The 72,089-nt window shown below is 35.2% G+C and overlaps 3 protein-coding genes across 3 annotated transcripts; 2 read left to right on the top strand and 1 right to left on the bottom strand.

Moving 5' to 3' along the window:
* Window positions 1-35,311: 35,311 nt before the first annotated feature.
* Window positions 35,312-39,189, bottom strand: LOC121236360 (uncharacterized protein At5g41620-like). The gene is made up of 3 exons (XM_041132783.1): window positions 38,471-39,189; window positions 37,857-37,982; window positions 35,312-36,902 (listed from the first exon to the last, which is right to left on the bottom strand). Exons 1-3 carry the CDS (start codon window positions 38,909-38,911, stop codon window positions 35,478-35,480), a joined length of 1,992 nt encoding a protein of 663 aa, XP_040988717.1. The 5' UTR covers window positions 38,912-39,189; the 3' UTR covers window positions 35,312-35,477.
* Window positions 39,190-39,914: 725 nt separating this feature from the next.
* Window positions 39,915-50,841, top strand: LOC121251494 (26S proteasome non-ATPase regulatory subunit 14 homolog). Its single transcript, XM_041150757.1, has 6 exons — window positions 39,915-40,166; window positions 40,462-40,639; window positions 41,449-41,530; window positions 48,564-48,740; window positions 48,818-48,985; window positions 50,400-50,841. Exons 1-6 carry the CDS (start codon window positions 40,025-40,027, stop codon window positions 50,589-50,591), a joined length of 939 nt encoding a protein of 312 aa, XP_041006691.1. The 5' UTR covers window positions 39,915-40,024; the 3' UTR covers window positions 50,592-50,841.
* Window positions 50,842-58,172: 7,331 nt separating this feature from the next.
* LOC121234811 (major allergen Pru ar 1-like) lies at window positions 58,173-59,241 on the top strand. The gene is made up of 2 exons (XM_041130924.1): window positions 58,173-58,527; window positions 58,668-59,241. The coding sequence occupies exons 1-2, from the start codon at window positions 58,344-58,346 to the stop codon at window positions 58,964-58,966; spliced, it is 483 nt and encodes a 160-aa protein (XP_040986858.1). The 5' UTR covers window positions 58,173-58,343; the 3' UTR covers window positions 58,967-59,241.
* Window positions 59,242-72,089: the final 12,848 nt, after the last annotated feature.

Raw genomic sequence — 72,089 nt, 5'->3', positions numbered from 1 at the left:
AAATCATCATGGTAACAATATTAAATAATCACATTCTGATCTGATTCGACAAAGAATGGTAATTAGATCTTAGAGATACCATGCGGAGCTCCCTTCACTCCAAGTCCAAAAAGATCAAGGTAACCTCGTCTCCCATCTCATGCAAACCCCTAGACTGCGCGCGCCATTATCAGTAGTAACTACTCATCGATGACCGCCCTGCACGCACGCGCGCGCACCGAGGGGTATTCATGAACATGGCAGCCGCAGCATACCCATCACTCCTTTCAGTGATGGAGTAAAGAGAGTCCCATTTAGCCACACCCAATACCCTAAAAGTACTTGTGCCTATAAATTAAACGACCACAAAGTATGCATATATATATATATGGGCTAAATGTCTCCATGACAAGTTATAGTACTAAGTGCTATGTGTATAACATATGGAAAGAAGAGGTTGTGAGAGTAGGCAAGCAAGGGGTTCCCTTATATAGGCTCAGAGAATGGGACTAGATGTAATCTAGACCGTTGAATTTGGAAACGGCAATACATGGACAAAATCTGATGAGGATTTTCTTGTCCAAAATCTTAAGTGTCATCAGCGAAATTGGTGCTGAATGAGCATCTTTTAACACTGACGTGGCTTTTTCCATATCTCCATATATGGGTTCATGTCATTGGCTGGTGTAGTACTATACATAGTTAAAATATCACCTTTACGAATTTCTGATCTCATTTAATTAAGGAGATCACTATTAGCTTATTACGTAGTTTCGGAATGGGAATGGGATCGATGGTATAATTCCTAACTTATTGCACACAGTCAGTATCGTTAAAATTGATTACACAATCACTTTTTTTTTTACTTTTTTTTTTTAGGTGTGTTAATGCTACTCCGTCCCCTCATTTTGCCACCTCAAAGTTACCACTAATTCACTTTTTTTTTTTTAATTTCTAAATATTAAAAAAATACACAAATGCACTAATATAAGCTACTAGCTATTAACATTTTTAACCATTTTAAAAAAAAAGTTCAAATGCATTAGTGCATGGTAACTTTGAGGAGGCAAAATGAGAGGGCTAACTAACATTAATTTTTTTATTATTTATATAATCACTAATTTTTAATGATATATCATTTCATGATTGGATGCAAGTTCTTTGGATTGCTTCGGGTTTTTACGAGAAAGAGATGAATATATAAAATGGATCCAACAACATTTATTGAGCATCTAATAGAGAAATGCTTTAATTATAAACAGATTTTATAAAAGCAAACTTATAAAATGAAGTGGTTTGATGTGGTATGTTAGATTAATTTCACCATAAATATAATTTTATGATATTTTTATAATCTAACGTATCATATCAAGCCATGTCAGTTTGTGAGTTTATGTTTGTGAGATATCTTTATGGTTGTAGTACTTCTCCATTTAATATTAATGTCCAAAAATATTCTTTAAATGATAATAAATATTGTGGAAACTAATTTATGTGTCCATCTTTCTTTTAGTTTAAACATTAGAGTATAAATAGTAACCCTGGGAGATCATCTAAATCCGGATGAAAAAAGTATATATGGCATCGGCCATTTTATTGATCGATGTATTCTTTGGTCAAAAATTCAGTTTAATATATATAAGTGGAGTACTTGATCATGACGCATTATTTTTATTCTATTGTAATCAACCTTTAAAGAGAATTAAAGTTACTTTCCAATAATTAATTGGTTGCCTAAGATTTTAGATTCCCATTGTATTTCATGTTCTGTTATGTCCTTTTTTAAAACGAGCCAAACTAAGATTAATCAATCTCTGAAAATGGCTTGATTAATTAGGGGTATTTAAGGAGCTGATTTAAGCATGTTCATTTTTTCTCTTTTTTTTTTTGCAAATTTGTTTGCATTTTTTTTTTCTAAAAAAATAACCCATTCCAAAAGCTATATGTAGAACTTAATTCAAAAGTTTGAGAGTGGAAATTAAGGGAAAAACACGAGAAGATCAAGTGTCATTATTGTTTATTTATTTATTTCTTTTTTTTAATATATATATATATATATATATATATATATATATATATATATATATATATATAGCACCTTTATGCAAACGGCATGGCTGACACAAATAACCTCTTGAATTGTCAATTTTTAATTAAGAAACTACGTGATGTCCATTAAGGGAGAAAGAAATAAGTTATATATATATATATATATATATATTAATCATATATAATTCATATATGTCTGTATGAAGTAGATTCTTACGCTAGCTAGCAGCTTCTCTTTGCATGCATGCTTTTCCATAGTGGTCCACTACATCCATATATAATATTATATATATGTTCTACTCCTCGAATTGATTGAACTTTTGTAAGTGATAGAGCTTGTTTATAATAATAATAGTAATAATAATAATGAAAAAAGGAATAATTAATTTTGGAAAGCACATATCTCAAGTAAAACGTTGCCCAAACCAATGAACAACGCTCAATAAGCTGGCCATTACATGAAGTTTATATAGTTTTTTTACATGTTTGGAGGAAAAAAAATGGATCAAACTGGCAAATTAAAGATATATATGTGAGAGTCAAATTAATTCAAAAATCCCCATTCATTAAACACTTATTTCCAACCTTATTAGCTGATCATGATGATGATCAGGGTGGGTGGTGGGACAGTTCTCTTCATGATCTCCGTCTGTATTGCTTTGACGCGATTCTCCTTATATAATATATGATGAAAAAAATAATGTTTTCAGTATCTAAAGAAGCAAAAAAGTTTAAATTCTTGTCTGCTTTTTGGGATTTTCTATTACCACAAGTACAATTTGAAATATTAAATTTCATTTCTTCATATGGTCAAAAGCTTTATACCATATTGAGTATCAATGGAAGTGAATCATCTTTTTCGTCTAATGCTGAGATTGGAATCAGAACATGTTTTCAAATCTTGTCGTGGTTTTGTCGTATCCATCCTCTCCGAATTCCGTTGGTGGGGGTCCAAATTAATATATATGAGTCCAATAATTAATCCGGATATTGACCAGCTAGCTAGCTAGAAACTGGGCAATATCCTCCATAAAGTCCTCGTTGGAGTTCTATGTACCCTGTGCATGGTAAAAGATTGTTTTTCTATATAAAAAAAAAAAAGTTCAGGAAAATATTGTTCTTATCTTAAATTGTAATTTTCAGTAACATATATATGTTAATATGGTGCATTTTAAGTGATTGTTGATATAATTAGTTGATATATAAAATCATTTAAAATATGTCATATTAGCAAGTATGACTGATGATAATAAGATATAGAAAGAAATATAGCATTACTTGAGTATTAATAATTACGAGGTTGAACAAATTATGTCGAACAATAACAAGCATCTGAAGTGGGTGGTGCTAGGGGTTTTCTGTGATGAGTTGTCTTATAACATGGACGATGTTTGCTCTGCATACAAGTCTATAAACATTGCTAGGTTTTCTTTGGCCGCTTCTTTCTATCCCATCGACAGATAATATGCAGCAATTATTCAGATCATATTATAAAATATTATTTTTGTTATTGTCAAGTTTCCGAAGCGTTTGATTATTGGAAAAGTTACGAAATCTTCTCTTAAAAGTTTGCAAGGTGCACCCAGAGCTATTTCTAATAAAAATACTGATTTATACAGTTTTAAAGTGTGCAAGTCTCGCACATTTTTTCAAAAAACATTAAGAGAAATTCGGGATTCACATTAAAAAACAAAACAAAAAAAAAAAACCCAACTTTTACATGGTAAAACTCACTTTTTTCCAAGACCCGCATGCACCGTAAGATTGTACTTAACTTTATTTTTTAAAAATATTAAACTGAGTTCTTTTGGTTCGAAAAGATACATATAATATTAAATTAAACTGATGTAAGATGGCTGCTGATGTAGAGGTAAGTCGACGTCTTTACGTCGATCTGGTCCTTGCAGTACCTCAACCAATTCCAGAGATTTCGGTGGCTTACAAGGGGCCAAAATATGTAGATGGAGAAGTCTGTTTTCAATTTTCTAAAGAGGAGATTTCCGATCCTCCGAACCTTTCCGTTTCTCCATCGTCTTAAAACTTTTACGACAGAAGCCGTCTTTGGATGCCATAAGGCTTTACATTCACAACCGTTGGGGATTATCTTGTTTACCAGTGGTTTCAACAATGAGGCGTCCAAGAAATGTGTTTGTATGCATGTCAACGGAAGCAGATTTTCAGAAAGCTCTCTCACGTGAAGTTTGTGAGGTGAATGGAGTACATTATAAAGTGTTTCATTGGAAGCCTGACTTTAATGAAGATGAAGAACCATCTTTGGTTCCGGTGTGGATAGCTTTGCCTGGGCTACCGCCCAATTTCTACCAAGAATCATTCTTGAAAATTTTCATGGCACCGATAGGTATATATATTCATCGAGACAACCCAACGGTCTGTGCAACTCGTACAGATGGGGCTCGGTTATGTCTGGAGATGGATGTGTCGAAAGAACCAATACTGTATTTTTGGATAGGGTTGCCGGTGAGTGGTCGAAAACAACAGGTAATATATGAGACATTACCAGCTTTCTGTTCTCAGTGTAAGATTCAAGGCCATAATGCGAGCACATGTAAAATGAAAAAGATACAGAAGGGAGAAATAGTCTATGAAAGGAAAAAGATTGTAGAGAATGAAGTGGAAAAAGAAGCCCAAGAGGAAAAGGTGGAGAATGATAGTGATAAAGGTAAAGGGGTGATGGATAATTTGGAACTCGATAAAAGGAGTAACTCATCGCAACTCCAAGTAGGGAACATGGGTATGATTCAGTATGAGAATGAGTCTAAAGGGGTGGAGGATAATAATAAGAATCAGAAATTGAAGGGCAAAGGTGTATCAAAAGAGGGGGAAAGTTCTGTGGAAAGGATTGTAAATACGCAGGAGGACATGGAACAGGCCAGTTTGCCACCTGAAGATGATGATGCTCTACGAGTGCCTGAAGGGGATTTATTCACATTGGAGGATTCGGTTTCTGAACCTGATCCAGAGCGAGAGGTCGAAATTTTTGATGCTCGGAAAGACTATGCCTCTAAGAATGATGAGGAGGAAACAAAACGAAAAAAAGGTACCCAGAAAATATTTGATAAAGTAAGGCGATCGTCTCGGGTGTTAGCTAGGCCCAATAAACTTTCTTTATGATCAGGCCAATATTGATATGGAATATTCGAGGTCTACGTACTTCGAAAGGGAGGTTAAAAAAGTTGGTTGGCAAGATGAAACCTCAAATTATTGCATTGATGGAGCCTTTTGCATCGTCGGATACAGCTCAGGTTTGGATGAATATTTTACATATGGATCAGTGTATGTCAAATGAAGATGAGGGTGGAAAAGTTTGGATATTGTGGCAGGATAATATTTGTGTGGATGTGATTTTACGATGTGAACAATTTTTGTTAATACGGGTGGATGATGGGTGCAGTATAATATTCTGCGGTTTTGTATATGCCAAGTGCAATATGCTTGATAGAAGAGAGTTATGGGCCCAATTAATTAGTAATGTATTAGGTAATGAGCCATGTATTATTGCAGGGGATTTTAATATTATCAGGGAGGATGCGGAGAGGAGGGGTGGGAGGCCTCGCCCAAGAGCAGCAATGGATGAATTTAATTCTTGGATTCATGAATGTGGGCTTATTGAAATGAAGGCTGTGGGAAGAAGGTTTTCTTGGTGTAATGGACAGAGCGGTTTATCAAGGAGTTGGGCAAAATTAGATAGAGTTTTCTTGAATGCGAGTTTACTTATTAAAGTGCCTAATGCTACTAATAATTATTTAACAAGATCAACATCAGACCATTCTCCGATGTTTGTGGAATTTCACAAGGATCCTTTTTCTTATGGCCATGCTCCTTTCCGATTCTTGGAGATGTGGACGGAGCATACTGATTTCCATTCTTTTGTGGCTTCGACTTGGCAAGAGGAAATAGGGGGTACAGGGTTGTTGAAGCTGGCATTAAAACTTAAAAAGCTGAGAGGGGTAATGCGAAATTGGAATAAGCAAGTTTATGGTAGAACGGAAGTTCATATAGGGAATCTGGAAAAACAAGTTGAGGAGTTAGATGCAGTTTTGATAAATAACTGGGATCCCGGAGTTGAATATGAAAGACTACAGAAACAATTTGAGTTGGAGGATTGGAGGCATAGGGAAGAGATTCGATTAGCTCAAATGTCAAAAATTAAATGGCGTCTAGAAGGGGATAAAAATTCTAAATTTTTCCATGCGTATTTATCTTATAAACGAAAGAAACGAGTGATGAATATGTCTCTTCAAGATGGTACGAAGTTAAATTCTCCGGAGTAGATACACATAGCTGATGTTCGGTATTTTACAGAATTTATGCAAGAAGAGGATTATAGGGGATTGCTGAATCTTTCGAATATAATCTCCCTAACGATATCAAGAGCTGATAGTGCTGCTATTTGTAGTATTCCGTCTGCTGAAGAAGTTCACCAAGATTGGTTGATATTCCCTCTAATAGTGCACCGGGGTCAGATGGTTTCGAATCAGGTTTCTATAAGAAATGTTGGGATATTATTAAAGCTGACGTGATGGATGCTATGTCAGAATTTTTTCAAGGAGGTAAGTTGTCCAGATTTTATTCATCTTCTTATTTGGTGTTAATTCCGAAAATTGATAATCCTACGGGGTTTGATAAATTTAGACCTATTAGTCTTTGTACGGTGTTTTACAAAATTTGTTCGAAGGTGATAGTGAATCGGTTAACTCCTTTACTTTCTAAAATGATATCTCCGGAACAAGGCGCATTTATCCCAGGTAGAAGTATTTTTGAGAACATAAGTCTTACTCAGGAAATGGTACAAGCGATTCATAGAAAGGTACATGGGGGGAATGTGATGTTTAAATTGGATATGGCGAAGGCATATGATCGGTTTAATTGGGCTTTCTTGTTGGAAGTTCTGTGATCATTTGGTTTTTCTCCGCAAGTTTGTGAGTTGTTCCGTGAATGTATTTCTACTCCCTGGTTTTCTATCATGATGAATGGCACTACTAAAAGTTTTTTTAAAAGTGAGAGTGGCTTGAGACAAGGAGACCCTTTGTCTCCTTATTTGTTTATTATTTTGCAGGAAGTATTATCAAGATGAATTAAGCAAAATGTGGTGGAGAAGAAATTGGGTCAATTTTCACAATCTTTGGGCACTTGTTTGTTATCTCATCTCATGTATGCGGATGATATAGTTATATCCACTAATGGTGGTCGAAACTCTATCCGATGTCTCTTGAAAATTTTGGCAACTTATGAGGAGTGGTCTGGTCAAGCAATTAGCAGAGAAAAGACGGCTATGTTTCTTTCAAATAAAATATCTATTGATCGAAAACGACATTTGAAGAGAATTACTGGTTTTTCTGAGGGGAGTTTTCCTTTCAAATATTTGGGTGTTCCCATTGTATCGGGAAGGCTTAAAATGGTGGATTTGGAAGAGCTTGTTAACAAAGTCAGTAAAAAAATAAGTGGTTGGAAAAGGAGGTTATTGTCTATGGGTGGGAGATTAATTTTACTACGACATGTGCTTGCTAGTATGGTATTGCATTCGCTTGCGGTATTACAAGTTCCAAAAGCTATAATTGATTCGTTAAATAGATTGATGAGTTCTTTTTTTTTGGGAGAAAACAGAGGAAGAGGTAAGCGGAAATGGGTTGCTTGGAATCAAATTTGTCGTCCTACTGCGGAGAGGGATTAGGAATTAGGAACTTGGAAGAAATGCATAAAGCATTACATTTAAAATTTGCATGAAAACTAATGTATGAAGATTCTCTCTGGGCAAATTTTTACCGATCTAAATATATTGGGAATAGGCCTTTGATATTGTCAATTCAGCAAAAAGGGTCTCGTTTCTGGCGAATGATAGTAAAAAGTTTTCCTCTAGTTTTGAATAATTCTAAATGGAAAATAAATGAGGGGCAGGTGTTTTTTTGGTATGACAAATGGCTGGATCAAGGAATACTAGCGGATAATCTTTTGGTGAATGAGCAATCGCTATTAAAAGTAAAGGATTGTCGTATCAATAATGGTTAGGATTCGAATTTGATAGAGAGAATGGTGGGAATAGAAGCTGCGGATAAGACCATAAAAGTGCTTAATAATAGTAAGGAAGGAAATGATGTGTTCATATGGACTAGTTCTGAGAGTGGAGAGTTTTCAACTAATTCAGCTTGGGAGTGTATTTGGTTTCGAGGTGAAATTTTGGAGGGACATAAATGGATTTGGAATAAATTATTGCTGAAAGAAGTTTCAGTTTTAATGTGGAAGGCTTTTCATGGAGCTTTGGCTGTGGATGACAGAGTTAGAAGGGTTGAGATTCCATTAACTTCAAAATGTGATTATTGCTGTCAAGGTCAGTATGAAAACCAAAATCATGTATTATTCACTGGGGAGATTGCTGCTGCAGTATGGGAAAAATTTGGTACATTATTGGGTTTGCCAATTGGAAGATCTTGGGGTGAAACGTCACTTAGTTGGTTTCGACGTGCGACAAATTCATCTCAGATAGGGATTATTTTAGGATTGCTGCCTTCTATAATTATTTGGAAACTATGGGAACGTAGGTGTCTAGCACGTATGGAAGGAAGAGTGGTCTCGGTTCAAGCTTTGTGGAATTCTATCATACACTGGATTGGCATAATTGTTCATGATGTTACTCGGGTACAGAGGTTGACTCAAACTGATAGATACATTTTACATAGTCTAATGATTCCTCCTATCCCAATCCAAACAAATCAAATTCAACTGGTTGCATGGAAGAAGCTTGATGGTGATTGAGTAAAATTAAATACCGATGGAAGTAGCCTAGGAAACCCAAGACCTTCGGGAACAGGAGGGGTGGTTCGTGATAGGCAAGGTACTCTACTTTTTGCATTTTCTATAAATATTGGGTATGGATCAAGTTCACGTGCTGAGTTGAGGGCTCTGTTGGAAGGTGTAAAACATTGTAAACAAAGAAATTTGGGGGCGGTAGATATAGAGATTGATTCAAAGGTAATCCTGTATTGGTTGCAACATAAAAGTTGTGGCATTTGGTATCTACAAGAATACTGGGATGAGCTACAAAATCTGCTTCCAGATATCGATTACACATTATCTCATATTTATAGGGAAGGGAATGGGCCTGCAGATTGATTAGCAAGAAGGGGTGCAAGGGGAGGTGATTTGGAATGGTCTCAGATGTCAGAAATTCCTTCTTATCTGTGGGGTTTATTGAGAATTGATAAATGGGGTCTTCCCATGTTTAGATGCAGAGGCTCGGGAAGATATGGCGGAGGATAACGTTGCTGGTGGTTTGGTTTGTTTAAAAGTTTATGTGTTATTATATATATGGGTATGAATTTTTTGTGCAGGTGCTGAGTTTTTTTGCTCTCGTCGTTGGGTATGGGCGCTGGGATTATTTGGCTTTTTAGGATGGTGCAGAAGTTTTCTTGAAGATATGGTGATTGAAAGTGTTATTGGTGGTCGGTTGTAAAGGATTAAAGTTAAGTTTTTATTTTTGTGTTTTAACAGTTTTTTATGCAGGGCTATTTTGTTGATTTTATTTGGGTATAGTCTTGGGGTTAGAATCTGATTGTTGTTTGGGATTTATTAGGATTCTGAGTTTTTATACTTGGAGTCATTGAATATAACCACGGTTTTCTTCCACCAGACATGAGGGCTATAAATAAAATTGGGGAGGGGTTCCTCGTGGATAGGGGGCTCTAACTCTTATAATAATAAAAAAAAATTTTGAGTTCTATGTTAGGCAATTAAACAAGTTAATCTGAATTTGATAAGGTTATTAATTAAACGAGTTAGTTATCATCATTCATTTACGACATGTTTATTACATGAATTTACCTAACATATGTGACCAGTTTGGACAAAACAATAAATACTAGAATATACATATTTATAAGGTGTGCAAATAAATACCAGAATATAGATGTGAACTTACAATTAAACTTTTACGGAAGGTAATATCATTTTTTAAATCATGGACGGGTGATTAGATAGCTAAACAGATCACATGGATCGTATTGAATCAACCCACCCTACCCGAATGTTATAAATATATATATATATATATCTACTTTATTATAATAAGTGTCTATCTAATTGTGAACAATGATTTTTTTTTTGTTTTACTGTTAGTTTCCTTGTTTCTCGTTAAGTCTCAGTTAAGTCTCCGTTTGTGTCCATTTGTATTCCATTATAATAACTTAATCTGTAAGGAAAACAGTGCCACATTATCACCGAAAGTAACCTTTTCTCTCTTCTTCTTCTTCTTCTTCTTCTCCTCTCTCTCTTCTTTGCATCTTCTTTTCGTCTTCATCTATGCGTCATCTCTCTGCAGGTTCATTTTCTGCATCATTGAGTTTGGGGTTCTTCCCTTTTCATTGAAGGAGCTGCATTTTGGCTCTTAGTGCAATGGTTGTTGGTGTGGGGTTGTTTTCCACCCTGTTTATGTTGTTTTATCTGATGCAATGTCTCTTTTTTTTTTTGTTTTTGTTAGTTTAAAGAATGGGATTGGGATTGCCTTTCCGTGTTGTTTTTTTTTTTCCTGGTAATGTGGTGGTGGTTGATGGAAGATTTAGTTTTTGGTGGTGCAGTTTTGATCTTGGTTTAAAGGTTGCATTTTTTGTTTTTTTTTTTGGTTCTGATCTCGTGGTCGATGATGCACTATGTTTTTGTGAAAAGAAGTATATGGATTTCTATTTCGTCTGTGTAATGTTTGTGGATTTTTTTTTTTTTTTTTGGGAAAGTTTTGATGAAAGATATGCGCTTTGTTTTTGTGAAGAGAAGTATATGGATTCCCGTTTCATTTGTGTCGTCTTTGTGGATTTGGTCCGATTGTTTTTTATGGGCGGTAGTTTTGATCTAGCTTTAAGGGTTGCATTTTTTTGTTTTTTGGTTCTCGTCTTGTAGTCGATGACGTGTTTTGCTTTTGTGAAGAGATTCCTGTTTCGTCTATGTCATGTTTGTGGATTTGATTTTTTGGTGGAAGTTTTGATCAAAGATGTGATTTTTTGTTTTTGCGTTTGAAGGTCCCAGTTTTTTGCTACTTAACGGATAACATTTCTTTCTTTGTGAAAGAAATATACGAGTTTTTTTTTCCTTTCCTATGCCACAAAGAATGATTTTATATGGTTTTGTTTCAGGTTTTGAAATTGAGTTTTATCTGCGGTGACGATGTAGTGATACATAATCAAAAATCTTTTTTTTTTTTTTTTGGGAGTTTAGGTGAGTGTTTTGATAGTAGAGATCTATTTTTTTTAAGGCAGCTTTAAGTAAGGCTGCGTTTGGATGTTGAGATGAGTTCTTTATGAATAGTAGTGAGTTGAGCAGTGTAGGAGTTATGTAGGGCACATCTAAACTGAGTTTAAAATGTGTTTGAATGCTAAGATGAGTTTAATACTTTTTATAGAAAATTGAAAAAGTTTGTAGATCTCACGTATAAAGATGTTTTAAGTTGAAATGAGTTGCACGTGTAAGAAGATTTTAAGTTGAGATAAGTTTAGTAATTTGAGAGTTAGGTGTTTGGATATTAGACTCACCTTAAAATTAGACTGAACTCAATTGAGTTCAGCTGAGTTTGGGAACTAAACGTAGCCTAAGTGTTTTGATACAGCTCGTTTGCTGCAGTCAGCTCCGATAAGGGTGTCATGTCTAAGACTACAGGGTCTTTTTTGCACCGTTGGCAGGTGGGGGAGGTTTAATGTCGTTGGAGCTGTTTATGGTGGTGGATTGTTTCGTTGTGAATTTTGATGTTGGTTTGGCCATTGTAGGGTATTTCTTGGTGTTCATTTTTCTCCCTGTGAAGATTTTTGTGTTTTTGTTTTTAATTTTTTTTACTCTTTCATTTCATTACGTGGAGGTTCTGCCCTTTGTTCTCAGTTTTTACGCTTTTGGGTGTTGATTGTTTGGGTTTATGTATTTAAGTCAGTTAGAGATTTTTTCCTTGAAGATCTATTTTTGTTTTTATTTTTTCAGTTTAATTTGAGAATTGAATTCCTTTCTTTTGAAAGAAAATATACATTTTTCTTTATTTTTTTGTTTTGTTGTGATATGTGAGTTTCTTTTATTTTAATTCAAGTTTTTTTAATTTTAATTCACTTTTTTTTTTTTATATCTATACCTTTTTTTATTATATACATCTTTATTAGTTTAATTGAGGTTGAGATTTGTTCAGCAAGCTTTGATTGAGAGATGTAGTTTTCTTTTTCGATGTTTGATATTTGGTTGAGAATTCCAATTTTATATTCAGGTTTTACCATCTTATATATGTATATATATATATATATATATCTATATATATTGTAATTAATTGGTTTGAGTATTTCAAATGGATGTGTCAGTCTGTTGGTGAGTGCATTAATGGTATTGTCACTCCATCGGTCAATGTATTAATGGTTTGCACAATTCATTTTTCAGGATTTTTTTTTTACATGTCTTTATATCTTTTTGGTACGGATAGTTCAGTTTTATAACTTGTTAGTTTCTTTTCATGGTTGTAGTGTTCATGTCTCCTTTGGTTGGTGTTTTTTCATCTATATATGTTCGAGACTTTCAGTTTCTGGGGGGTTTAATAGATAGTTTTTTGTGGATGAGGCTTAGTGTGTTAGTGTGTGAGGTTGAGAGGAGTTGTATATTTGCATCTCTCTATGTCAGTGGGTCAGAGATGTCTGTGTTTTTTTGGAGATTTGAATCGGCTGAAGGGTTTGTGTGACAGTTTTTTGACGGGATGCTTCGAGTATTTTGGTTTTTGTGTCTTCAGTGTAGTGGAATTGGGGAAATGTCGGTGAGTGACCCTGATTGATTTACATCTTCCTGTGGATAAGCCTTTTCTTCCTTTATTATTTCTCGTTTTTTACGTGCTTAGGCATTGAGCTTTGTTCCTACTTTATGCCCACGCTTACATAAACCGTGATGGATCCTTTGAAGTTCTATGCATAAAATCGCTCTTCTATTTTGTGTTATTGTTTTGTAACTTTCTTTCCTCAAATTGTTATGTTCTTAAAACTAGGTTTCGTCTTGAGTTCGGAGATTTTTTTTCTTTTCTCCTGGAACCTTATTTGTAAGTCTATTTGTGTTATTTCTTTTATCATTTTCATGTCTTCTATTTCTCTCTTTTTGTCCTTTCAGGCAAGCCTATTTTATTTATGCGATTATTCTTTTTGTGTGTTTGTATCTTCGGTTGGTGAGTTTTCCTAAATTTTTTTTCTCCTTCTTTTGTTTAGTGGGAAGGTCACTTGTGAGTCTTTTTGGGTCATTGTAACCACTTTCCTTTCTAAACAATCTCTATTTATATCTTGTATGTATTTCCCTAGTGTCCATTCGTGGAGTAGTGAGATATGTGTAAGTCTTGGCAGTTTTTTGAAAAATGAGTTATTGAATAAATAATGCCATTTTCTGTTTTGAGATGAAGGGCACATACGTTGCAATTTTGACAGTTATATCCTTGAACCTTCATTAAATATCAAAACAGAACATCGCATTATTCTTTCGTGAATTCCAGGCAAATGTTAATGTCGACATTGCGAGGTATGTGCCCTTCATCAAGGAGAACTGTGCCAGGAAGGTAAGATCCACCTTCAGTGACCTCTAGGCGTTAAGTGCTCAGCTTTGTTCCCATGGTTTGTAACTTGTTTGTCGAATTTTGTTATGGTTATGTTTCTACCCTCCAGTGTTTCTATCTGAGACCATGGGTTATGTGCGTTGTTTTGTAGTTTCGTGACATTTTTGCAATTGATTTTTTCGTAATTGGTTTTTCCACTGACTTATGTTGTTTCCCTGCGGATTGTAACTTATTTGTACATTTCTTGTGTTTTTTATGGTTCCAATAATCTAATTATACTACTTAGCAGAACTTGTATTAATTTTCAGTTCTCAATTTTCTTGTATATAAATTTTTTATATCTTTATTGATCATCCAATTCTATTAAATATTTTTTATACAGGAGCATTTACTATATATAGAGAATATAGCATTAGCGCTTCACAAAAAAGTCGATGATTCAACTTGCAGTAGACCCAGACATATTCAATCAACAACAACACAAAAACTTCAATGTTGTCTCAATCGGTCATGTCCAAAATTGCCTAGAACTACAATGATGATGGGAAAAAAAATAGATTTACAGCTTATATTTTTGTTCAACTTCAATTAAGTTTGCTCTTAACAAATTTGGCAAAACTACAAACAGAATGAGCTTCCATCACTTTATGTTGTATTGGAAGCTACTCTTTTGATTTTTTTTATTTGTGCTAACATCTAATTAATATCCTCCAATTAACTATACTTATCCCAAAAAAATTCATAAAATTTAATTCTCCTTCCATCCACATCAAATTTTTTACTAGCATAAATTTTTATTAAAATTATTATTTTTGCCTAAAATAATAAAAAAACCCAACTAGAAAAATGTGCTTCGCACGTTGCCCCTCCACTTTATGATGACTCTACGTATACCGGGGCTAAGATAATCAAGGAATCAAATAGACATATATCTCTAATCACTTATTAAAAAGTTGAAAGAGTTGGGGGATGCTAGTGTTAGTACATATCATGCGGCATTATTAAGAGAGTTCAAGATGCATGCTGCAGTATTGTGAACAATAAATGATTTTCTGGCATACGAAAATTTGTAAGGGTGGAGCACAAAAGGTAAAATGAGTAGTCTTGTTTGTAATAAAGATACTTAGGCTTAATGATTGACAAATGGCAAAAAATTATGTTTCATGGGACAACATCTATATTTACCCATTATCATAGATGGTATTCAAATAAAGCGATGTTTGATGGAAAGGTTGAGATCAGGTTACCATTGTTAGAGTTATGTGGGTAGATATTATCACTCAGTTAAAAAACAGATTTGACAAGGATGCAAGAGCTCGGAAGAGGAAACGACAAACAATGGAGCTGGAAAAAAAAAACATATTCTTTGAGTTGTCATACTAGTCTACCTTGACATTGTATCATAATCTAGATGTTATGTACATTGAAAAAAATATCTGCGAGAATCTACTGGAAACTGTGATGTCAATAAAAAGGGAGACCACAAATACAACTAACTCTCGTAAATATTTAAAAGAGTTGGGGATAAGGAGGGGGTTTCATTTGAAAGATAATGGTTTGTCAATTTATATGCCCATTGGTTAGTATACACTATCAAATGATGAGAGAAAAAAATTATGTGAGTGGTTCATGGTATCAAATTACTTGATAATTATGTCTCAAACATGTCTAGATGTGTGCGAATCCATGATTGGACGATAACTGGTTTTAAAAGTCACAACTATCATGTCTTTTTGTAGTGTTTGTTGCTAGTTGGGGTATGTGGAAAACTGACTTGAGATTTTTGTGCAGCACTAACTTAATTAGGGAGACTTTTAAGAGACATTTGCAATAGAATGTTGAAAGGTGATGCATTAGTAATATGGAAGCTGACATTGTAATTATATTGCGCAAGTTGAAAGTTTCTATCCATCATCATTTTTTGATTTAATGGTTCACTTGGCTATGCACTTGCCTCATGAGGTTTTAGTTGATGGCCCGATCCAATATAGATAGATATATCTTATTGAAAGGTTTCTAGGAAAACTTAAGCAATATGTGGGAAATAGGACTCGTTTGGAAGGTTCGATTGCTAAGTAATACATTGATAATGAATAGTATACATTTTGTTTTATGTATTTCCGTGGTGTTGATACAAGATTCTCATGACTATAATGAAATTATGAAAGTGGACATTTGGGAGTTACATCATCATTCTCCATGTTTTCTCAAAGCATACATCCCATAGGTGCACAAAAAGGCTACGGCTTATGTGGACGAGAGTTTAATAGAGTTTGATGGTATGTATTAAATAACTACGTAGAGATTGACAAGTATTTGAGGCTAGTGATATGTGCTTATAAAAATAACTTAAACCCTCGAAAAATAATATAACTAATATGAATTAAACAATATTTTAACATATGTAGTGAACACATTCGTCAACTTCGAAGGGATGGTGTAACTGATGTAGGAAAGAAGCATGAAGAAGACTTTGCCGCTTGGTTTGAACAGATGGTATTACTAAACAGTGTCTTACTCTCTATGAATTTCATGCCACTAAAATAGATTTTTTCCTACTTAACATTAATTTAACTGAAATAAGTTTATTAGTGCAGGTTGTATCGAGATATGGTGATAATTTATAAGACATCTCAAGTGAACTGTATTATTTTGCACGTGATCCATCCAAGTAGTCATTCAATACTCAACATGTTTGGTGTGTGGACATAGATTTCACATGACTGACAAAGAATAATATAGAAAAGCTCAAAATTGTGGAGTCGTTTTTTAAGGAAGCCACGAGAAGGGGAATATTGACTTTTACAGAGTTGTCCAAGATATCATTACGTTAAAGTACTTAGGAGAACATAAAGTTCGGGTTTTCAAGTGTAATTGGTGGGATGTCTCAAATCCTAGGTTGTGAGTACATAATGATGAATATTTTGTAAGTGTTAATACATCTCGCATATGATATAGAGGATAATTTTGTTCTTTCTTGCTGAGCAAATCATTTTTTTACTTGGATGATTTGGAGTGCAGAAACCCATGGTGAGTGGTACATAAGTTTGCATCAAGAAATATATAGATTACATTCCAGAGGCGGGGGACAACATGAAGAATTTGATGGTCCAACAAATGAAGAAACATATCAAGAAAATGAATCAGACATCAGTTTATTTGCTGATCTTAGCTAATATGACATGGTTCCATTGTGTAGAGAACATATTGAACTAGAAGTAATTGAGGGAGGCTTGTCAGAAGAAAATGAGTCAATTGAAGTGTCGAGTAAGGATGAGGTTGATTAGGTCGAGCGAAACTAATAGTGAATGAGCTATTTATATATAATTATCATTTTTGTAATAAGAATATTTTCATGAATAATAATTTATTACAGTCTTAAACAGCTATGCTTCTCAAACACAAAGCAACTTGTTTGTCACTCCATCCATTACTAACTCCCCAATTGGTTCGCTTGCCACAAATGGTGGACCAACATCACCACACCCAGAATAAAGTATGTTAGATAGAAACTTGAGTTTATGTGATGATCTAAGTAATAATGTTTTAAAAATAAATTATTTTTTAATATCATATTTTTTAATTATTGTATAGTTTTTTTAAGCTATCGTTGAAGTCGAGGGGTTACTAGAGTTGTCAGTATAGAGAAAGTGTGAAAAGTGAAAAAAATTACAGTTGATATTCCTAATGATCACACGGTGGCTTTAGGGATCCGATAGCTTGGCTTGCTTCCTATGTTGGTACCCTTACCTGAATATATGCATCCACAGGTACATCCTCCTAGGCTAAGGTTCTCCAAGATATGAAAGATCACATCAAAACTCGTTGCCTGGTAATTAGTTACTTAGAAAATAATTTTACTCAATTATTACTTAAGTTCTAAGTAGTTTGTTTTTGTTCTTATCATTATTTAATTACTTAATTTTGGTTGTCGAGAGGATCGATTAATGATTGATGAGCTAATGAATAATGCAATTTGGTAGTACAAAAGTAAATGTCATGCACACTATCAAAAGTTTAATAATACAATAGAAACGCGTCAGAACCCATTCCAAAACATGGGTCTAGACGAATGTGAGAAGGTTTGTGATATGTTTGGAAATCCAGCATATCAAGTAATTTCGTTGCCAAGTAATTTCGTTGCTATCTTTCATTATGCTATATGTTGGCTGCATTGAACAAATATAGTAATAATATTGTTTCGTTTCTTGCAGCAATGAAACTTGTCAACAAAGCAAATAGAGCAAATTTAACGATAGACCATCATGTAGATATTTTCATTGACTATCATAGAAATTGATAGTGTTATACTAGTACCCATTAAATATTAATAAATCAACATTTGTGATTGAAATTGTAACATATATTTTCCTTTTGCAGCAACAAGATAGTCCTATTGATTATAATCTGATCCAATTGTATTCTAAATTGTATACAAAAGCGATTGTATTTAGACCAGTCCCGAAGCAGAAGAAAATTTTGTAAGTTTAAATTTCTTTTTTATTGCCTAATAATATTTATATTATTTATACTATATCGAATAATTTTTATTTTTTATTTTTATTTTTTTTGTAGGCTTAGATGATTTCACTTCAGTAAAATGTTGTTGCGTTTGATGAATCCTTTGTTAATGATGTTGAGATCTTTTCTCAGGTTCTTGGACCCCATTTTGAATATTTGAGGAGTTTAGGACGTTGCGTGAAGCCTTCTGCAAGACATGCGAAGGGATATGGAAATTCAATCTCAAAAATTATTCGAACAGTTGCAGTTAATGATGTGCCAGAACTTTATGGCACCACCAACATAGAACATATTTTCTTAGTTGATGTCTTTTGACTTATTTTGACTTAATGCAACATTTGAATTAAATGTGATATTTTTATTATAATTTTTAAATGTAGTTGGACTATTTTAAATTTTTCATTTACTGTATCAATGATTACCATTTGAATGAAAAATATTTAGTTTGAATGGCAATTATTAATTATTATCTTTCAAACATATTTTACACCGCCATTTGAACGAGTAATCCAAAACCATTCGAATGAAAATGAAATCATCACTTCAATTTGAATAGATTACTGATACGTTCAAACACTCTACATGTTTTATCATTCAAACACATACTATTATGTTTGAACAATTTTATCATCATTTGAGTGGACAATAAACTGTTCGAGCAAAGTTCGTTGGATTGAATGTTTGAACTGATTTTTTTTTTTTTAACTCTAACAATTTTTCAAGGACATTCAATCAGATTCTTTATGTTTGAAAACAAATTGATGTGTTTGAACAACAAGAAAGCGTTTGAACATTTGCTTCATTTGAATATGATCAAATAAGTTCGTGCCGTTCGAATTAAATTAACAATCTCTCTGAATAGCTACCTAATAGTTCGAACTGAATTTATTCAGTTTGAACAACATTTTGTGACAAAACTGTTTCGTCCCTAAAAGAAATTCCGTTTGAACGGATCGGCCACATTTCGTCCTTAAAAGTATATTTTAGCGACAAAAAAAAAAAAAAAAAAAATTGTCTCCAAAAAATTTTTGAGAATGACTTTTTTAGACAAAATAGAGATGAGAATTTTTCGTCTCTAAAAAATTTTTGGGACAAAACTGACATTTTTTGGGATGAAAAGTTTCATCCCAAGTGCCATCTCTTGTAGTGCTACTTGCAACCTAAATATCACCATATAATACAAGTATAGCTACGAATGAATTCCCATTTATTCTTGCGAATAAAGAGAGTCGGATTTTGATTGAGTAAAACCAATAGCAAGTAAAGTAAGAAGTGAACTTGGCTGCATTCCTGATGGATCGGCCTATGCATAATTAATTATCCTTTAAGGCTGATTACGAAAGCATACAAAATTCCAACTATTTTTTATATTATATATATCAAAAGATGCAAAGCTAGCTATGGCATCATGTTTCTTTTAATTCGAATATGCTTTGCATGCTATAAAATATATATTATGCTAATAATGGGCAAACAGTGCTTAATCTTAATTAATTTGCGCCTCTGAATATATTAATTGAAGAGCATGAATATCTCACATCCATGAATTATGATGGGATCTATAATTTCTGTCAAATATAAACGGAAGACTCCAATATTCTACAGTACTGAAAGGGTTGCTGTCCTTTTCTTTTCAAATAAATTTGGCCCAAAAAAAAAAAAAAAAAAAAAACTAAAGTAAATAATTAAATCTTTTGTTTGCATCTAAATCAATTAAGTGATAGGTGCCAAACAGCATGCATGCATATTATATTAGCCTATAATCATCTAGATTTTGCCTAAAATAGGCATAAGGATAAGATCAGAGATTAATTAATTAAAATGAAACTAATTAATTTCACAATATTTTAATCACAGTTAATAAGAAAATACGAGAATATATTTTATTCTCTAAGATCAGTACGTTCATATGATAGTTTAACAAAACTTGTATGTTTTCTGTCCTTAAAATCTTTCAACCTTCTTCTTATGGGTTGAAAAAGACTTTCACTGAAAAAGTAAAAGCAAGCATGCTTGCCAGCTAGCTAGCTACATTCCCAATCTTTGGGAGATCAACTGTAAATAGAAATTAAATTAAATTTAAAAGTTACATATGGATCATGGAGAATATCCCAGTCTCCAGTCTCCAGATATCTCCTTGATAATGACTTTTGACTCACGATCAAGTACTTGAAGATGATCAACATGATATATCGATGCTAGATTATCAGCAGGTGACGAACTTGCAGATCAGAGCCCTGAAACCATGAAAGAGTTAATACCATTAATCCACAACTTTGACCCTGAAATCTTTTCTGGAAAAAAAATGGAGAAAATAAGATCATGAATGGAATTACTATGTCAACCAAGTAACTTATAATATATATTCCAATCAAAAGTGGGAAAGAAAACAAAAATAAGCATTAATCCGCAAAGAAATAAACACCTATTCTTCTACTTTCTACATAAGTACACCATATCTGCAGCATGCTCTAAATAAGGGTTAGTTTTCTGAGTTGTTTATAAAAGCTAGCTGCAAGAAGTCTATATAAAGAAGAAGTAAAATTAGCAAGTAATATTCAAAGAAATAAACCATCATGGTAACATTATTAAAGAATCACATTCTGATATGATTCCACAAAGAATGGTAATTAGATCTTAGAGATACCATGCGGAGCTCCCTTCACTCCAAGCCAAAAAGATGAAGGTAACCTCGTCTCCCAGCTCATGCAAACCCCTAGACTGCGCGCACCATTATCAGTAGTAACTACTCATCGATGACCGTCCTGCACGCACGCGCGCGCGCGCACCCAGGGGTATTCATGAACATGGCAGCCGCAGCATACCATCACTCCTTTCAATGATGGAGCAAAGAGAGCTCCATTTAGCCACACCCAATACCCTAAAACTTGTGCCTAAAAATTAAACGAACACGAAGTATGCATATATGTGTGTGTATATATATATATATATATATATATATATAGGCGGCTAATTGTCTCCATGACAAGTACTAATTAGTATGTGTATAACCTATGGAAAGAGGAGGTTGTGAGAGTAGGCAAGCAAGGGTTCCCTTATATAGGCTCAGATCAGAATGGGATAGATCTCCATGGGTTGTCATTGGCTGGTGTACTATACAAGCCTAAATAGTTAAAATATCATCTTTACGAATTTCTGATCCCATTTAAGGAGACTATGAGCTTATTACGTAGTTTCGGAATACTAGGAATGGGATGGTATTCCTAACTTGTTGCACACAGTCGTCGGTCAGTATCGTTAAAATTGATTTAGTCTGTCTATGTATAGCCCTTAAATAGAGACTACTCATACAAATCCAAACAGTTATATTTAAAAATAAAATAAAATTATAATAATATCATTTTTAAAATAATTTTTTTTCCTTTTATCCTCATTTATCAATGAGACTGTACACACAGTCCCCCACTCAGAAATTCAAATAGAATTTCTCAAATTGATTACATAATCACTATTTTTTTTGGGTATTGTGCAGTCCCCGCATTCTGCCGCTCAAAGTTACCATTAGTTCAAAAAGAAATTATTTGTAGTCTTAGGTTGCGTTTGGATGTTGAGCTGGGCTGAGTTCTTTATAAATAGTAGTGAGTTGAGTAGGTGGAGTGAGTTATGTGTGGCCCATCTAAAATGAGTTTAGATGTTAAGATGAGTTTAATACTATTTATGAAAAATTGAAAAAGGTTGTGAGCCCCACGTATGAAGATGTGTTGAGTTCAAAAAGGTTGTGATTTTTAGAAAAAGAAAAAAGAAAAAGGTTGTGCGTCCCACATGTAAGCAGGTTTTGAATTGAGATAAGTTTAGCAATTTGAGACTTGAGTGTTTGAATGTTAAACACATATTAAAATTAGACTAAACTGAGTTGATCTCAGTTGAATCTTGCAACCAAACGAGGCCTTAGAATGTATAAGCCTTGTGCACTCTCTTTTAAAACAATGGATAAATATGAAACCCATATGAAAAAACTAATTTTTTAATTAGTGAACCCTAGTTTTTTTCAAAGGGAGTGGACGACGCTTGCACACCCTAAGACTGTATCTAGCATTACTCTTAGTTCAAATTTATTTTTGTGTGTTTTTTTATTTTTATTTGTAAATGTTAAAAAAAATACACAAATACACTAATAGTAATATTTTTAACCATTTGAAAAAAAAAAAAATCAAATGCACTAGTGGTAACTAGCACTATTATTCTTCTTCTTTTTCTTTTTCTTTTTTTTTTTAAATTTTTTATAATAAAACAACATAATCACTAATTTTTAAAGAAATATCATCTCGTGATTGGTTGAAACTTCTTTGGATTGCTTGGGGTTTTCATGAGAAACAGATAAATTTATAAAATGGATCCAACAACATTTATTGAGCATCTAATAGAGAAATGCTTTAGTGATAAAGAGATCCCATATGAAAAGTAAACTTCACAAACTAACGTGACTTGAAGTTGTACGTTAGATCTATTTCACCATAAAGTCATTTTATAATTTAACGTACTATATCAAGCTACATTAATTTGTGAGTCTAATTTTGTGGAATCTCTTTATGGTTGTAGCAACAGTACTTCTCCATTTAACATTAACCATTTTTTTTTTTTTAATAATGGTAGATATTGGTGAATTAAACTAATTTATGTGTCCATCTTTCTTTTAGTTTAAACATTGTGTATAAATAGTAACCCTAGGAGATCATGTAAATCCGCGCGAAAAAAGTATGGCGTATTATATTAAGAGTGCCCGCTAATAACTGCTCGCCATTATTAAGGTTGCCTGTGTGGCATCGGCCATTTTATTGATAGATGTATTCTTTGGTCAAAAATTCAGTTTAATATATAAGTGGAGTACTTGATGATGACGCATTATTTTTATTCTATTGTAATCAACCTTTAAAGAGAATTAAAGTTACTTTCCAATAATTAATTGGTTGCCTAAGATTTTAGATTCCCATTGTATTTCATGTTCTGTTATGTCCTTTTTTAAAACGAGCCAAACTAAGATTAATCAATCTCTGAAAATGGCTTGATTAATTAGGGGTATTTAAGGAGCTGATTTAAGCATGTTCATTTTTTCTCTTTTTTTTTTGCAAATTTGTTTGCATTTTTTTTTTCTAAAAAAATAACCCATTCCAAAAGCTATATGTAGAACTTAATTCAAAAGTTTGAGAGTGGAAATTAAGGGAAAAACACGAGAAGAACAAGTGCCATTATTGTTTATTTATTTATTTCTTCTTTTAATATATATATATATATATATATATATATATATATATATATAGCACCTTTATGCAAACGGCATGGCTGACACAAACAACCTCAAGAAAATGACAATTTTCAATTAATAAATTACGTGATGTCCATTAAGGGCGAATTAATAAGATATATTAATTCATGTCTATATGAAGTAGATTCTTACGCTAGCTATCAGCTTCTCTTTGCATGCTTTTCCATAGTGGTCCACTACATCCATATATATTATATATATGTTCTACTCCTCGAATTGATTGAAATTTCCCAAACTTTTGCAAGTGATAATGCTTGTTTTTATTATAGTAATCATAATAATAATAATATTGAAAAAAGGAACCTGCAAATTATATTAATTTGGAAGACAGTACATATCTCCAGTACTATTAATATTGCCCAAACCAATGAACAATGCTTAATAAGCTGGCCATTACATGGATTTTATATAATTTCTTACACAAACATATTATATATGTTTGGAGGAGAAAAAATTGGATCAAACTGCCAATTAATAAGATATTATATATATATATATATATATGAGAGTCAAATAATTAATACAAAAATCTCCATTCATTAAGCACTTATTTCCAACCTTATTTGCTGATCATGATCATGGTGGGTGGTGGGACAGTTCTCTTCTCCTGAGAATTGTCAGCATTACTTTGATGCGATTCTGGTCCTATGATGATGAAAACAATAATGTTTTCGGTATCTAAATAAGCGAAAAAGCTTAAATTCTTGTCTGCTTTTTGGGATTTTCCATTACCGGAAGTACAAATAGAAATATTAAATTTCATTTGTTTATATGGTCAAAAGGTGTGTGTATATATTCAGTATGTATCGATGGAAGTGATCTCATCTTTTTCGTCGAGTGCTGTTTGGAATCAGAACATGTTCACAAATTTTGTAAAATCTATGTCACGGTTTTGTCGTATCCATCCTTTCCTAATATATATTATATATAGTCCTACTTTTAAAAATATAATTAGTATTGATTTCATAGAGGGATAGGCCAGTTAGGCTCCATAGTTAATACGATTTCATGTCATGATCAGCAATATCAGTAATTTAATTTTGAGAAATTGATAATCTTTTTTCAAGTTAATTAAACGAACGATAATAACCTAACATATATCATGTAATGATATATAATTATATATATTCTTTTCAATGTCTTGAATCGGATCCCATATATGCAGTTACTTTTAGAATAAAGGTTAAATGATCGATCATATATATATATATATATATATATATATCGTCGCACTAAAACAAAAAAGGAAACGCAAATATATTCCACGTTTTAATTAATTAATTAATTAATTAGTTTGGATTTCTGAATATATATTGTAGCCAAAATTCAAAATCAGTTTCCATTATTCCATCTTCCTTTACTCAACTGAGTGAGGCCATATCCTTGGTATAAATATATATATATATAGAGAGAGAGAGAGAGAGATATGCAGGCAATACCATGCTGAGATCTACATTATTAAGTACGCATAGTTTTTTATCTGTCTTCGTATGATTGATGAAATTTTTCCACGGGCTTTTTCAAGGTTGTTGTTTGCCCAAGTTCATCCTCGTTGATAGTGGGTTGTGTCACATGGTAAAGTCAGGACAACACTTACATTTTTTAAAGCGTAAATGTCGAGATTGGAAAGAGACATTTTTCAAGAGAAAAATTTCTTGTGCCAAAATCCTAGTGTTACACCAAGGGGAAGGGGCTATATATAACCTCTCCAATTTGTAACTCTAGTATAGGCTTAAATGCCCCCATCCATTAAACGACTTGATAGTCACTTCATATGTCACTGCAAGGAAAAATGCCTATTACGGCACATAACTTGCTGTCGCAAAAGAAATCATCATGACTAAGTAGTAATTGCGATGTTTTCAAAGTCGTCGTTGAATACTAGCACAAAGGAACTTATATTGCGCGAGTGAACAGTAAATTTGTCTATAGCAATGATATTTCTCATATATTACGGCGATTTCATCGTCGCAAATAACAACGCTATTTTGTGGCAGCTCATTTCCCTCGTTAAATGCTCGTTTATTACGGCGGCTTCTGATGAAACACCGCTAAAAAGCTTAAACTTTATCATATGGCTCTCATCGTGTCCTGTTCTCAACCTCTTGTTGCTTCCCACCATCGTAACCTCCCTCTAGTATTTTCTTTTCAATTTTCCATTCCCAAATTGAAGAGGCCTTCTAGCATATGAGTTAGGTTCGTTCCCCGAATCCAAAGTGCTGGAAAGGAAATCTCTCTCGTGGCCTCCTACCTTTTTTAAGAAGTCGTTGGTAATGAGATGTTGTATCCATTTTTTCGCATCTAACCCGCAGCGAGGCATAATTGTTTGGGAAAGGCATTTGCAACGATTTATGCTACTTTTTTCAGTGATATCTAGTGCTGGTAAAACCAATATTCCTTGTAGTGTGCCAAGCTTAACGACTAGGCATAAGAAAAGCAAAGGGTCCCACTATAGGCATCCCTTTATTACATCTTCCACAAGCAGGTAGTGGAAAAAAACTCTAGGTTTGCATCTTTCAATATGTTGTCGGTCTTATTCACACTAGCATATATGTTGTGCGATCACAGAGCACACATGTAAAAAAAATGGGAGTACTACACCAACTCTCTCTAAGGCAAGACCGGCATAGCAACATGCTAAAAAAGTGTCTCATCATGCCCTGACTCATTTTGTAAGCATCCCTAATCTTTCTTGAGTCCAAAGGACTTAGAGCAATGCTTAATCTCCTAAACATGTCGTACCCACAACTATGTTGCAATTTTCAAGAAGCAATATTGTAATGTCCAGAAAGAAATTAGACTAAGAGAGTTTCTTTAAATTGGACATTTTGTTGTGCCATGAAAACTAAAGGAAAAACCTATGGATTAAAACTAGTTAGGATATTAGTTTGAAAGCAAAGTTGAATTTATGATCCGTAAAGAGAACATGTAGCTCTTTGGATTTTTTGAGATACCTAGGGTCATAATTTGGAAAAAAAGATTTGCAACATTATATTTGTTAGAATTTTTAGAGTTTTATAGTGCAATAAAAACTTTCGTGATTTTCGAATGCCAAATGGGCCAACGGGATAGCACCACATCATCTAGTATGCCACGTCATCAACTAGCTGTTACCATGTCATGTAAGACACCCAAGTCAACTAAAAAATTCTAGCGAACCTCACTTTACACATGGCACCATCACTACCTCCATTTGGTCTTCATTTACACATGTCAAGCTTAAAACACATATGTAAAAACTATACATGTGTAAGAAGCTTGTGTGTAAAACAAGTGAATGTTATGCTTTCTTACAAGACCTTACCTCTTTTACAAGCACCATGCCTTGCCACCTACAACCCTTGTACCAAACTGACCAGCCCCTCCCCACACTTTGAATTTTCATTTAACAAACAGCCCAACACATCACAATCGATTACATGTTTTCTCCCACACACACAAGTTTAATTTTGCAAGCAACCTATCTGAAGCCATGCTTAGCATGCCCTTCACAATCTCATTCCCTACCCTTGTATTTAAATTGTTCAGCCAACCCCTCTAATTTCTCTCATTCAATTCGTAGCTCACCTAGTTTTATTTGTTTTACTTTTTCTTACACAAGCTTAACACTTCACCACCCCAAGTCATCAGCTCCATGCCCTGCACTGTATTGAACCATCAGCCCCTCATCTCTAGTCCCTTTTGTTTCCTACATCCACATTTCATTCCCTATCATTTGGTCTTCTTCACTTACACAAGCTAAACATTTCAAGTTTTTCACTAAGTAGAAACTGAGTGTGAGAGAGGGTAAAAGAGCAAGTTTTTCTCCAAGTGCAAGTTTCAGTAAGCCATTTTCTTCATTACTTTCTCTTCTATTTTTGGTATGCAAGCTAAGAACATCTTAGCATGTGTGCAAGCATTATTTTCTTTAAGGAAAATAGATTATTTTTGTGAAGATTGAGTAAGACTCATTTTCTGCTAGCATGGAAGTTATGAACTATTATGGATTTGAAGTTTTAATATGAAATTGTCGAGTAGCTGTAGGTTTTGCATTGTGAGTTCAGTTTTGATAGGTCAATAATTTGATTGGGCTTCTATGATTTATGATCATTACTTGAGTTTATCATAACGGAAGTTACATAAATCATAAGGTTAGTAAAAATGACATCGGTTAATATCTTACATAAAGATCTTAGAACCTAATGTACATTAGAAAAAAGCACACCACAAATGGTTCTTGGAATGATGTTCTTAAGTATATATAAGTTTTTATTTGATGATGCTTCATTCCAATTCGAAAATTTTATGACTTGAATGATGGAAACAACTTCTATTTGAGTTTGTAACAAGAGAATATTGCATAGTTATGAGTTTATATTTGAGGAACATATAGATAGAGATTTGTATGCAAAATTGTGCTATGCTCATGTAGGCCAAGACTAGTTTTTGTAGCATATGCACTACAAGAAAACTGCTTATTTGTGGCCAGTTAATTCCAGCAAAATGACTATTTACAGTCAAAATGGGTCTGTTTTGGTTACAAATGGTCTTTTCGCCGCAATTAAATGGCCACAAAAGCCCGTTTTTCTTGTAGTGATGACTTCTTTTACATGTATATTTTAGTTTTATATAAATGCTTAGTTTTAAAACTTGTTAGATTTATTTTTGGAAACACGTAGACTGAAAATTAATTTTGGCTTACTTTGTAGTGCTAAGTTGTAATACACAAGGGGAACACAAAAGGCAATGATCATGAGTCATAGTTTTGAAGAATATTGATAAAGTTTGTTCTAATTGTGGTTGTATTCAAAGCTGAACATTTTGAAGTAGTATTAGCAAGTAAATATGTTTTAGAGTTTTGAACGTGGGAGTTCAGTGTAAGGTTTTCAAGCATGGGTTTAGACTTAATTCTCATATAGTGAAATATGCAAGTTGGAAATTTCAAATTTTTGGGGTTTTCTAAAATTGGTTTTGTGATAATCGTATTTTAAGGCTAGAATTACATGTAAGTTTGTGAATCTTGGTATTTCTGGCGGTCAAAATGTAATTTTCAAAAATTTAGGAGTCAAATTGCAATTTTAGGAAATTGTTGGAGTTATTTTGCAAATTGCTGTTTTTAGAAGTTTAGAAGTGGATGATGAGTTATTATGGTATATTAAATGATCTCTAATCTTAGCGTCGCATTATTTCAGTTGTGGAAAAATTTTTGTGCTAAAAACAATTTGTAAGTTAGCTTCTAATTTACTCTCAATTTATGTTAATATGTTCAATAATAAATGCCATGTTAATAATCCGTGTTATTATTCTAAGTTTCCATTGATATCTAAACATCCATGTCATATTATAATGACATCTATCATGAAGCATGAGTCAAGCATGAGGAACTATCTTAGTGGAACTCCCATATCCACTCTGAAGTGTAAAATGGAGTGAAATCTCCTGAGTTGACAAAAAACTATCAATGGGCATCGAATGTGATCAAAAGATTTTTGAAGTGAAGTAAAAGCTCTTAACTCTGGTAGGTGTGTATATAAATAAAAAAAACTCATGGCATAGGCATTTTGCTCTGTTTGAGTATATTTGTATGACGTATTCACAACTAGTCTAAGAACCTGTGTTGTGGTGTGGTAAACAATAAGATAACACAGTTCTCTGTAAGACTAAGAACAAGAAGGAATGAAGTTATTTTTATGAAAACAAGCATATCACGAAATATGAAGTTCCGAAGAGGATGGTGTTTATTTTTAAAAAGGCAAGTTCACATAATCATATATATACATCATATTAATTATTGTGCATGCTTTGTAAACTATTGTAAATTAGTTGTATAATTTGGTGAGATTTGTAAAAAACCTCACCGTAGTAGTTCTAACTTTCACTACCATCCAGAATGGTAGAAGTTGTGTCAAGTCATCATAAAGGTGAATTATCAAGCCTGGATGAAATCGATTAATGGGGAATTGGGCCTAGAGGAGATTATGGAGATCATCCTCCAATTTTTTAATGTTATTTGCTATTGATAGCCAAGCTTGGCTGCGTGACTGACTTAACCTTTAGATTGGAGGCTATGTAGACGTTTGTAACTAAGGAGTTCCTACTCTAGTACAAAATCATTTTAGTTTGAGGCTATGTCTTTTGATGGATAATCCAACATTTATGTTTAAGCTACGTTTAAATGTTGAACTGAGCTCAATTGAGTTAAATTCTTTATGAATAGTAGTAAGTTAAGTAGTGGAAAGAGTTATGTGGGCCCATCTAAACTGAGTTTAAAGTGTATTTGGATGTTAAGATGAGTTTAGTACTTTTTATGAAAAATTAAAAAAGGTTGTGGGTCTCATATATAAAGATATTTTAAGTTGAAAAAAATTGTGGATCCCACGTGTAAGAAGGTTCTGAGTTGGGATGAGTTTAGTAATTTGAGAGTTGGGTGTTTGGATGTTAGACTCAGCTTAAAATTAGACTGAACTCAGCTGAGTTTAGGAACCAAACGCAGCCTTAATGTTATGAAAAATATTTTGGGATTTTAGTTTATTTTGGTACAATTTATAATTGAACATATTTTCTGCTACAATTATTGCATATTGGCTAGATGCATTACGTATTATTTGTTATGAACGGGGATACGTAACCTTACGTTGCATGTCCCAAATCTTGAGTCTCCGTTAAATCCTAAGTGGAGGATGGAAGCATCCCAAACATAACTTGTTGGCAGTGAGTACAAACAATATCGAAGTGTTATCAAATAGTCTTCCATTCGCCCTCATATTATTTAGTCTTAGTCTACTCACTTCTCAAGCAATGTCTTTTTAAACTGTATCATTCATAATCATAGACAACATGTCAAAGTAGTAGACATTAAAACCTTAATCTTGTGACATGGTCAAAGGTTACCAAAAGGTATAAATACATTAAGGTCATCAATTAAGATCTATAGGACTCACATGGTGATAAAGCCGGATCCATTCATTTACCTCTACTATTAGGTCATAAAAGCACAAGTAGTATGAACTACATACTATGGTGGAATTCTCTTTCCAAAAAAGTGTGTATAACTGCATTACATTGTACAGATTTTAGTCTAGTCACTATCTCAGTGCCAAACTCGAGCCATCCATTTGCTCGCTATCCAAAGCATCAAAGAGGGTCTTACATTTGGCCAAACACAGGCTACACGAATCGTGGGCTATCCATGCACAATCTTAACAAATATATAAAGATCCTATCTTAGCACAGCTAAGGCGAAATATACATGTGTGTGTGTGTTGTGTTAACCATCTCTTTATGCTACATAAACATTAAGAGCCACAATGTCTCATCTTTGCTTGCTATCTAAGCATCAAAGATGATCGCTTATGTGCATGAACCTATTTAAGCCTGTCAACATACATTTTCACCATAGCTCCTAAAAACATGGTGGATGTGTGTGCCAACTAAACGCTCATAGTCATGCACATAATCATGGAACATATCACTATTATGTGCACAATAGGCAATACCATGAGAGAAATAAATCACATGATCAACTACAAACAATTAAACCACAAGTCTCAAGTGAGGTTTTGGAACCATTTCTTTTAATGCGCAATCGCATATGTAGTAACTTTCCAAAAAATTGCCTACCAAGAGACCCAGTTTTTATAAATAAAAGGCTTTTGCACAACCATAAAGTCAGACTCATATTTATTGTAAGACTCAGGCCCAAATCTCGCCCAAGCCCCTGAAGAAGCCCAACCCGCCTGTGAAACGATGCCGTTTTGGTATGTAACACCCTTCTTCTTTCCCTTTCTTTTGTCTCTTGCCCCTGACGGTTTCCTCTTTCCCCCCAGATTTTTGTCCCTCATTTTTCTTTCCTCCCTGATATTTCCTCTCCCATTCACATCATATTTCAAATCTCTTTCTATCTCTTCGTGCCCCATCTCATCATGCCACTTTAGTTTATATTCCACACCTATAGTGCACCTTACCTCCACTCAATTCACAACAACACCACATCCAACAATCAAACCAAGAGCCAACAAGCACAGACAACCGCAATCCACCCCCGCAACAACTCAACCAATTTAACCCTCTGCAAGCCTTAATCATGACAATGCCACCATGAGCCTTACCGCCACCACACGTTAAGCAAGCCACCAGCCTTTTCAAGCCATTATTTTACATTAAAAAAAATCAAATTAGCAAAGAGATCACCACAAAATCGACAGGAATAACAAAAGTAACTCCAACATCGAGAACCACCACCATCGCACCACGCGGATCCAACCAAAATCTTTCACCCAGAACCACCTAAGCTCATCACACCCCGCCATGCATGAAGGCCATTTTTAGTGTTGGCGTAGCCTTCTGTCTCTCCCTTGGTAAGGCTTTCTCTCGATTCTCTCAATCCTCTCTCTATATTCCACGACCACGCTCAGAAGAAGCTTATTAGCCAGCCATCGCGATTCTTGACTCCAGTCACCCAAATTCGCCATCACACGGTGTCGTTCCTCTCTCGGTAATCCTCTACCTCCAACACCTTTTTCTCTCTCACTTGTGTGTTGCTTTCAAATAAAAATGGGCCATATATATATATATATATATATCATTCTATAACCTTATTTACTGGTTATTCACATGGGCTTTTGGTTTTGTGCTAGATGTATATTGGACTTGTGTTTGAGTTTGTTTTATGTTAAGAGATTATTAAGTTATGCATGTATTTTAAGTTGGGTTTGGTTTTATATTATTTCAAAAAAATATCTTAATTGGGCCGATTTTCTGATGGGTTAGATTTTTAAGTTGGACTTATTTTAATTGGGGCAGAATATCACTATAATATTTTGTAGTGGGTTAGGCTGAAAAGAGAATTTAAGTGTGAATGCCTTAAATAGGCGATGTTCGGGAAGTCACTTTGTGGTTTAGTAGTAACTAGGTTAGAAGAACTGGAACTGTGGATATTATTGTTATAGAGTTGTTTAGTTGTGTCATTTATTTTAGATACACCAGTTTATTTTGTATGAATTTATAGTATGTATTAATTATGTCAGGTAATGAACAATTTTGATTGATGCTATTGTGAGGATATTCAGAAAAGTTGAAGAGTCAAGTAAGCAAGACTCTTATGCTAGACTTTCCATAAAAAGAAATGGACTAGGGTTGATTTTATAAAAAAACATACATACTTTGTTATGAAAAGAAATCTGATAACAACCTCGGTCATTTATCTACATTACTCATGAAATTCATGTAAGAAGAGAAAAATATTTTCTATTATGATTGGGGTATGAGCTATTTTTGGCATTCTGTTCTCAGTTGTATAAAAATGTGTGAATATGAAAATTTGCACATGATTATATAAAGATAATTTGAATCTGTTGTAATCTGAATAAGTTCAATACTCTGTTATAATATGATGTGATATATGAAAACCTCTTGCATGAAATATGTTAGACTCTAGTATTAAAATAAGTCTAGTATAATAAATTATATTAATTTTCTAAAGTATAATAACATCTAATTAGATACTAGAAAGTCGAGTATATAATTAAGTTAGAAATAAGTTAGATATTAGTATAATAACATATAATACTAACGTATAATAACATGTAACTCGACACAAGAAACAAGTCTAGTGTAGAAACATGTTATAAATAAGTTAGACACTAGTATAATATAATAACACGTAATACTATTGTATAATAATCTGTAATTAGACACTATAATATAAGTCTAGTATAGAAATAAGTTAGACATTAGAATAGAAATAAGTCTACTATAATAAGTTAATAATACATAATACTATAGTACAATAATATGTAATTAGACACTATAATATAAGTCTAGTATAAAAATATGTTAGATATTAGTATAGAAGTAAATCAGTAGTAAATAATTTAGTTTTAGTTTTTAATTTTTAGAAAAACTGAAATTTGAATGCCAACAAAAAATTCTTTTTTAAAAATTGGCTAAATATAAAGCTGAAAAAACCCAAGGTCAACTCTGCTCTGACAAGTTAGTCGAATGTTTTGGATAGAAAAGCAACTTGACCGAAGGTTCAGGATCTACAATTGAAGAGAGCATCAAGCGAGGAGATGAAGAATCAACAAAATCCACAACTACTACCACTGTTGCCTTTGATCTCATCAATAGAGGATGAAAAGCCAACTTCATAACTAGTTCTGTACCGTAAAGTAAAGTAAATTATGTGTAGTTATGTGTAGGTCAAAGTATGAGTTGAGTCGGAGACTACACAAGTTAGAGTTGGAGTCGAAGTTTGGATTTCAACTCCGACAAAGTCAAGGTCATATTGAGGGAGATCTGACTTCAACTAGGTCGGTGCTCACCCCTATCCATTGCCCATCCTTAGTGCACACCTCTTTGGGCAAAACAAAGGCGCATAATTTCTTGCTCTGTGATGTGTTCGTTTGCTGAACCTCGTGGATCAAGTGCATGCATGTAACGCCTTTGGTGCTCAAGCACCTTATGTGGGCGTTGTAGCCTGTCGACTCACGCAACATCATGGTGATTTTTGCACCTCTTGTAGTGTCCATGTAGCACCTTGTGTGCTTTGCCAATTTGAGTTAGGGGCTGCCGCCACTTGCTCGTGGGATGTGCCGACGTGCACAACACTCAAAAGTGTCACCTAGCTCCTCTTGTTGCAGTGACTCTTAGACAACCATGGTTACCGAGAGGCAAAAAGAGATTTTTCTGAGAATATTTCACTAAAAAAATCACAAGTCGCAGATCATAACATAAATTGGGAACAACCATCTTAGCTCTAATACCAGTGCTAGCAATTTAGATCAAAGTGCATAGTGGAAGCGATGTTACCTCTAGCGGTAAAATCTCAGATTTGATGCAGTTTTTCCACTGCTTTTCCACAATTGACCTAGATATAGCCTGTCCAATTTGTAACTCCCGACTAGGCTTAAATGTCCATCCATCAAACCAGTTGAAGTAGCTTATATACATACGTATGTATGCATGCATGCATGCCTAACCTAGTAGAGGGAGTATATATATAAACTCTACAACATAGTACTGGTATTAGAATTTTAAAATGAAAGTTCAATATCACCACAAAAAAATGCCAGTTTATCGATAATTCTCGACGTTTCTCTAATTAATTGTCTTTGCCGGAGTTTATTTTTTACGACAGTAAATTATAATTGTCATTGCTAGCTTCAACATCTTTTATGCTGCCAATGATATATAAATTTGTTGGTGTTCATAACAGTGCAGGTAAAAATAAAAGTTTTTCTGGCATTGTATTCTTTTCTCAAATATTCTGTTGTCTATCTTTTTCTTCCCCTTCAGGAAAGAAAAGATTTGATCAGTTAGTTTCCTACTGTTCATCTAATTGCATGAGTCAAAACCTATATTTTTGTCATTAACAACTATAACGTCATTCCCCACTCTCCCTCTTTCAAACTAATTTTCTGCCTTCAGTCTCCCTCTTTTTCAATCTTCACATCGTATCTCTCCATTTAAGCAAAAAACAGAAAACAGAAAACAGAAAACAGAAAACAAAAACAACATAAAAACAAAATGAAAAAAGAGGAAGAAATATTATTTGCATATTCCATCCCTATGAAAAACTGTTCTTACTTAGATTGAGAGACACAAAGGTTAGCTGAATTCTCCTAGTTGATCAGTATTTAACCATATGAGGGTTACAACTGCCATCATGTATAGTAACTCTATTATAGCGAGAGTAACAAGTATGCTGCCTTTTTTCCATATACATTGTGCTACAAATTTTAGGAATAGACGAGGCTAAAATTTCAAGACCATCTTCGAAGAATATCGCCAAGCCTGGTTTCTTTCATAAAGCTGTCTTGAATTTTAATCAGGTCTTGGATATTACACGTAGTGCAACAACTAGTTGAATCAATTTTAACCAAAACTTGGTTGGCTGAATTCTCCTTGTCGATCACTGTAACCATGTGAAGAATACAATTGCCATGTATAAAAGTAACTCTATTATAGAAAGAAAAATACAAGTATGCCGCCTATTTTTCCAGATGCATTGCTCTACAAATACTCCCTTTAGTAAGAGGATCTCTAGGCAAAATATTCACAAAGCAACTATCATCAATCAGAAAATTCTTTTTCTACAGACAAATTTACCATTCAGTTGAATGAACCTTCAGAAATTTTTGATCGAGATTGCTTTGTCTCTAACCTCGCTTCAAGTAGTTTTGCCATCAATGTATTCTCCTTCAAGCCCCGAGGCCATCTCAGTGAAGATTCAGATTTTTCAAAATCTGGGGTTTTTAACTTTGACATCCATTGTTGTGCTGAACTTGCATTGCTTGTTAATACCGACCGAACACAAGAATCTTCTCTGCAATTATTTGGGGGATCAATCTTCTCACCCTCCAATGACAAGGAATAATTTCGAATCAAGTTATTCAGAACATGATCCGACTTCAGTCCACCGATCCCTACTCGTTTACTGTGTCTTTCTTGTAGATCTTCCTGGGTAGCCTCACTTATTCCAGATTTATCAGGATAGTTTATTACATTTTTCTTTTCTCCTCCCATCTCAACCTGTTTTCTTATAGAATTTGATTTCATTCTCTCTTTGTGATGACTATCTGAAGCATTAATCTTTTGTTTCGAGCTGCCTTTGCTTTGCTTTCTACTGGTACCCTTGTTTTGTTCAAAGGAATGTGAATCATCAACAGTAGAGAAAGCTTCTTCATCAGCTGTTTTTTGAGGTGCACTAACAGTATCATTCAAAGGAAAGGACTCTAATGAATGCCGGCGCATGGTCTTTGGCTCCAATGGGGGCAAGTTCCCATTAGTCCTTAATTCATTGGACCGTTTAGCTTGAAGAAAGCTTTCTATATCAGACCCTAATTTGTCCAGGATGGTACTCTTTTCTGCAAAATCATTTTGAGCTTCCTCAAGCTTCATTTGCATCCGTTCATCAAGCCATGCTTCTGAAATATGGAGGATTAATCTGTCAGGGTTTTCCCTACCAACCCCATACTTCTCAGTCTTGTGGTTCAAGGGCCGGAGTTTTTGTTCATAATCTCTTATTCCTTTGGCAAACTCGTCACACAAGTTTTCCAACAGAATCCGTGCTTCTCTCTCTCTTTCAAGCTCTCTCAATGCATTAAAAAAAGATTGTTTCAATTCAGAAAGCTCTTGAGCTAGCTTTCGGTGCAGGCCTTCTGAATGCTTTCTTGACTTCTTCTCATCTCCTAGCTCATTTTTTATTGCTTCAATTGCAGCTTTGGTCCGGTCTTGCTCCTTATTCTTCCGATCAAGTTTATCCTTCGCTACTCGTTTAATCAAGTCGCCCATTCCATGCCTACCTAATTCCTTCTCTTCTAGCAATTCTTTAATTCTTGCTCTGGAATGGTATAGTTCCATTTTCAGTGCTTTCACCAATGATATATTGGATGCGTGTTGTTCTTCAAGACTCCAAATCCGATTGAGCACCTTGAGTAACTCTGTGGATGTTTTAATGCCATAATCTGATTCAACCATTCTAGACTTTAAGTCCAAAGAACTTGGGGGAGTGGCTGCAGGCTTATAACGTGCCACCTGTGAAAACCAAAGGTTTTCTGAATTCATCATGCCAACATTACATTGGGTATCTGAGGAAAATTTGGAGGCAGGAGAGTAACGGCACTGAAATTAATGAATCTAAATCACAAGTAAGGTACGTGGCACTGGCATTCTCATGGCAGAAACTGCAATTGCACAAAGGAAGTTAAAAGTCATCAAGTAATACAGTCGCATCTCTTGTACCGTTTCATGAGTAATTAATCAAGTTTCTTTGATCGATGACTAATTAGTCAATTATATTCCAGTCATGCTCCTTATCACCATGTATCATATGTTACAGAATCTGTGAAAATAGGGTTTTTAATTTCTCAAGAATTAGAGGAAATGGGTAATATAAGTATTGATGGAATCAGAGGACGTATTGCTAGTAAGTAAATTCTGCAATATAACGTAAACTAGTATGTTGCATATCTTTATCTGGAATATTGTGTGAAAAGGAAGGTTTCTAAACAACCATTAACAGTGGCTTCTGTGAGAAAAGTTTAACAAAGGTGGAAAAATGCCTATATTTGTGTTTAATTAGCAAACTAACTTGTTCAATTCCACACACTGCCTGAAAGGTATGGGGCATATGCCTGCTTGAAGTTCCTTGTTCTAGTGACAAGCATTGTTTCACCAAATAAAATTTTATTCGTATGGTCCTTTTACAACACCGTTTGTATCTCAAGGGCACTTGTGTTCAGAAACAAAGTGTTTACAAGTTGTAGGATCAATATTATATTTTCAAAGTTCTGCTACTATATCTGTAATACCTGTAACTTGCCAAGACTTGCACACAAAATGTTTGAAATATCACCAACATGTCATTTAGCAAGTTTTTGATTTTACAATATTACTAACTCACAAGCCATCTCATTTACCAACTGAAAAAAAGGGAAAAAAAGACTAACCAAAGATAATTGTGGAATGTTAGGCAGAATACATTCTTACCTCAAACGAGCTACCATAACTTGCCGGAGATCCAGGCTGCAGGGCACGATTGCTCCTTTGAACTGGTCGATGCTCTTGCACAATTGATGCAGCAAGATTCCTCCTCAAGTGACTTGCATTTGTAGGCTGCAAAAGGAGGGTAAAAATCAGTACTCACTACTCAGTTATAAAAATACGAGGAAGCAAAAACACGGGAACCTTCCAAATGATAATCAGATCACAACTCTCTTCCATAGGTGTTCACAAATTCTGTCTACGTTCTGCCTCATGATCCTTCCTTCAACATAATGTTATCCCAGATGTAAAACGTTTAAACTTTTCAAATAAAATGCTTTCGATTCCATGTAACCAAATAAAATTTTCAAATACTTTTTCCCCATAGGTAGAAGCAATTCCAAATTTCTGTTACCAAAACTACTGGTATTCTAAGCCCAGAAAGCAAGATATCAACAACTACAATTGCTGAAAAATGGTAACTGAAGAACACAGGTCAAACAGGTAGATTACCCCACCCACAAAACCAGCAAAGACAACAACTCCCCTAAAAGATAATGCTCATTAACGTTAAGCAACCAATAAACGAGAAGGGCAAAGCAATATAGGTAGAGTTGTACCGAGTCAGTGGAGCTATCAGGAGGGTCTACCACGTCTTTGGTAATTTCAAAGCCCTTGTCCCTGTGGCGGCTGCAACGAAGCCCAGCACCACCTTTGCTCATTTTAGCGAGTAGGAGGCGGACGTTTCGGTTGGGCTGTATCTCCCAGAGGTTTGCGCCGAGCTTTCTCGCAGAGATTGATGCGGCGGTGTTGGGAAAGGTGAGGAATTCTCGAATATTAGTAGCGTCATCATTCTTGTGAGATGAAAACTCAAGCCTCCATGTTGGTGGTGGAGTAGAAGGGCCTCCTCTTTTCCCTACCAACATACGGCGTTTCAACTTTTTCACCATTAATCCTTGCTTTTCGGCTTCTCTCTCCACACTTTTTCCTTTGATTTCCATCTTTAGTTTTCCTTCCGCAGGCCCATTACCCACTCTTTCTCTCCATCTCTCTTCGAACATCAATCTTTGAGTGCTTCAATGTTTTACCCATGTTCCTATTCTTTTCCCTTCAAAGAAATGGATTTGACTGAAAGACAGTATATAGGAATGGCAAACAAGAGAAAGGAAGACAAGACAATTGACAAATTTGGGAGGACATGACGAGATGAACGGACGAACGTGAATGTCTTCCTCAGAAAGGAAGACATGACCCACCAGATCACAGATTTTGCTACTAAACTGACAGATTTCGAAACAGTATTCCTTAATCATTCTCAAGCATAATAAATCAAAGAGAAGTTCTATTGTTTTATGCTATCGACCTATACTTTTGCATCTCTATATGTCCAAAGTACAGACCAAAGCAAAGGCAGCTGATCATGATGTGGAAGGGAAGGGTGGAGATCTTTTATAGTCATATTCTTGTAGATCTCTGACGTCCATTGGCAGGCGTGAAAACTGGGTGACATGTGACATCATGGCGAAATTTTAGATGGAGATTTGGAAAATAAGGAAGAATCTAATACATGTAGATGGAGATTTGTTGAATGTTCTACGTGGTGAAATTTTATTGACCGGTGTGAAAACTGAGTGATCAGCCGACCGGTTGGGAGTTTTTTCCTTTAAGAAACAGAGCACAAGAGGTTTTTTCGTCGGTGATGGGACCTTAGGAATAGTGAAATCTTTAACCAAAAAAAAATGCTCTCTTTTTTCCAAACCAACTAATAAATCTTTCAGAAAAATATTTAGATATGTCAAAATCGATCGTCAACTCAAAATTGATGAATATTGAAAAAAGAAAAGAGTAGATAAAAAATAAATTATAAAATAATTGCATAAAAATCATTTCTCATTCCGACATGCATATATACATACATAATCCATTTTAAAAGAAAGTTTTATGATAGGAAGCATGTGGATCATCAAGGATTAGTGTGGGCTTATAATGGTAGGCTTCGGAGTCAGCCCAAGCCGGTCCTTTCTGCTCAAAATCAGGGATCTATAATGGGCCCAGGCCCAGTCCGGTAAATATAATTAGCTTAGCTCCTGTCTGCACTTTAGTTCGCTGTGTCCGGAAAAATTATCCCGAAGCAAGCAGAATTCTTGCTCAGAAAGAAACCGGAAAGATCGGATATGTCCGGCATGGAGAGATTGCAGCGAATGTTCGCCGGTGCAGGCGGTGCTTTGGGGCACCCGCCGCCGGACTCTCCCACCCTCGATTCGTCCGAGCAGGTCTATATCTCTTCCCTCGCCCTCCTCAAAATGCTTAAGCACGGTACATCTTTCTCTCTCTCATTTTTTTCTTGGATTTTATTTCGGATTTCATTTATATTTTCCGTAAGCTTGATTGGTTCAAAACTCCAATCGGAGTACGTTAGGCTTTTGTTCTTTTCTCGCGGTTTTTTTTTTTTTTTTTGTTTTGTTTGAAGTGGAATCTAAACGCCTGGGATTTCTGATTTTCAATTCTAGGGTTTTGACGGAATTAGCTTTAGCTTTTGGGCCTATTTGGGATATTTAAGGTCTAGTTGTTGTTGCATTTTTAATAATTTTGGATTGGATGTGAATGATAGGAAGAGCTGGTGTTCCCATGGAAGTGATGGGTTTAATGCTGGGAGAGTTTGTGGATGAGTACACTGTTCGTGTTGTGGATGTCTTTGCAATGCCACAGAGCGGTACTGGGGTTAGCGTTGAGGCCGTTGATCACGTCTTCCAGACTAACATGCTTGATATGCTTAAACAGACCGGACGGTATTTGATTTTTGAGAGCCTGTGTAGTATTTAGACGTACATATTGAAAATTGGATTATTCCAATTAATTGTGCGCATGACTTGACATGTGCTTGATTGTTTCTATGTTGCTTATGCGTGGAGTACAAAAGAAAATGACGGTGGCCATTGTATTTTTGTTTCTTATGGGACTGGGTGTTGAATCGTCATTGATACTTAATTTTTTAAGAAAAATTTCGAAATTCAATTAAAAATATTTAAAAGACAAATGGTTTGTGTAAAAACCCCCGTTTGCATAATGTTTGGGGATTGGTAGGGGTATTTGTGCTTGCTTCATGGATTTTCTTTTTAGTGGTTTTCTAGCACTCTTTCTTGGCTGTCGTGTCTCCGACTACGGAACCTATACATCTTAAATACCATTGCCATGATCTTGACTTGCAAAAAGATTAGTCTAAACTGGAAAAGGCTGAGAGATTGGAAGTTTATAGACTTCACTCCCACAACCTTTGAAACTAATCAACTTATCAAAAAAAAACCTTTGAAACTAATCAACTAGAGGTATCATTTTTACAAGAGTAATTGACGGAAAGTATGTTAAGGAGCTCTGTTGTGTGTGTTTTCCCATCCCTCTATGGGGATTCAATTTAATGCTTAAGATTGGATATTTGTATGAATTCTTCCAATTCCAAAATCAGGCTTTTGCTTTAGATTTTGAGTTCTGATATCAAAGCTTCCGCGTTTAACATGCTTATACAGATGATATCCTTTCTTTATTTCACTTGTGTTTTGTTTTTCTGACTTTCTTACTTTTCTTTTGCTTGGTATTCCAGGCCTGAGATGGTTGTTGGGTGGTACCATTCGCATCCTGGATTTGGATGTTGGCTCTCTGGAGTCGACATTAATACACAGCAGGTTGCGCGGTTTTCTTAAGTTTATTTTTGTTCTTTTATCTTCCATTTTATACTCTGTAACACCTTGGATTTAGTGTGGGAGGACGGTGAATGAGATCGCACATTGACTAGGAGGATTTTTTTTTTTTTTTGCAATATAATTATTACTAGCGATTCCAATTGTAACCTTGCTGGTGTTTTTGGAATATGGGGCCAGATGTGACTTAAGCTTTCCTTGGGTTGTTACTTTAGCCTATATTGAAATTTTATTCTTTATGGCAGCAGTAAACATTTTGTGACAGAAAAAGTTGTATGTTTTAATAAAAGCAAGGGCATGTTTATCTCGATTATAAAAGACCATCTAAATGTCTTATTTTTTCTCACTTATCAAAAAAAAAAATGTCGTATTTTTTCTCTGCTAAAAAGTTTTGTACATCAGCAGTTCCTTTAACTTTTTGTGCTAATCGCTTCTCACTTATTGTGTATTCTTTGGCCTTCCCCCTGCCCTTTCTCAAGTTATAGAAAAATGCATGTTTTTTTGTTACAGTGTTTGTCAGGTTAACTTTTTTTTTATAAGTTGTCAGGTTAACTTTTTTAGAAGACTTTGAGAGAATTTCTATGTTAATCTGCTTGCAAGGATGGTATTGAAGATTCCAAAGGATTGTTTTGACTCGTGAAAATTTACCTTCATTGATGAGTTTTTTTAAAGAAAAATTTTCAATTTACAACTATAATAATCGTTTTATAAAATGGACTGTTCGACCTGATCGACTGCAACCTATTGCCTAAAACATCCACTCGACAATGGCTCCCTTCCTAGCCTTCTTCCTCTCTCTTTCTCCTCCCTTCACCACTGCTCTACCTTACTGGTTCTTTAATTGTTTTCCCCGCCCTTTGGTTCTCCCTCCCTCCATTGGACGAAATCCTAACTCCCACATATTACTTCCCTTTTCATTGTCACCATCTCTTAGCTCCATCAGCTGTTGCTACCTCTCCTTTCCTGGAAACTCCCCACACCTATTCCCCCTTGGCCAAGCCTTTTCCTTCCAATGCTATTGATTTCAAATAAGATATGTAGCTTTTATTTTTTATTTTTTTGAGGGGGGGGGGGGGGGGTGGCATGGTAGGTAGTTAGCTATAGAGTCAAAGGTTTTTGAGGTGAGAAGACTTGGGGGTAGGGTGTCCATTACTGAGAAAGGTTGGAAAGGAGTGAGCTGCATATGGCTGGGTTTAGAGACTATCGGTTGGGTGGCTAACTCATTGGAGGCTTGTTTGAAGGCTGAGAACAAAGGCTACTACTCAGCTCGACGGGAAGGTGGCAGAGGCCTTACAGCCCAGCGTTGCTCTAACTCTCGGGGCTCATATATGGCTTTGGCTGTGTATGGGGGGGGAGGGCGCAGGAGCTACATACTCATACCTGAAGACAAGGAAGGAATGGGGTGGAGGAAGATGGTGGCAGTGTTGAAGGACATGGGCAGAGTAGGTGTCCAAGGGAAAAACCCATCGCCTGAGATGGTGGAAACTTGGCCAACCAAGTCATACAAGGAGGTTCTGGAGGTGCCTCGAGCTGTGCAGCGTAAGGTGATGGGAGGCTTGCAAAAGGGATTACCTCCCTTTTCGGCAGATGCTCAGTGTGGAGGTGGTGTTGGCAGAGGGGTGATGGGACCGAAAGAAGAAAAAATTCTGATGGAGTTATGTGAAGTACAGGAATCGTTGGGGGAGCTAACTAATAGAGTTGGGGAGTTAATACGGTGCGTTGAGGGTTATGATCTGGAAGGAGTGGGCTCGGGTTGCCATGTGGGCCTTGGGGACACGGGTGGTGGGCTTAAGGGCCAAGGGAAGGGCTTAAGGGCCTTGGGGACACGGGGTGCCATTTGGAGGAAGAAGATGCAGACTGTAGGTGGCCCGTTGACGAGTGGGCCTGAGCCACCGTCGCCGGAAACGACGCAATCGACTCCGTCGAAGGTCGCAGAGGCCACGACGGACGTTACATCGCTGGCGGGTACAGAACCAAAGCAAGTAGAAGAGATTTACGACTGCCTCTGTGCTTACGATGGACCGAATGTTACACAGACTGTCACGATGAAGGGTATCGGCGCACAGACTACGTCGCCGACGTCAGAGGAGCCGTCGGCGAGCAGCGATAAGGTCATAGAAGGTTCGGGACTTATACGTGAAGTTGCTCTGGCTACTGTATTTGAGCCTATGCCTTCGAACCAGACACAGACAGCCCCGATGATGTGTTTGGAGCATGTTGAACCAGTCACAGGTAGCCCCGATGATGTGGTTGAATCAGACTCAGCTATGGGTGGGTCAAGACTCACTATCTTGGCGGGAGCAGATTCTGTTGCTGGAAAGGAGATGGGTACCAGTCAGCTGAGCATTTATGGGGACTCTGGGGGCATAGAAGAGGAGGAGATGGGTAGCCCGTCACCCTTACAGATGCTCCCACCTCATATTGCACCTCGAGCATCAGATTGGGTACTAAAAAAAGTAGATGAGCTTCATGGTTGGGTGGGGATTTCCTGTGAAGGGTACGAAGACCAATTCTTGGCTCTCCTAGTAGCCATGGAAGCTGGTCGCTCCACGGTACTGAAGTCGGCTGCTAAAAAGGAGAGAGAATTGAAAAGATTGCAATGCTCCATTAACTATGATAATAAGGAAGGAACCTCGGGGAGAGATAGAGCAAAAGGGAGGGACATCTCTCTTGTTAATGAAGCCTAAAATCTTATCTTGGAACGTGAGAGGGATCAATGACGTGAATAAACGACTACTTATTAGGTCCCTTCTCCGTAGTTGGAAAGTAGACATTGTTTGCCTACAAGAAACTAAACTGACAGTTATTTCTCTTCGTACTATTAGGAGTTTGTGGGGCGGTTTGCATGTGGGATGGCTGTATTTACCGTCCAATGGAGCTTCCGGGGGCATACTAGTTATGTGGGACAAAAGAGTGGTGGAAAAAATGGAAGATTGCATGGGGGATCATGTGGTGGCATGCTCTTTTAAGAACATAAGGGATGGTTATCAGTGGGCTTTTGCAGGCGTCTATGGGCCTAATCTTGACCGGTCTCGAAGGCTACTATGGGATGAGTTGGCCGGAATTAACAGTTTATGGGACTTACCTTGGTGTATTGGAGGTGATTTTAACGTCACCCGTTTCCCGAGCAAGAGATCAGGTGGCTCGGGTTTCAACTCACCAATGGTAGATTTTTCTAACTTCATTTCCGAACAGAATTTACTAGATATTCCTCTTGCAGGTGGTTCATTCACTTGGTCTAGCAACCGAAAACTTCCATCTTGGTCGAGGATAGATAGATTTTTAATCTCTCCGGAATGGGAGGCACAATATCCAAATCTCATTCAGAAGAGACTTCCCAGGTTGTATTCAGATCATTTCCCCATTCTTGTGAATTGTGGGGGCATCAGAAGAGGCCCAAGGTATTTCAAATTTGAGAACATGTGGTTGAAGTCAGAGGGTTTTCTGGACAGAATAAGACAATGGTGGTCTTCTTACCATTTTAATGGTAATGCTAGCCATAAGATGGCTTGCAAGTTAAAGTCTTTGAAAAAGGACCTGAAGGAGTGGAATATACAAGAGTTTGGTAGTGTGGACAGTCAGAAATCTGTTCTAATGGAGGAGCTTAAGAATATGGAGGGTGTGGAAGAGGAGAGGGTTAGCACTGAAACCGAGCGGGCCCGCAAATCCCAAGTGATTGCGGACATTGAACGGTTATCTCTTTTGGAAGAAATATCGTGGCTTCAGAAATCACGAGCTTTATGGTTAAAGGAAGGGGATAGATGCACCAAGTTTTTTCACCAAGTGGCCAACTCACATAGGCGGTACAATACTATAGATACTTTGTTGATAGATGGGGCGGTCTCTTCCAACCATACCGAGATCTCAGACCACATTGTCAATTACTATGATAAGTTGTTTTCGGAACAATTTGAGTGGAGACCGAGACTTGACGGGTTGGTGTTTGATGTTCTTGACCCGCAGGTTGCGGAACGACTCGAGAGGCCATTTGATGAGGTAGAGGTCAGGTCGGTGATTAGGGGTATGGCGGGTGATAAAGCCCCAGGTCCCGATGGCTTCTCCATGGCTTTCTTCCAGACATGTTGGGATGTGCTTAAAGATGACATTATGGAGGTTTTTCATGAATTTCATAGAAGCGGGCGGTTTGAGAGAAGCCTTAATAGTACATTCTTAGCACTCATTCCTAAAAAGCCCGGTGCTGTAGAAGTGAAAGATTTTCGACCCATTAGTTTGGTGGGTGGGCTATACAAAATTTTATCCAAAGTATTGGCGAACAGACTGAGTAAGGTGATGGAAGGCTTGATTTCGAAGCCTCAAAATGCATTTGTTCAAGGTAGGCAAATCCTTGACTCGGTGCTTATAGCCAACGAATGTCTGGAGAGTCGTATTAAATCGGGAGAGCCGGGACTCCTTTGTAAGTTAGACATGGAGAAAGCTTACGATCACGTTAACTGGAGTTTCTTAATTTATATGATGGAAAGATGCGGTTTTGGCTCTAAATGGTGTTCTTGGATCCTTCATTGTATTTCCACGCCTTGTTTCTCTGTTTTGGTGAATGGCACATCCAAAGGTTTTTTTAAGAGCTCCCGAGGTTTGCGACAAGGAGACCCTCTTTCTCCTCTTCTCTTTGTTTTTGTAATGGAAGCTTTCAGCAAGATGATTTCAGGGGCGATAGAGGGAGGATTCATATCAGGATTCTCAGTGGGAGAGGCAAGGTCAGGTTTGCTTAACATCACTCACCTTTTGTTTGCTGATGATACACTAATCTTTTGTGAGGCCAGACGGGAGCAAATCCGAGCTTTGAGAGCTTTTTTATTATGCTTTGAAGCCGTGTCAGGCTTGAAGGTGAACTTGGCTAAATCAGAGGTAGTGCCAGTAGGACATGTACCCAATGTGGAGAGTCTGGCATCCATCTTGGAGGGTAAGATAACTCAGCTGCCCATGAAATATCTTGGCCTTCCATTAGGTGCGGCGTTCAAATCGAAATCTATTTGGGATGTTGTAATAAAAAAAATGGAGAGGAAACTAGCTGGTTGGAAGAGGATGTACTTATCTAAAGGGGGCCGGGTGACTCTCATAAAAAGTACTCTGTCTAACTTACCAACATATTTCCTTTCCTTATTTCCGCTCCCTGCTAAGGTGGCTCATCGCATGGAGAAAATTCAACGGGATTTCCTATGGGGAGGGATCAAAGATGAGTTTAAATTTCACTTGGTGAAATGGGCCACAATTTGTTCCCCTATCAAAGAAGGAGGTTTGGGTATACGGAATTTGAGAACTTTCAATCAAGCCTTGCTTGGCAAATGGTTATGGAGATATCACCAAGAACGGGAGGCCTTGTGGCGAACCGTTATTGCTTTGAAGCACGGGGAATCTTGGGGAGGGTGGTGTTCTAATGCGGTGAGTGGACCTCATGGAGTTGGGCTTTGGAAACACATTAGAAGAGGGTGGGACGCATATGCAGCACTTACTTGCTTCAAAGTCGGCAACGGATCTAAGGTGAAGTTTTGGCATGACTTATGGTGTGGTGATCGGGCGCTCAAGGATGTTTATCCACAAGTTTATAGCCTAGCAAGAAGGAAAGAAGCTTCTATCGCAGATCTGATAATCTCTTCCAATGGCTCTTCCCAATGGAACCTTACTTTTCATAGAGATGCACAAGATTGGGAGATGGACGACCTTTCGGCTTTTTTTGATTTTGTGTATTCCACTAGTGTGTTGGGGGAAGGAGAAGACAAGATATGTTGGCGTCCATCAATGAAGGGAGTGTTCACGGCTCGCTCTTTCTACCATTCCTTAAACTTGCACAACTCAGTCCCGTTCCCATGGAAAAGCATTTGGAAGACAAAGGCACCTCTAAAGGCAGCTTTTTTTGTATGGACAGCATCTTTGGGGAAGATTCTTACCATAGATAACCTAAGGAAACGTGGCATTATTGCTATAAATTGGTGTTACATGTGTAAGAAGAGTGGTGAGTCCGTTGACCATCTATTACTACATTGTGAGGTTGCCATGACTTTATGGACAGATGTCTTAGCACGGGTGGGGTTAGCGTGGGTGATGCCGGAAAGGGTGTGTGATTTTTTAGCCTCTTGGAGAGGTATTAGGGGCAACACTCAAATTGCATCCATATGGAAGATGCTACCTATTTGTCTATGGTGGTGCATTTGGAGGGAGCGGAATGCAAGATGCTTTGAAGATCAAGAAAGATCAATGGAAGAGCTTAGAATTTTGTTTTTCAATACTTTACTCCATTGGTCGATTGTAATTGATTTTCATGGCAGGTCTTTTCACGAGTTTCTTGTATCTCTAAGATAGACATTGTGATCGTGTTCATGTATATGTCCCGTGTACTTGGACACTCTATGTCTCCCTTTTGATCAATAAAAATTTGTTTACCGATCAAAAAAAAGGTAGTTAGACTTTTCTTTGATATAAGGAGAGGATGGATAAATGGAAATGGGTGGCTTTGGTTAAGCGACATTCCTAGGAGAATGAATATGTGGAGCACATCTTTTTTGTTCAAAATGGCGATATTTTCTTAATGGTGGCTTTAGCTTAAGTAAGAGATGTTGTGGCGAAGTTGATATTAATGGTTACTTTTTGGAGTAATATTGTTTCAATGCTGAACTAAATTGATTATTCAGGATGAAGTACAATTGTATTTGGTTTTACTTTAAGTAATTATTAATTTTTGATAAGTTACTTTAAGTAATTATTATCTTGAATACTTATAAAAAAAATCTATGATGTCTAGCTCTGACCTCAGTTGATCCTTTGGTCGGACATCTGGACCTTGAAACTTCTACCTTCCAGTTCTCTCTCAATAGTTAGGTTTTTAACGCATTGATTAGGAGCTACTTAACAAAAAAAGGACACCTGGACTAGCAACAATTCACGTCTATTTTTCTTTTCTCTTTCTTTTTTTTCCATTTGTTTTATTGGATGGTGTTAGCTTGTCTTTCATTATCATCCTCATCAAAACACTTGTTATGCTCAAATTTGTTATCTTCTGCAGAGTTTTGAAGCTTTAAATCAACGAGCTGTGGCTGTGGTTGTGGATCCAATTCAGAGTGTGAAAGGGAAAGTAGTGATTGATGCATTTCGTCTGATTAACCCACAAACTATGATGCTTGGCCAAGAGCCACGACAGACAACGTCCAACCTTGGGCATCTTAATAAACCATCTATCCAAGTGAGTGCTGAACTAGTAGTCTGGCTGTTCTTTTACAATTCAGCCCTTTGACCTACTTTGATGCATTCTATTTTCAGGCATTGATCCATGGGTTGAATCGGCATTATTACTCAATAGCAATTAATTACAGGAAGAATGAACTTGAGGAGAAGATGTTGCTTAATCTTCACAAGAAGAAATGGACTGATGGCTTAACACTTAAGCGATTTGACACCCATTCAAAAACTAATGAGCAGACCGTTCAGGTAAGTGAAGGTCTAAGGAATGGCGTTGGTAAAAGTGTGCTTAACTTCGAAGTGTTTCACTTACCAAAACCGAAGCATGTGTACAAAAGGCCACATTAAAAAGTGTGTTTTTTGGCTCCATTTCTGGTGGGCTTAAAGCACAAACAGCATGCTTTTTTGAATTTTTTTAATATGTATTTATTGTAAGTGAGAAAAAAATGAGAGAAGATATAGAACATGTCAATTATTAAGAAAGAAGACAAGACAGAAGGAATTTTCCCTCTCTTGACCACACAACAACACCCGTTTCTTAGCATATCTCTCTCTTTGCTTATTTTTCACCCCGCATTTCCAGATTTAATTTTCCTTGGACTCTCCTGAAATCCATCTGTGACTTTTTAAACCAAATCATGATTCATACACTCTCCGTCTCTCAAATTTCCAAAGGCATCTGATCAGACAAATACCAACCCTTTAAAATCTCCTATTCATTACTATTTCTCTTTTACCATTATTATTTATCTCTTAAAAAAAATTAAAATTCCAGAAATTATGTATGGGTGCATAGGAGTAGTGATTGCTGACAATTTGTTAACATTAACTTGTTGGCTTATCAGAAATTCATTTCCACATTAGACAATTTATATGATACCAAATTTATTTATGTATTTTTTGCATAATTTATTCATTTTTTAACTATTCTTTTACATAATGAATTACATTTATAATAAATAAATGCAAAATGATGTTGTGGATTGTCAGAGTTCAATTTTCTCTTTATTGTAGAGCAAGGTTGACACTTTATTCATCAAAAGCACTTCCCATAAAATATTGCATAATACTTTAACAAATATACTAATATCTTGCTTTTAACCTTGGAAGGGTATAGACAGAAAAGGTCCTTGCCATGCTGTCTTCCCCACATGCCCGCTATAATACTATCCTACCACAGGCCATATTGCTGTGTTACTTGTTCTGGTTTGAAGTTTTCCTTAAATTACCTGAGGTGCACTTGCGTAAAACTCCTTGCCAAGAGCTTGTGCACCCTTGCGGTTAGTCAGGCTTTGTCCCGGACACCCGGTGGCAATAAAAAAAAACTTGTTCTGGCTTAGGAGTTCTGGACTTTGTCTATGGGAATATGATTACCTTGTACGCCCCCTGCTGTTGCATATGCTAACCTGTACCCATAAACGGTGTGTTTATTGATACTGAATCAGTGATTTAAAGGGAGTGACGGCTATGTTTTAGGAAAAACAAATTGATTTGCTACATTGACATTGGCACAGCATTCTTGCAGTGGGAATGACTTTCAGAAATGAGCTGTTTTGACCTCCCCAACCTTTGATGAGAGCGGATTTTGATTGATATATATGTACAGATACTTGATATATAGTCTACTATTATCTGATTATGATTTTTGTTTTGGCATGTGCAGGAGATGCTAAACTTAGCTATTAAATACAACAAGGCAGTGCAGGAGGAAGATGAGCTGCCACCAGAAAAGCTTGCAATAGCAAATGTGGGAAGGCAGGACGCAAAGAAGCACCTTGAAGAACATGTCTCAAACTTGATGTCGTCAAATATAATTCAAACTCTGGGAACAATGCTTGATACAGTTGTGTTCTAGAGTCCAGTGTTTCAAATCCAAGCCTTCATTATCCTCTAGGAGGCGATCAGGAAAATATTTCTTGAAATGGGTACCTTCTTTCTTGAACTTTTTGGCAATCAGTTCTGTCATTGCAAGAAGGATCTGTACTGCTTAGTAGAACTGAAAGGGCAAGAAAGTGATTTGCGCTTGTTTTAGCACTACATGATTTTTGATTTTCTGGCATCTCTGTATCAGTTGTACTTTAAACTTATTTGATCAGATTTCTTAATTTTGTGCTGCCTAGAAGTTTTTGTACTCTTATTAGAATTGTCTGTTAGAAAAGGAATCTGTCCTCTAAAATATGGATCTCTGAAACCAAAAAAAAAAATAAAAAATGTAGATCTCCTTTCCCTCACTTGGTAAAACAAGAAAAGGTACACACATTTGAGGTGGGCACCCAACCCCTTTAGATCGGTGGTAGGACAACGGTGAAGGTGCGAGATCTTGAACTCCATCACAGGATGTAATATGGCTAGGGTGTCAGATTTAATGGTTGCCTGGTACCCTGCCGCCACATTGGTTAACCTGGTTCATGAAAGAAATATGATGGCACGGCTGTCACCACCTTTTCCGGCTATTTAAGAATGATGTCTTCTTGTACCTAAGCTTCCTGACACTTTACCGTCCGTTTCAAAGCTTTTACAAATTTGGATACAGATCCTTATCGTTTTTGAACTATTGGGCATAGAGCAAGATAAAGATAAACACATGAATGTGTTTTATAGCATTTTATTTGGCATCTAATGCTATTTGGAAAATTCACTCCGACATTTTATAATTATTATGGAGTCTATTTATAAGTTTATTTCCTTCTCTCTAGATCCTAAAGGTAGGCTTGTGCATATGACCCGGTAAATCGAGTTGCCCGAGTGACCTGTCCCGACCCGAATCGGCATTTGCCGGGTTGTTAAATGCTCGGTTCACCAACTCGATAAATGACGGGTTTGGATTTCAAGTGTTAAACTGACCGACTTTCTTACCTTCAAACTTCAGTTCTCTCAAAATCCTAGATTATAAACCAAACTCTCCAATTGCTTTCATCCCGAAATGGTGCTAGTGGGTCTCGTAATCTTGCGGTGGCATGAAGCTGAAGAAATGCGATCTCAACATCATTTTTAACGGCTTCTATGGTGTAGTACAATCTCAATCCGAAAGCTTTCGCAAGATCTCAAGATTACCCCCCCCCCCCCCAAAAAAAAAAATAATTGCTTTAGTCCTGAAATGGCTATAACTGAACATAATTTGTAATGAGCATCACATAAATAACATTGTTAAGTAACATTGAGTGGGTTCCTCTTCCTTTGCTTCGAGTAGAGAGAGTATGTGCAGCACAAGAGTTGCAGAGCACTGCAGCAATAAAAACCTTTAGGTTCAATGGAAGACTCAAACAACGAGTCTGAAGGAGGCAGTGAAAGAGCTGGAAACGCGTTGACCAATGAGCTGTCACCATGAGAGCAGAATCGGTTCTTGTCGATTGTGAACGTGAGCCGGATCATGAAAAAGGCGCTGCTGGCGAACATGAAGATCTCAAAGGACGCCAAGGAGATGGTGCAAGAGTGTGTTTGGTTGGTTGATGGAATCGGAGTGGTTGTGAAAAATGAAAGACTTTTTTAGTTGGGAGAGAAATATGGTTGGAATGTTTGGGTCTGAAAATGAAGGTGAATGATCCAAAGCAGAGAAGAAGAACGAGTTCGACCCGATCTGAAAGTTACAGGTCGGATCGAATCGGGTTGGTGGGGCCTTTCCCTGCGGTCGGATCTGATTGATCCCAAATCTGGTTTGGGCAGGTCGTTGTGCAAGTGTACCTACCTAAAGGTCAAGTTCAAGTTGCACCTACATAAAAGATATATTAGGGGTGATACCCGCATGGTGCGAGACGGGGTGCACCCTCCCCCGCACCCCGCCCCGCACCATGCTGGGGTTGGGGTTTTTCCTCAACCCCCCGTCCCCCGGCAAAAAACCCCATCCCCTCCCCCCCCCCTCTAGACCAATACATTGTATTTAAAAAAAAAATTAATCCAAAAATATTTTTTTAGACTTAAATTATAATATAATTAAAATAATAAATTAAAATTTATAAATATAAAAAGAACTTAAATTCATTAGAGTTAGATTTTGGATTGTCTTGACTTTCTAGGTCAACCTTTATATAGGAGGTCCTGCAGGCCCTCTCCATGCAGGGCGGGGCCCGTTACCCACCCCTAAGATATATATGTATATATATATATATATATTGTGGGGGATGCAAAGGTACATATGTCTGCAAGTATCATCCAAAACCAGGGGTCCAGATCGATGAAGAGGAAGTGAAAGCAGGCAAACAAAAGGCCACGGCTGTTCACAAGGCTGTGGAAGCATATCTCTTGGCCAATCCTGAAGCCTATGCGTAATTTCTCAATATCTTTCATTATCATACATGCATGATCATCATCATGTATTGCTTAAGTAGTACTGTGATTTCTATATCTCTTTTTGCTTTGTGGCGCCAGATGTACTGTTGATCACCTGCGTATGTGGCACAAGACATAAGAACTTTCGCGCTGAAAAATTCGACAGTACAACTGCGAAATAAAATAAAAAATGGTGAAATATTCCTATATATATATAGCTTGATCAGTTTTTGGAATCTCATTCTATCAAAAGAGATAAAAATGACATATAAAAGAAAGATGTGCGTCATATATATGGGATGAGAAACCATGCATTGATTTTTTTTTTTTTAATTTCTTATTATCCCTTTTTTTTTTTTTTTTCCTCAGCAAGCAAGTAGAGGATTCATTGCAAAAACTTAAAATGTTCTTACAGCACAAAAGCAAATTAGATTATTACAACACAGAAGCATAAATCAACAAAAACTGAAACTAATAAGTTACAATCAGTAGGTCTTTGCCACTTGGAAATTCCAGCAAACAGGTGGGTATTTTGATAAGTGAGATATTTCCAAACTCTAGGTTGAAATGAGCCCATTGCGCAATGGAATGTGCACATCGATTCTGAGATCGCTGTATTTTTTCTGCTTGCCATGCTTGAAAGTCTTGAAGCAGAAAAAGAGTGTCTCGAGCTATTCTCTTTATTTCCCAATTGATGGCCTTGTGTGGATTAATGATGGACTGGATTGTATTTAGAGTCTCCTTGAAGAATAACTTTAGTAATCTTTCTTGTATATGCTTCTTGGACACCTATGAAGGCAGCCATTGCTTCCCCAATGTTTGGATCAGCACTCCAATTGTAATGTGCTACAACAAATTGTAATATGCCCTGACTATTTCTACATATTGCTGATGAAGTGCTTCTATCATGTCTAACTGCCACATCAAAGGTGATGGAAAAGGTATCTGCAGCTTCAGGGGGACTCCAACTATGATGTGATTCTATGCACTTCAGCTCCCAAGCCTTGTCATGTTCTCTATATAGATCCTGCGTTTTTGTTATGAAGTAGTGGATTGTATGGTTTACACTGTTGTGTATGATCTGATTCCTTATAAACCATAAGTTATCCATAGTTAATGTAGAGAAAAGCTAAAAGTTATGAGCTTCAGAAGCAGGGATCTGTAATTTGTCTGGTGTGTTTATGACAATATTGATCCAATTCCTGATTCTAGCTTGCTTGAAACAAGTTATATCAAGTGGCCATGGGGCGTTTCTCCACAAAATTCTAGAGAAAGTACAATTGAGGAAAAGGTGATCTAGATTTTCATTCTCCATGTGATAAAGAGGACAAAGCACCTGATCTTCTGTTAATGGAAGATATTGACTGAGAGAAAGTTTAGTGGGAAGGATTTCATTATAAACTTTCCATAGGAAAAGTTTCAAACGATTCTGCAATTTAACAGCCCATAATTTCTTCCATAGGACATCAGGTATGCTTATATTTGTGTTGAGAACTAAAGCTGCATAAGCAGACTTTACGCTGTAATTACTTGAAGAGTGATGTTTCCATTTGGGCAAATCCATGATATTATCCCATTTATTATCTCTGTGATGAGGTTCTTGACGTAAAATGCTAGATTAACCCATGAGTTGCCCTTTCAATTTTAGTACTATTCATTAATTTTTTTTCTTTTTATTTAGTGATTTAGAAAAGAGTAATTCTATATATAACCGTAAAGTGCATAAACGCTGCGTAATCGTTTTGAAAAATAATGGAGTTTATTATTAAAAAATTAATTTTTTTAATGTGAGTTATGTTTTATTCACTTTTTTCAAAGCGATTATGTGACGGTTGTACAATTCACAGTTATAAATATCTTTTTTCTTAAGAAAATGACTATTAGTGAAGTTGTGTATTTTTTTTCGTAATAATTAAGGATGTTAAAAAAAATATTTTTAAAAATATCAAAAAACAAAAAAATTTCAAAAAAATTTCAACTAGCGGGCGGCCGCTGACAGCGTCCTTAATTTCCAATATTACGATATCGACATAATAATATTAAAACTAGCTTCGATTCACACGTACGTACAGTTCGTATCATTTATAACAAAATTTCACGAATCTTTTATATAATTCAGTTTTAAGATAAGAATTATTGTTATAAAGTAATTTATAGAAATAATATTAATTTACAAAAATATTCTCAATTAAAAACATATTAAATAAAAAATTCTACATGTATCCTTTGTTTCTGTTTGGTTTTACAGATAATCTCATCACATCTAATCGCATCTCAACATTCAAACACAAATAGTTTTTTATTTCAAATATTAACTTTTCAACTTTTTTATCTAATCATTACAATTTTCTCAAATTTTCAAACAAAATACAAAAAATAATTCAACTTTTCAAATTTTAAAACAAAAATAATATTTAAAATAATATTATAACAATATTAATTTAACTTTATAATATTTTTATTCAATTTTTTCTCTCTCCTTTTTCAAAATCTCATAAAACATCTTAATTCAAACTATTTTACTACTATTTACAAATTATCTCATTATTATTCATAAATTTTTCATCTCATCTCATATCACTTATATAACAACGAGGCCTTAGTACTTTTCTTTAAAGGGTGCTTGTAGTGTGCTGCCCAGCTTTGACCACTAGGCGTGTTCAATAACACAACTTGCACATTTTAATTTTTTTCACATTTTTTAAACATCTTTAAGTATTTTTAAAAAATACATTAATACACTAAAAGTCATTTCTTTAACCATTAAATAAATAAATAAAAACTTTTACTATTCAAAATGAGAAACAAACTCATGGTCGTACTATCATTTTCCTTCTTTAAAAACTTCGCCAAACCGCTAGCTGTCTCAAATAAATCACCAGTCGGCTGATTATTGTCTTTTTTTTTTTTTTTTTAACTTTTACATTATATGTCCTAAATTTTCAATTGTAAAATTTTAAGATTCGAGTTTTGCAAAATTTGAGACCTCTATCTAATTTTCAGTTAATTTCTTGACGTATGTATGTAACAATATAATAAAAAATCAAAATTAATACAATCTTTAAAAAAAATAAAAAAGAAGAAGAAGAAATTACCCTCCACGACCACTTAACTATCGGCCTGCAAGTTTTCTTAATGAGAAAATCTTATAACCAGCCCATTTGGTTATCTCAAAAAACCAGACCTCCAATTAGAATGCGACATGTTAGCATGTTAGCACCATTACCATGCATCCACTACACTCGAACAGCACACTCCATTCCCCCTAAACCCCTTTCTTCCCATTCGAACCCACACCTGACGGCACCCCACTCATCCCCGACGACAGAAAACCGACAGCTGCCTCTTGAAGGAGCTCGCACTCGACAGCACCCACTCATCCCTGAAGCAAGAAATCACATTTTCATTGGCGGGTAAAATGTGTATATTTTGAACTTTTCATGCTTAACAGAACTTGTATTGGAGTTCTTGTATTGGAGTTAGATCTTATTTCGAAGTGATTATAATCCGGGCTATGGAAATTATCTTGGCATGTGGATTGATTACTCATCTAACTCCACGAATACCAACCGTGTGTAAAAACGTCTCAAAGGCCCTTGGGCCACTGCTCATTACCTATCATTGGTGCATCTCACCCCATTATTTTTTATGACCAGGATGACATGTTTTTTAGTTAAATGTGATCATGGTAGTATTCTATTAGTTAGAAATCTTTAATTGGCTTAGACTTGTTAAAACAAAAAGGGTTAGAAATCAGACCAGAGAAAAGCTTCATATGCTCCCTTAAAGCGTGTTGAAGTATAGCTTAAACCTTGGATTTGTTAGAAAATTCAATGAATGAGAATATAGAACATGGGAGGAGAATATAGACACTGCTAACATTGAACACCTCCTGCATATTTATAGGGTGCGGGTGAACTGCTTTTGACATATTGGAACCCAGTGAGAGTACTACTACTGGACTTTGTTTTTGCTTATCTGTTCTGTCATTATACCTCACCACTTCGTGATGGGTATTTATATCATTATTCCTTTCGGTCTTGGGTTTATTCACTTGCATATGAGCATGTGAAGACTGTGATCAAGTTGGTCAATTTTGGAAATCAAATATCAGAGGGTAACAGAAGCGATGTGGAAATTCTTGATCAGTTTGCAATTGAACTATGAGCCTTTGGTAGAGCGTGGAGTTGTGCAGTGGGGAAGCTGGTTGCTGGTTTCGGTGCAGTGGGCTACACAATTTATCCTCTTTCTATTTTCGATCTCCTGTGTTTTGGTCTATGGTGTTCATTCCACAATTACTTTCGGATTGGAGGGCTGGTTTTCTTATAAAACCAGATGGGCTGTTTAGAAGCGTTTCCATATATATATATATATATATATATATATATATATATATATAAAGGAGCAGGCTAGGAAATATACTTTAGGGCTAGCTTAATATCACAATGTCCAAATTGACTTCTTGAGATTTTCATCAAGATGGTGACGTCCTATATATATAAGAACCCAACATGCTAATATAAACAAAATGGTGCATCTCATATTAATATTCTCTCCCAGGCTTAGTTTACAATTAATAATATAATATGTAGGACTGTCTGATGCTAGATATACGTATTACGTATCCAATTAATAATATGTGTGGGTAATATATATTTTAATATATATTTTTTATTGAATCTTATTGAATCTAACACGTCAATATAAAATACTGTGAAATGTGAAGTTAGTTTAAATACTCATTTATTTCATAAGCTTAAATAGATTAGAAAGAAATTAATTCAATTTTAACCATTTAATAATTTGATATCAATATTTGATTTTTTGTATACCATCTTTCAGGAAATCCATATAAAATAATTTTTTTTTTTTTTTGGATTGCACAATCATTAATAATCGACCTTAACATGATGATAAAGGAGATGGAAGAAGAAAAATAATCCCGAACCAAAAGGGTGTTTAATTTAAATACGATGTTGAGATCCATACTATTGTCCTTTTGTATATCATGTATTAATATAGTGCATGCAGTTAAGGTGGACAAGGAGATTGGAAGCGCATATAATAAATACAGACCGTCTCTGATCTTACTTCGAGAATGACGCCCCAAGACATTATATATTATTAATCGAATGCAGTATTCCAGGCATTGATTCCAGGCAGTATTCAGGAACAAGAGTACTACTACTGTCATGACTTCGACCTATAAATAGACCCTTTCCATGCTACATTTTCCTTACCAATTAGTTGAAGATAGATCAAGCTCTATACTCGTAATTAAAACCCATCTACCTTAAGAGTCAAAAGGCCTTCCTACTTTCAATCATCTAGCCAGCATATCATGGGTGTAATCACTTATACAGACGACTTAACTTCCCCAATCCCTCCATCCAGATTGTTCAAAGCCTTGGTCCTTGATTCTCACAACCTCATTCCAAAACTCATGCCACAAGCTGTCAAGAGCATTGATTTCATTCAAGGCAATGGAGGGCCTGGCAGCATCAGACAGGTCAATTTCGCTGAAGGTATTAATTATTAAGCAAGCTAGCTGGCAAATATATAATATTACTCATGTATTCTTACAATTAAACATTAAACGCCTGAGAATTATTTCATTGAATTAAGGATAAGATGATGAATACTTTTGATGATGATGATGATGCAGGTAGCCCTATCAGCTCCATTAAGAATCGAATTGATGAGGTAAACGAAGAGAGCTACTACTACAAGTACACAGTGATCGAAGGTGATGCGTTGGCAGAGAAGCTGGAATTCATTGTTCATGAGGTCCAGTTTGAACCAACGCCAGAGGGCGGCAGTAAAAATAAGATGACAACAAACTACCATACCAAGGGTGACATTGTGTTCACGGAAGAGGAAATCAAGGCTGGTAAGGAAAAGGTCCTGGGCATGTACAAAGTTGCGGAAGCCTACTTGCTCCAAAACCCTGATGCCTATGCTTAATTGTCACTTTTATATTTTTCTTAAATGAGTATTGCTGATCGATCTTCAACAAGCAATCTCTTAAAGATATCTACCTCTGCTTGATGGTGTAGTTTATGCTTTTGTGCGTCTGTTTGTTGTTTGTAATGGCCTGCATATAGCCAGCTGCGTGATAATAATTCTGGCTTTTGTGCATCTGTCTGTAGTTTATGCTTTTGGGGAAAGGTGTTCATGTACTGTTTCTTTCTGCTTCTTCAAATAAAGACACTCTCATAAAACAAATAAGTCCGGCTTTGGTTTGTGTTGTTGTTTCGTGCTATATTCCTAAAGCATTTCTCTTCTACGAAATGTGTTAATAATTTCGGCCCCCTCTCGGTTTGTATCGTCTGATGGACTTTCATACTAGGCCATTTTGACTTCATTAATTATGGCCCATTTTTAATTCGTTGTGATAGCCAATCCCCTTAAAAAGAGCTAGCTGTATTTTACAAAGGAGAGGAGAAATACCAAGTCTACATAGAAATTTTATACTAAAAAAGTTTTACTTTATTTAATGATCACATTAAGAACTTGCTGATTTTATTTAATATAATACGTTAAATTCTATCTTATAATAAAAAAACTTTATTACCTGATAGATCACATTAAGATAGGTTAGTGTAAGCCATGCGTTTCTCTAAAAAATATCCATACAAATCTACAATTCAAAGTCAGTCGTGCTGGACAAGATGGACAAAATGAACAAGGCCATCTAATTCTCTCCGTGATAGACGTAACAAATTCACGTATTAAGTTTAGTTTCCCATATATAGTTGTAATACTAATAATCAATAGGCTATTAGAAAAGAGATTCTACAAGATAAATCTTTAAACTTATGTGGACGAAATTAAACTTTAAATCTAATAATCAATCGTTTGAAGAGAATTTGATGTTTTTTCTGAAATGCACTTTTTTACTTTTTTATATTAAAAAGTACTTTAATATGCGTCAACCAAGCAACCCAATTTTATTATTAAAGTACTTTTAAGGCTATTTAAATACTTTTTAAACCTCTTAGTGCAACCCCAAATAGGCCTATTCATCCGAGCCAAGTTTTTTCCCGATTCGATCCGAAACCCGAATAACCGGGTTCTGGTTACTAGTTCTAACTCAGAACAAATCCAGGCCAGTACCCGCATAAAAAAACCTCGGTTTACCCGATCCAGATATCGAGTTTATAATCCGGAACCCTTTTTTTTTTTTTGGTTTGAATGCTTTGATGTTCCTTTTTTTTGTTTTGTTCATTTCTAGCAACTAAATGGATAGAAACTCAAAAGGAAAATGCATGTTATATCTAATGAATTATCCATTTTATGATTTTTTTTACTCTCTTCTCCACGTGACTTTTTATTGGTGGTCAAGGAATATGTAGGCTTTGATTTAAAAAAATTAAATAAATAGAGTTTGAATGATGCATCAAAATGTTTTTCATGAAAAAAAAATCATAACATGTAGACTTTGATTTAAAAAAAAAAAAAAAAAAAGTGGGTGCAACCCGGAACCTGGGTTCCGAGTTTTTAAAAACCAGTTTCAATCCGAGTTCCAGCTTGAGTTTGACCCGAGCTAACCCGGTACTGGTTACAGCCCGATTTTGAAACTTGGGTTCCAGTCTAAGTATACTTGAGTTTTCGGGCTGAAACCCAGATGAACAGTACTAACCCCAAACATACCCCAAGTATTAGCTCAAAAACCAAAGAATTGGATTATCCATGTTTTGTAAGTATTTTATACATGATGTTGACATTCAAATATTAAAACAAATTAATGGTATATACAAATTTTATATTTATTTTTTATTAAAATTGATGAACTTGTCTATTCCATCCTATATCCCTAGATAAGTTATAAGTCTCAATGGCCATGCACTTACTATTTTTAATGACATAGATTTTGCCATGTGAGTGAGATATTCGACTAAAATATATATATCAATAGTTTTGTCTTGTTTGGTGTTAAAGTGTTTAAGAAATCTTCAATAACACCTTGTTCAAATGCATCAATTGTTTTATCAAAATTGTAATATCACGCCATCTCACCAGGAAATTTTTCAATGAACGTTTATTTCATCAACTGATTGATTCTTTGGTGTTAATACGGCTCAATTTGTCATTTGAATCAAATTATCTGAGTAATTACAAAGATATCCAAAAACAGCATCTAATAAAGATTTAAAGATTCAACATCACTACTGTAAGAAAGAAGAATTTCTTTGGGAAGTTTGACCTTCTCATCAATAGTAATTGGTGCAGTACCATTGCCAACTTCAATTAAGTAATATGAGAAATCAAGATCTAATCTTACTCTCATATTTTCTATTAATTTGATTTTCTTCAAAATAGGGCATAAACAAGAAGAAGCTAAACTTAAATCAATTTATTGTTCTCTTGTGCTTTTGCGAATTACAGGTAATACTTAACGAAAATCTCCACCAACGACAACAACTTTTCCACCAAATGGAAAATCTTTATCATTTATATCTCGTAACATTATATCAAATACTTCTATAAATTTTTTTTGTGGACATATGTATTTTGTATCATATAATTAATTTCGCAAGACATAGTAGTTTAGCAAGGCCTCCTTGTTTGGTGACATTACATGTGCTATTTTTGTCAAATTTTATAGAATCTTAAAGTGTGAATGTGTTGTTCGACCTCTAAGTAAAATTGATGCAGCAATACCAGATGATGGAGTTGCAAGTGCTATTATGTGTTTTGATCTAATTTGAGCAAGAAGTGATTTATATAGAAACATTTTCCCTGTGCCAGCAGGGCCATCAATGAAAAATGTGGCTGATTCATTTGAGAGTAAAGTTTGGAGAATTAAATTGTATGCATCTTTCTGTTTAGGATTGAGATATTTTGATGCAAAAAGATCTTCTGGAATTGTAACAGTAAATTCATCATCATCGAGAAATATATCAATGAGAATAAAATGATACATATTTATGTTATTTCTCATCGATTCAAGTATTAAATAGATGTTTTGTAAGACCATTTTTTTTTTTTTGTAGTTGATGGTGTTGCATTTGGTAATTGAAAATCAACAGACATTTCCTTTTCAAATTTTTTCCAAAGTTGTTTTAGATTTGTAGGATTACAAAATACTAAAATTGTTGCAAAAAGATGCCTTAAACTACTTAGTATTTGGTACAGACAAGCTTCTTGTAAGCAATCTTGTAAACTACTATCTTTGTTCAATAAACCATATAAATTAGTTGCTTCACGATATGTTGGAACAACAACACCATTAACTATTTTCAAGTCTTGAAATGATATTGGCTCTCTGATGTGATTCAGTAATATTTGCAAGTAATATCCTTTACCTTCAAATGGATTTGCAGTAACAATTCAGCCTATAATGCTTTTCTTTTTTCTTAGAGTCCAAATTTTTTGCTGTTGATTCTAAACAAAATTTTTAGAAAATTTTCTATTTAATAATTTCCTTGCATTTTAATCAATTTGATTTCTTAAGAACAAATTCAGTTAGCATCAATTTTATTGACAAATTTGAATTTAAAACATTGTTTAAGTTTTCGTGTGCACGGAAAGCTATTAAATGTTGATATTCAAAATGAAGATATAGACTATAAACTAAAGGATACATTTCATTAAGTGTGAAACCATATATTCTTCATATAGTTTTAGGTAGACTAATCTATCTACTTGATTGAAATTGTTCGGTTTCATCGATTTGTCGATTATCTTGTAATTGTAGAACAAATTTCTACATTAATGTGGCAATTAAATTTTGAAACAAGATATGAATTATATGGTACAACCCTATGATTCTCTAAATCTTTTCCTCTAATTTTGATAATGAATCCATCATTAGAACGTTTATATAATGGGAAATAATCATTTTCAAGAGTTGTTTTAAATGTAAATTCTTGTGGATATTGATTTTTGCAAGTATCGTTTTTCTTCATACATATATTTGTTGGATTCATTATTCCACAAGGATCATGCATTATATATTTAACAACACTTTTATATAAATGTAAATTTTTTGTCTTTTCGGTTATTTTTACAGAAACAATTTCATCAAAAGATTCAGGGGTGTAAATTCTCCAATTATTTTGTAATATAATTAGGAAATGAATATGTGGTAAGCCTATTTTATGATGTTCAATTGTATAAACATATATTGTAACTTTACCAAAAAAAAATTCATTTGAATAAGTCATTTCTTAGATCTTCTAATTTTACTCTAAAGATGCGTGCAAGTAGATCAGGACGATTTTGAACATTTTCATGCGGATTCAATTCGTCTAAGATTTCTTTCCAAACTGGATTGCATGTTATAGTTAAGAAAATATTAGACTTTCCAAAACATTGAACTAATGACATTGCTTCTATATATCTTTTGCACATATATCTCAGACCTCCAGTAAAAGATGAAGTAAGATAATACACTTTCCAATGTTTGAGGCATCAGTTTCTCCAATTGAAATACTATGGACAATACCTTGATATACATCTGATCTAATTTCTTGTTGTTTCGATCAAAAATAATCTAATCTTGATGTTTCAGTCTTAACATACATATCAACTACAAATTGTAGCAACAAACGACCAGATAATAACAGAAATGATTTGCTCTGTTCTCTAATTTGTAATTTGAAACAATGGTATTTACAACACGAAACTGTTTGTTCTTTCTTTTTCTTCTTCAAGACTACAAAAATTATCAAAAAAAAAAAAAATAGAAATATCAAGTTATAAAATTTAAAAATAAGGAAGGTAAAAGAATAAAAGTTATTTTGACCTTTTTTTCGCTTTTAAATAGTTTGTCTGCATTATGTGATTGTTGGAGATGAGTTGATCTTGATGTTTGAGCATTTAATAATAATGTTGTTCCTTTTTTTACCTTTTCGATTCCTTGATGTCAACCCAAATCGCCGAAAGGAAATAATACTGGATATTAAAGTAGATTGTAACAACCAAAATAATATCGAACAATATGACTTCCACTTGTGTTGCTAAAGACCAAAATATTTTGACCTTTTTGTTCTGCAGAATTATCAGATTTAGTCCAAATAGCAGCAACTTGGGATATTGATGGAGTGTTATAAACACGTTGATCTAAACAAGTATCTGTCCTTGATGTAATGATAGATTTGTCGTTGAACTCTGAATGTGTAAATTCCCTTATTTCTTCTACATAAATTTCTATCGAACTTTACTCCAAATGATGTGAAAACGAACTTGTTATTGTTTGTGCGCACATATGTACAAAACATTTTGGATTCATTTGAACCAGAAGTGAACAACTGATAAAGTTGGTCAATAATGTAATTGAGAGCTAAGGATATTGTTCTATCAGCACAACATAAATTGTTTGGTTCGTGATGAAATCTTTTTGCTCTATAATATTTACACGACGGCACTAATGGTAGATAATCTGCCTCAACTTGTATAGTCCGTAGTATCTAACTAAAACGAACGAATTGTTCATCTAGTTTTTCTATGAGATAAAAGAAGAACGAATGAAATAGTAAATAAAGAAATTTAAACAGATTTTATACTTTTTGAATATGAAGTATTTGATAATAGAGTTATGAATGGATTGAAGAAGTTGTGAAATTTTAACTTACCTCGAACAAATTCTGATGTCATTTCAAGTATCATCCTCGTTAGATAGCATGCATCATTGTTGAGAATTTTTAGAGGAGTTGATATTCGAAGAAGACCCAATTTCTGATCTTGTACAGATAATTTCATTACTTTGTGAATCAGATGATAAACTATGCTCAAATTGTGCTCCTCTTTGAATTTTATGATCTCAAAGTATTTTGAACTATGCATATCCGTCTCTTCTTTTTTGGTGAATCTCCTTTTTTTTCTCCTCTGATTGAGCAATGTACCAATTTTCTTTTACTGAATTTTTTCCAAATTCTTCAAATTTTATTTATAAACAAAGTTAGATAAAAATTAAGAAAAGTGTTGTTATTGACACTTAAGTGTATTTATTCATCTAATTATGTCATCTTACCATTTGCCATGAAGTTATGGACGGTTAAAAATTTGGTGTCGATTGGGAGAATAATCTAACAAATAATTAAGAATGTATCAAATATATAATTATACATCGATATATATGAAAATATAATACATAAAGAATACTACAACCATTTATATGTAAACAATAGAGAACAAACATTTAAACTGGAAAAAATTCCTATAGAATATATTAAATGAACTAATAAAAGATTAATGACAATTAAAACATACAATAACGTTGTTACCAAACAAATAAAATACAAATTTTTCATATGAAAAATAAGAGAACGTATCAGAAAGTAGAGGATAAATAAAAGAATAGTAGAAGTAGAAGAAATTATCAACAAGCGGAATGAGGAGAAGTGAAATAGCAACAGAAGCACCAGATTTGTTAAAAAAAAAACACCTTATTAGAAGAAAAGAAGAAAATAATTGTATATCGATATTTCTAACATTAATGAAAGCAGAAAATAATATATAAATAATCACAAATAAAAGGAATAAAATGTTCTACAATATTATAACTTTTTTAAAGATTTATTTTTAGCAAAGTTTTATGAATAATTACTATTTATTTCAAAACAAATAAGAAAAAATCTTAGTTTAATTCACATATTGTCTATTTGTCACTTATAAAATAAATATGTAAGATCATAATTTAAAATTTAGAAACAATAGTCTGAATTTTTTAAACATTTTAATAATATGAATATTAAACTGAAAGCTCAAGGGAAAAAAAAACAGGCTCTTCAGAATTTTATTCAAGTTTTTTAACATTTACTTTTGTTATACAATTTTACGAAGACTTGATATTAAAAATTGCATGTAAAATAATTAGAAGCCAGAGTAATATAATACAAAATATTAAAATATAAAAAATAAATTCAATAATTTATTAAAATATAACAAATAATTTATTAACACTTAGTATTTTTTTATTTTATCATAGCTTATAACAAATAATTTATTAACACTTAGTATTTTTTTATTTTATCATAGCTTATTTAGATGATAAATTTTTAAAGCAATATTTATTTCTACAAAGAAAGGCAAAAATTTAACATCAAAAGTCAAATTCTCCCCAAATTTCAAAGAAGCCCAACCCCGCTTCTCTATGCGAAGTTGTTTATATAACATCATGACATCATAATTTAAAATTTTAAAACTACAATCTGAAGTTTCATGACTGCATAACTTGGAGAAATAGTTAATTTCATAAATTTAGAAGGGAAAAATTTTATTAACTTAATTTATGCACAAATTTTTCATAGACATTTTTTTAAACATTAATAAAACATATTCACTTTTTTATTTATAAATTTAACATTAATTACATTAATATAGTTAGAACTGAGAGCAATGTAATGTAAAATACTTAAATTTAACAAATAAATTCAATAATTTCACAGAATATAAACGAAAAAGAAACATGCCATTAAAGATTAATGTTTAATTTTTTAAGACTCCAGTATTTTTCATAAGAATTTTATTAACACTTAATATTTTTTAAGATAATTTATTTAGATAAGTGCAATTTTAAAGTAGTACTTTTGTGCAAAGTCCAAAATATAACATAAGAAGCCAACCACCCCGAATTTAACATCACAAAGGTCTAACCCTTGCGGTCTATATGACGCCGTTTATGGCAAACAAAAAAAACCCTTCCTATTTATTTTCTTCTTCTCCTTTCTCTCTGTCCGTTTCTCTTTTTCCGCTTCTCACAAACCTCAGTTGCCGACACCAACTTAAGAAACCCTACCCATTTATTCATTTCTTCTCCTTTCTCTCCGTCTCTTTCGGCTTCTCACAAAACCCCATCGTCGACCTAGCTTTCCCACGAAAGTCTCTCCCTTTCCCCACCTCATCTCCTATGATGTTATCACTTCTCTCTATGTAAAGCTACAGCCGCTCAAAGAAAGAAGAATTGCTAGCCTCTCCATCAATGAAGCGTCGTGTCTTCTCTCAGATCTCTACTTCGTGTCTGTAACACTGTGATTCTATAATGGACGATGATGTAGGTGAATGCAAGAAAAATAATAAGTTGCCTTGCTTCAAGGGTAGACTCCTCCAGAAAGTTTAGAGAGAGAGAGGGAAAAGAACAGTTAGAGAGAGAAAATAGGAATATTATAAAATCTGACATAACAAACCCGCACTAAGGCTATAGTGAAATAGGTACTAATGGAAAGGAAAGAATCCCAAAAACAACCCGATTGTTACTAATTATTAGATAAAAGACAATACTAGTGATGGGCTTGCAGGCCCATGAAACTAACCCATAAACAACTCAATATTAACTACGAACTAACATTCAAACGGGCTCTTTATTAAATCTTGGCCTTAGGCCCATACGACCAATTACCCTAACTAATTTCAGAACTCAACTTCCTTCTTGTCTAACTCTTTAGTTCTCATACTTCATCTTCCTCCATAGATTTCTTCACCTCAGGAACATCGTCTGATAAAGCCACCCCCTTTAGAGCACCTTGACCATAAGATTTGGGAATGAGAGCTTGATAGCTTCATACAGTTCTCATATCACATCATCTTTAGACATACCATGGCATTGCACCAAAATCTCAGTTTGAGGAAGATTCTTCACCTTGTGATCCCTTCAATCCAGCACCCTTTTTGGCTCAGGCTTGAGTAATATGTCGAAATCCATTGGAGGAATAGTTGGGATGGCCACGATCTGTCTCCCAAGCTTCTTCTTCAACTTAGAGAGGTGAAAAATAGGGTGAATGTCAGTGGTATCTGGCAGCTAGAATCTGTAACCTGAAAAGGCATGTGGAACGCGAGGCTAGCCTGAGGCCGCGGCGGTAAGCCATAGATGTCTGTCAGCACGCCTAAAGGCGTAAGTACACCCAATCTCCCACTTGAATAATTTGCTCTTTACGTTTTAGATCCGCATATTTTTTTCATTCGGTCTTGTGATCTCTGTAAATTCTACTTCAATAACTGAAACATCTGATCTCTAGCTCTTAGGTTTTCCTCCACAGTTTTGATTTTAGCTAGCCCAGGGGTGTAGTTCAACAGTCTAGGTGGGGAATAGCCATAAAATGCTTCAAATGGGGTTACATGGGTTAAGGAATTTTGACAGGTATTGTACTAGTACTTTGCTAAAGGAACCCAATAGGCCCAATCCTTAGGCCGATCTCCAGCAAAACACCTTAGATAATTCTCCAATATTTTATTTACTGCCTCTGATTGCCCATCCGTTTGAGGATGATAGGCAGTACTAAAGGCTAGCTCAACCCTTAAATCTTAAATAACTCCTGCCAGAAAAGGCTGATAAATGTGTTGTCTCTATCAGAAACGATTTATTGGGGCATTCCATGCAACTTCAAAATATTTTGAGTGAACAATTGGGCTACTGTTTTTGTAATGAAGGGATGGGCTAGGGGTGTAAAATGTGCATATTTCGTGAACTTGTCCACTACAACCCACACACAATTTTGCCCCTGGAATGAAGGTAAGCCCTCGATGAAGTCCATAATAATTTGTGACCATGGTTGTAAGGGAGTGCGTAGTGGCTGCAACAAACCACTAGGTTTGGACTAATTAGCTTTTACATTCTGGCAAATGTCACAATTCCTAATCATCTGTTTAACATCTGACTTCATACTTTACCAATGAAAATCCCTCTTGACCCTGTGTAAGGTTTTAACATAGCATGAATGACCCCCAATAGAACTAGTGTGCAGTAGATGTAAAAGCCTTTGCATGAATGCCTAATCTTTAGCAATCACTAACCTGTTTTTATAGAACAACAGCTCATTCCTCACTCCATAAGTGGAGGGTAAGTCTCCCTTTTGTAATCTCAGCAGTAAGTCTTGCACTTTCAGGCAATGTTTTGAATACCGTACCGGAAGCCGTACCAGTCAAGGCACTTGAACGAAATATTTCGGTACCGGTACCGTTTCGTGTACCGTTTCAGAATAGTCAATATATGAATAAATTATATATAAAAATTATATTCTAAAATAATAGTCTATATATGAATAAATTATATATAAATATATATATAAATTATAAATAGTCTAGTCTGAATTGTGGGTTAAAAAATAAGCTTGTAGTTTGAAAAAAAAAATTTGAAGGCCGAAATTGAGGCCGGCCGGTACGAAACGTGTAGGGTGCTGGGCAGGTACGGAAAATTTCGGCCGTACCGGTTGGTACGGTACGAAATCCAAAACAGTGCTTTCAGGTCTACATGATGCCCCTGTTTAATCTCCTCTAACCAATCTAAAGTTTGCAAAGAAATAGCATTTAGAACAATTTCTTCCTCAGTAGACTCCTCTTCTGACCTCTTGGATAATGCATCAGCCAATTTATTGTCCTTCCCCTTTATGTATTCTATTAATTAATCATAACCAAAGAATTTAGACACCCACTTATGTTGCATGGGGGTGCCTACCTTCTGCTTTAGCAAATATTTAAGACTTTGGTAATGGTCTCCACTTCTGCATTGTTATCACCAATGCATATAGCTCATTTTCATAAGTTGATAAAGCGAACACCCTTCCCATCATGATCCTTTTTCTTTCCTTTTTTTTCCCTTTTCTTTTTTTTTTTGCATAAGAACAACCCTTATAGCACTTTCCGATGCATCACTGCCTTCTTTAGGTTTTGGAATGCCTCTTTAGCTTCTTCACTCCACACAAACTGATTCTTTTTTAACAAGTGAGTAAGGGGCTACAAGACTGCCATAACCCTTAATAAACCTTCTATAATACCCCATGAGTCCAAGGAACCCTCTTAGAGACTTCAATGAGGTAGGAAATGACCAATCTTCTACTGCCTGCAGCTTGTCTGGGTCAGCCTTAACTTCGTCAGCTGAAATCACATGCCCCAAGTAAGCTATTTCTAAGGTGGCAAATATGCACTTTGACATTTTGACCAGCAAACCATGATGTCTCAACACCTCTAGAGGCACCCTCAGATGCTTTATGTGCTCCTGCAATGAGCTGTTGTACACGAGAATATTATAAAAAAAACACCAACAAAAACTTTCTCAAGTAAGGTTTAAACTTTGAAAGGTAGATGGTGCATTTGTTAATCTGAAAGGCATGACATGGAACTCATAGTGTCCTTTGTAAATCCTAAAAGTTGTCTTATGAATATCTTCAAACTTAACCCGGATTTGGTGGTAACTTGAGCATAGGTCCAGCTTAGAGAAAAATTTAGACCTATTGATCTCATTCACCAACTCCTCCACAACTAGAATTGGAAATTTATCTTTAACTGTCACACTGTTTAGGGCTCGGTAACCCACACACATTCTCCATATCCCATCCTCATTTCTCACAAGTAACGTCGGGGAGGAATAGGGGTTGGTACTAGGTCTTATTACCCCTAAGCTCAGTAACTCCTTTACAATTTTTTTCAATCTCATCTTTTTAGAAGTAAAGGTAAGGGTAAGGCTTCACTAAAACAAGCTTGATATTTGGGTAAAGGGTAATAACATGGTCTTGGATTTGAGGTAGGAGTAACCCTTTTGGTTCACCAAAAACTTCCTTATATTGATCAAGTAATTGTTGTACAGCTGTAGGAATACTCCCAGACAACCTTTCTTCTTTCGTTTCAACCATTTGTAATAACACACCCCTTTTTTCCAGTTTGTGATTCTTATTTAAATTTCCATTTTCAATTAAATTGGAAGGACAAAATCCTTGTAAACAAACTTTCTACTCCTAATGCTCGAATTGCATTGACAATTCCTTAAATTCCACAATATGGGTCCCAACTCACGTAGCCACTATACCCTTAACACCATATCACATCCCACCAGCACCAGTGCATAAGAATCTGTGGTGAAAGTATGACCCTGCATTTTAATTCTCATAGTAGCACATTTCCCTTCACAACCCACAAGTTCACCATTGGCCACCCTAACTCTTACCTTCTCCCTATGATTCACATTCAAACCCCCCATTTTTAGCTATTGGTGGGTGCTGCCAGTGTCAACTAGCACCACTATCTCTTGACTTCCCAACCGCCATTTAATTCTCATGGTTTTATGGCTTAAAGACCCAACAAGTGCATTAATGGAAATTTTAGGCTAGACTAGATTGGTGGTCAAATCTAGTATTTCATCACTTTCATTTTCCTCCACTGATAAGGGAACATCAACTAGCTCATCCTCTATCTCATCTATCAAAAATAGTTTATGCTGTTGGCACTTGTGACCTAGATTCCACTTGGAATCGTAGTAATAACATAGACCCTTATCACGCATCTCTTTCATTTGATGTGGTTTGATCTTTTGCATTGGGACAATAGCCTTATAACCAAATTTAACATTGTTATTTGTTGCTGTAAAGGGTAATTTTAGGATCCCAGTGTCAGTGTTATGAAATTTTCTATTGATTCCCACATTCTCCTCTTGAATTTGCAAGACTGTATGCTACCAACAAATTATTAGGATGGAACATCCTCATAGTTAACCTTATCTCATCCTTGACCCCACTAAGAAAACAGCTCAGTTTATACCCTTCCAACATCCCCTGAGTCTATTTGACAGTGACTCAAAATTTGACTTATATTATTCTATAGATCCGGTCTATTTTAGCCTCGTTAAGGCTTCCATGGGGTCATTGTATGAAGATGGCCCAAACCTTACCAATAAAGCCTTCATAAAACCTCTCCAATCCCTCAAATCCCCTAATTCCCCAAGATCCTGGAACCAAACTAGGGTTGACCCTCCATATGGAAAAAGGCTAGCTTCAGTTTATGTTGGGGTAGGGTATTATAGTATGAAAAAAAATAGTTTGTTTTATATATTCATCCATTCGGGTCATCACCATTAAATGTTGGAAAATCAAGTCTTACCAAATGTGGAGGAGGCTCACCTTCTTGTTCAACATGTACCATCTGCTGGTTCTGGCCTTTTGAAGATGATTCTCCCTAAGTCTAGCAACTGTGCTTTCGTTGCAACTCCATAGTCAGGGAGGTCAACTGTTGCATGACAGAGTTTGATTACCTTTTGAGTGGCAACATTTTAGTCTCCAAATTTCTTAGTTGTGATTCTGTGAATTGTTTGAGTGATGTAAGACCTTCTTGTACTTGATTTAGGCGGGTACCTTCTGCCATTTTTTTGCTTTCTTTG

This window comes from Juglans microcarpa x Juglans regia, chromosome 1D (genome assembly GCF_004785595.1).
Source record: "Juglans microcarpa x Juglans regia isolate MS1-56 chromosome 1D, Jm3101_v1.0, whole genome shotgun sequence".
Lineage (NCBI taxonomy): Eukaryota > Viridiplantae > Streptophyta > Magnoliopsida > Fagales > Juglandaceae > Juglans > Juglans microcarpa x Juglans regia.
This window is presented reverse-complemented; position numbering and strand designations above follow the sequence as displayed.

Excerpts from the sequence above, each read along its gene's own strand:
- LOC121236360 (XM_041132783.1), bottom strand. The coding sequence starts at position 38,911 with ATGTTCGAAGAGAGATGGAGAGAAAGAGTGGGTAATGGGCCTGCGGAA. Across the intron at positions 37,983-38,470 it reads CTGATAGCTCCACTGACTCG|CCTACAAATGCAAGTCACTT; the intron begins GTACAACTCTAC and ends CTCCTTTTGCAG. Across the intron at positions 36,903-37,856 it reads GTTATGGTAGCTCGTTTGAG|GTGGCACGTTATAAGCCTGC; the intron begins GTAAGAATGTAT and ends TGGTTTTCACAG.
- LOC121251494 (XM_041150757.1), top strand. The coding sequence starts at position 40,025 with ATGTCCGGCATGGAGAGATTGCAGCGAATGTTCGCCGGTGCAGGCGGT. Across the intron at positions 48,741-48,817 it reads TTAATAAACCATCTATCCAA|GCATTGATCCATGGGTTGAA; the intron begins GTGAGTGCTGAA and ends TTCTATTTTCAG. Across the intron at positions 48,986-50,399 it reads CTAATGAGCAGACCGTTCAG|GAGATGCTAAACTTAGCTAT; the intron begins GTAAGTGAAGGT and ends TGGCATGTGCAG.
- LOC121234811 (XM_041130924.1), top strand. The coding sequence starts at position 58,344 with ATGGGTGTAATCACTTATACAGACGACTTAACTTCCCCAATCCCTCCA. Across the intron at positions 58,528-58,667 it reads ACAGGTCAATTTCGCTGAAG|GTAGCCCTATCAGCTCCATT; the intron begins GTATTAATTATT and ends ATGATGATGCAG.